Source organism: Leucoraja erinacea, chromosome 22 (assembly GCF_028641065.1).
Source record: "Leucoraja erinacea ecotype New England chromosome 22, Leri_hhj_1, whole genome shotgun sequence".
Taxonomy (NCBI): domain Eukaryota; kingdom Metazoa; phylum Chordata; class Chondrichthyes; order Rajiformes; family Rajidae; genus Leucoraja; species Leucoraja erinaceus.
The window spans coordinates 6578520-6640432 of record NC_073398.1 but is presented as its reverse complement, the minus strand read 5'-3'; the positions used below and the strand labels follow the sequence as shown (position 1 = coordinate 6640432).

At 46.3% G+C, this 61913-nt stretch overlaps 1 protein-coding gene across 1 annotated transcript; it reads right to left on the bottom strand.

Annotated features, from left to right (window-relative positions):
- Nucleotides 1-14097: 14097 nt before the first annotated feature.
- LOC129707670 (alpha-N-acetylneuraminide alpha-2,8-sialyltransferase-like) lies at nucleotides 14098-61465 on the bottom strand. The gene is given in 6 exon segments (XM_055652852.1): nucleotides 14098-20727; nucleotides 33641-33733; nucleotides 41747-41856; nucleotides 45762-45906; nucleotides 60792-60952; nucleotides 60954-61465. Coding segments are annotated over 6 exon segments (1005 nt in total). The 5' UTR covers nucleotides 60975-61465; the 3' UTR covers nucleotides 14098-20252.
- Between the last annotated feature and the right edge of the window lie 448 nt (nucleotides 61466-61913).

The following is a 61913-nucleotide window of genomic DNA, read 5'->3' as shown; positions in this document are numbered from 1 at the left end:
TGGTCAGACCTTTGAAGATAGACACCAGTAGCTTGGAGCAACTCAGCGGGACAGGCAGCATCTCTGGAGAGAAGGAACGGGTGGCGTTTCGGGTCGAGAGCCTTCTTCAGACTGAAAGTTTCACCTCTCAGTAGATCATAAAATAACACAATCATCACGGTCAATGTGAGATACAGTGTTTATTCATATTTGACAAAATAAAAAGACGACTTCTTGCACATATTGAGAGAAGGTGCATCACACCAAACAACATTTGTCTAAAAAAACACAGATTATTCTTCAGCTCATTAAAGAGCTTGGGTGAAAAAAATGAATATAGTGTGTGACAACAAAGTAACATCATTTGTGCCACGTGATTAACTACACTACAGTCCACGATGTTCATTCGGGAAAGATCGGGAGACGGACAAGTCACTCGCACAAATGACAGAATTGCCGAGTACCGTGGGAACTCTTTACTCTACCCGCGTTATATCGTGTGATATCGTGCTAGACCACGACCACTCCACTCTGGCTACATCTTGCGTCAAGTCGCCCCGTGAAAACGAGCCATTAGGTGAAAGAAGCTGGACTTAACCACTGCGCCTATTTGTTTATCTAATTTAAAATCACCGTCCATCATAAAACCCAGATTTAAAACTGTTGGCTTTACAAACACTGCCAGTGGACCCAAGTCAACAGAGGGAGGTTCACGGCAGCCATTAGGGCCGAACAAAATCACTTCTGTCTTTTTTTCGTTAAGTCCCAGAAAGTTTAAGGCCATCCAGGACTTAATGTCCTCAAGACAAGACAGAAGTGATTTTAGGGAATAATTATCTTCTTTCCTGAGTGACATGTACAACTGGCTATCATCCGCGTAAAAGTGAAAGGAGATGCCATGCCTTCTTAAAATTGAGCCCAGTGGAAGTAGATAAAGGGAGAAAAGCAGGGGCCCTAAAATTGAGCCCTGTGGAACCCCATATGCCAAGGGAGCAGAGGAGGATTCAAAGCCACCAAGGCTTACACGCATGGTTCTATCTGGCAGATAGGACCTGAACCATCCCAGGGCACTGCCACAGATGCCCACTTGTTGCTGTAATCCGGAAATTAATATTCCATGGTCCACAGTGTCGAAGGTGGCAGATAGGTCCAGCAAGACAAGAACCACATAATTACCGGAGTCGTTTGCCAGGAGGATGTCGTTAGAGACCCTTAGCAAAGCCGACTCTGTGCTATGCATAGCCTTGAAACCAGACTGAAAGACCTCCCGAATGTTGTGCTCATCCAGGAAGAGTTTCAGCTGAGCATAAACTACTTTCTCCATGATTTTCGAGATAAATGGCAGCTTGGAGATTGGCCTAAAATGGCCAGGACAGTCTGGTCCAGGCCAGGTTTCTTGAGTAGTGGCTGCACTACAGCATGTTAAATTTTATGGGGACAACCCCAGAAGACAAGCTACTGTTTATGATGGCGAGGACCGACTGCCCTATGCTCGGGAAGACCTCTTTAAAAAGAAGAGGAGGGACAGCATCACATGGGGAGCCCGACGGCTTGATATGGGTAACCACATCCTCTAGACCCGACAGCGTCAGGGGAACAAACTTATCAAATGCCACCAGGCTATGGGGCCGGAACAGGTGGGTCTGAGGCAGGAGCTGAGATAAGAGCCCTAATAGAAACAACCTTGTTTATAAAGAAGTTGTTGCACAATTCGGGCGATGCTTCCAGGCAGACAGGCTGTGGGGCATTTAAAACAGAATCAATAGTTTTGAATAACGCATGTGGATCGTGGCGCTTAGACACTATTATATTAGAGAGATAATATCTTTTTGCCTCTTTAACAGTATTTTGGTAGTTTCGCCAGCTGTCCTTTAGGATTTGTGATGAAACCTGTAGCCTGTCCTTCTTCCACATTCGCTCAGCTCTGCGACACTCCCGTCGAGCTGTACGAGTTGCGTCACTGAACCAGGGCTCGGGTTTAGCTCTGGGCTGCAAAGTTTTTAATGGGGCCACAGAGTCGAGAATAGTTCTGCAGGAGGAGTGGAACCAAGAACTAACCTCCTCCGTACCGATGGAAATGGACGCAGAGGGGGCACAGAGCTGATTGAAAGCGGCAGAGAACTGGCCAGCAGCGGAGGGGTTAAAGGTCCGACAGCGCCGAGCAGACGCAACAGGTCTATATAGGTCTTTATTCTCTGGAGCGCAGGAGGTTAAGGGGGGACCTGATAGAGGTCTTTAAAATGATGAGAGGGATAGACAGAGTTGATGTGGACAAGCTTTTCCCTTTGAGAATAGGGAAGATTCAAACACGAGGACATGACTTCAGAATTAAGGGACAGAAGTTTAGGGATAATATGAGGGGGAACTTCTTTACTCAGAGAGTGGCAGCGGTGTGGAATGAGCTTCCAGTGGAAGTGGTGGAGGCAGGTTCATTGGTATCATTTAAAAATAAATTGGATAGGCATATGGATGAGAAGGGAATGGAGGGTTATGGTATGAGTGCGGGTAGGTGGGACTAAGGGGAAAAAAAAATTGTTCGGCACGGACTTGTAGGGCCGAGATGGCCTGTTTCCATGCTGTAATTGTTATATGGTTATATGGTTATATGGTTAACTGCAGCACTGGAGAAACCAACATCAAATATTACCGGCATGTGATCAGAAAACACACTATCACAGACCTCCAAGTTTAACACAGGCAAACCATAAGATAGTACAAGGTCCAATGTATGTCCATGTTCGTGTGTGGGACCAGACACACACACAAACATTAACAGAACATACGCACACACACAGTCCTTCACAACACACACGGGACGCACACACACATACGCAGTCCCCAACACAGATACGGTCATAGTTGGGCACAATCCCAGCTAGAAACACACACACACACACACAAAGTCCTTACATTTGGGGGGCACACATGACACACACACACACACACACACACACACACACACACACACACGCACACACACACACGCACACACACACACACACACACACACACACACACACACACACACCACACACACACACACACACACACACACACACACACGCACACACACACACACACACACACACACACACACACACACACACACACACACACACTGGCAGAGTTCACACACACTTGCTCATAAGTTCACTACCAGGATGACAGTGACACAGCTGGTAGAGCAGCTGCATCAATTTTGATTAATCTAATTTCAAGTAGCCTTTGCATCCCCTCTGTCTCTGTCCCTCCCTCCCTCCCTCCCTCACACTAGTCATCGAGGTGGAGGGGTTGCAGTCTAATCAGGGGGAGTGTCAGGTAGCACTCAGAGAGAACGCATTGACAGGTTCATCCATGGAGATTATATGAGGAGAGCTCAAACATAGGAACGGTGCAATCACTGTAATGGGATTATACTGCAGACACAGAAACTTGTGGGCTGAAAGACCTGTTTCTGTGGTATCTATATTATTAAAAGTCTGATCTTGACCGCATTTGGCCCACTGTGGCGTGATTTGCGAGAGAACGCCGCCACCTACAGCCGTCATTTTTGGCCACCTCGCTCAGAGCCCCCCTCCGCCTTCCGGGACCGAATAATGTTTCCCATCGATGAAAAATCAGAGAGATATTAATGTTTTTTATAAAACCCGGAAGTGGTGTGCCTCACTCAGTCTCTGCAAGATGGAGGAAGCCAGAGGTCACGTCTCTCTGAGCTCTGAATAACACTGAACACATGTCTACTCAACTGTGAGTCCCCTTAATGTGGTTTCAAAATGAAAATATGGTTGGTTTGAAGTAAAAAGGCACTGCCTGCAAATGGTGCTTTGGGTGCTTTGGCTTGGTTAAAAAGCACTACTTACTGCAAATGGTGCTTTGGCTTGGCACTACTTACTGCAAATGGTGCTTTGGGTGCTTTATCTTGAAGTTGAAAGGCACTACTTACTGCAAATGGTACTTTGGGAGCTTTGGCTTGAAGTTAAAAGGCACTAACTGCAAATGGTGCTTTGGGTGCGTTGGTTTGAAGTTAAAAGGCACTACTTACTGCAAATGGTGCTTTGGGTGCTTAGGCTTGAAGTTGAAAGGCACTACTCACTGCAAATGGTGCTTTGGCTTGAAGTTGTAAGGCACTGCAAATGGTGCTTTGGGTAATTTGGCTTGAAGTTAAAAGGCTCTACTGCAAATGCACTTCCTGTTTGCACTGTATATTCATTTTAGATAAAACGCTACCACTTACAGCTGTGATTTTGGCCATCTTACTCAGTCCCCCTCCGCTCAGCAGGTGCAGAGAATTCTTCCCATCAATGAAAAATAAAAGTGTTATTAGTGTTTAAAAAATGTTGAGAATCTCTCTCCTGTCAATCACGCCATAAAGGCCGCATCTTTTACGGTGGGTGGGGGAGGGGGTTATAAAACCAGGAAATGTGGGTGTGGCTCAGTCTCTGCATGATGGGGGGAGGGAGAGGTCACGACTCTGTCTGAGCTGTGAATCAACTGAACACACTGAATGTCTACTAAACTGTGAGTTTGGTGTTTTGTGTGGTTTTATGGTGGTTTTATGGTGGTTTCATCCTGCATGAAATGGAATTAAACTGCACTTGAATTTGGTGGCCTTGCACCCTGCTTGAAATGGTAGAAAAATGGATTTGAATTTGGTGGCCTTGCACCCTGCTTGAAATGGAAATTCAAGGAATAGCCATGAGTCAACTGCCAGCCCACCAGCCGTGAGTGAGCTGCCAACAGATCAGGCTTGAGGGACTGAGCTGCCACCCCATGAACCCATGCCAGCGCTCCAGAAAGCCCCCCCACTGGCCACCAATATTGGAATTGTTGGAGAGGTGGAATATTGCGTCGGGGGACCAGCCCTCCCATGTGAACATGGGACCCAACGGGACCCACTTAGTCTAGTACTGTTCTATATTCTAGGAATAAGGGCGGCATGATGACACAGTGGTGGAGTTGCTGCTTTACAGCAACAGGGACCTAGGTTTGATCCTGACTATGGATGCTGTCGTTATGGAATTTGTACAGTCTCCCCGTGACCTGCATGGGTTTTCTCCGAGACCTTCGCTTTCCTCCCGCACTCCAAAGACATACGGGTTTGTAGGCTAATTGGCTTGGTTTAAGTGTAAATTGTTTCGGGTAGTGTTAACGTACGGGGATTGCAGGTCGGCGCGGAGTCGATGGGCCGCAGGGTCTGTTTCCACGCTGTTTCTCTAAACTAAACTAAACTAAGAATAAGGGCACAATTCACACACCTTTCACAATCAGGACATTATAATTTAAACATGTGAAGAATAAAATAATATACCAGAGCAAAAGGCGGCTACAGACTTTTGGCTGTTGAGTAGAGCTACTGCTCATCAAACCTCTCCAGAGCTGTCTGGCTGTGGCGGCTTTGACATGGTTTTCTCTGGAATCTCCAGTTTCCTCCCACACTCCAAGGGCATACATGTTTATAGGTTAATTGGCTTGGTATAATTGTAAATTATCCTTATTGTGTATAGGATAGTATTAATGTGCGGGGATCGTTGGTCAACGCGGACTCGGTGCGGCCTGTTTCTGCGTTACATCACTAAATTAAATTAAACTAAACTAAAGAAAACTAAACTTAACTAAACTTAACTAAACTTAACTTAACTTAACTTAACTTAACTTAACTTAACTTAACTTAACTTAACTAAACTAAACTTAATTGAGCTAAAGTAAAGAAAAGGAATAAGTAACAATTTGGGTTGGAACCTTCCTCAGACTGAAATATAGAGAGGGCCAGAACAAAACAGGGCCGGCAACAGATGACCTCTGTAAGGGTGGAGTCCACAATGGTCCATTGTTGGCTGGGGATGATGTGCTAACGACAGGGATACAAGAATGCGAACAGTGGAACAAGTAGGATGACTGAGATGGGGGGAGGCGATAGAGATGGGGGGGGGTATCATCATGTACCCAAGGCAGACTGTCCTGCGAAACGATCGTCAAGTCGACGCTTGGTCTCGCAGTATAACTACGGATTTAGATAAATATTGTGCTCTGATCCTTTTAAATAGCAGTCAGAACCTTTTTCCCCAGGGTGAAAATATCAAACAGTAGATGGCATAGCTTTAAGGTGAGCCATAGAGTCATACAGTCACAGAGTGATACAGCATGGAAACAGGCCATTCAGCCCATCTTGCCAACACCGGGCTACACGTGCTATTTGCAGAGTGTGGATTTGCAAAGACAGTCTGGAGAGGTTTGCAAGCGTCCCTGTCACAATTTATTCTGAACAGCTCCGTCACAGAGGACTCTGTGATTTACGGACTGTTCCCAGCGACGTATTCAGAGACTGACATCGAGTGCTACTGGAAGGTCATCAACTCAGTGAAAGACGCTCTTTGGTCTGCCCGCACGTTGTTGACCTCCCAGCGGAGCGGGATGTCTGTCGGGGAATGTTGCCGACTGGCCCACTGCAGACAGCAGAAGTGTGTACTGAGGAACGCACTGAAGCTCGGTGCAGCCAGCAACAAGGCCCTGTGGGGGTGGACCACAGTCTGGGGTCCTTCCCTTGCTGGACGTGGGGGGCCGGGTGTGATGGAGATGCCCCTCAAACATAAGGGAAGGGATTCCATGCCAGTGGGCCACATGAGTGGCAAGGGTGGGGGAGAAATGTATGTATTTTGTGTAAACAGTATGGAATGCATGTATAGCCTCCGATAATGTTGATGGAGTCTTGTAAGGATCATGCATTGGATATATTTATTTCTTGATTAAAGTATATTTTGAAGAAAAAAAAGTCCCAACAACACTAGTCCCACCTACCCGCATTTTGCCCTTATCCCTCCAAACTTGTCCTATCCATGTATCTGCCTAACTATTTCTTACATTTTGGGGTAGTCCCTGCTTCAACTACCTGCTCTGGCAACTCTTTCCATACCCCCACCACCCTTTGTATGAAAAGGTTACCCCTCAGATTCCTATTAAATCTTTCCCCCCCTCACCTTAAACCTACTGTATGTCCTCTGGTGCTCGATTCACCTACTCTGGGCAAGAAACTGTGCATCTACCTGATCTATTCCTCTCATGAACTTATACACCTCTATAAGATCACCCCTTATCCTCTTGCACTCCAAGGAATAACATCCAAGCTTAATCAACCTCTCCCTGTAGCTCAGACCCTTTAGTCCTGGCAACATCCTCGTAAATCCTTTCTAGTGTGACAACATCTTTCCTATAACAAAACAAATGCCTTCTTCTGCTTATTTGTTTCAATCAAGAACAAAATTGTTCCGATCAAATGGAGAAACTGAATGAAAGCTGGTAAATTGTAAAATGGACGCATTTGAAAACACAAGTGTGCATGAAAATGAATAAAGTTAAGGTTGAAGCACTAATGACGGAAAACATTCAATTCCCAGCCGCTCTGCGTCACTTTGACACTCTGTTGTAAATGAAAAATGTACTTTGTGATTTATTTTGGTCTTTGACAAAAGCTGTTCTTTATTTCCAGCCCGTTCGCATCTTCCGCTCAGCGCCAGTCGACCACTTAATTATTTTGGGACAGTTTACAGTAAAGAGCATCCATTTCCTGGCATTCATGTCAGCAGTACGGCCTTGTTTATCATCGCTGTCAACACATCAGTCTGTGCCGGTGTGTGGAGCTGTGTCGGTATAACATCAACAGTGTGTCTGTGCACATCACAGCACCATGCATAGTCAGCACAGTGGCACAGCGGGTAGTGCCGCTGCCTACAGCACCAGAGACCCGCGTTCCATCCTGACCTTTGGTGTTGTCTGTGTGTGGAGTTTGCACCTTCTTCCTGTGACCGCGTGCAGGGGCCGAAAACCCGGTGGGGCCAGAGGGGACACGCCCCGAGAGGTGGGGGACATCCCCCCCCAAGTTTTTGTGATCCCAATTTTAAAATCTCCGCTTTTAGCGCTCGATTGAGCCTCCGAAGTCTCGTGCGCGTGTGTGTGAGTGTGCGCATCTGCGCGTGGCCACCAAAAAATTGTGTTTCCCGTCCCCTCCATGTTTTGATAGCGAGATTCGCTCTTGATCGCGTGGGTTTCCTCCGGGTGCTCTGGTTTCCTCCTACATCCTGAAGACGTGTGGGTTTGCAGGTTATTTGGCCCTCTGTAAATTGCCCCTAGTGCGAAAATGGGATAACATAGAACTGGTGTACGGGGGGATCGCTGGTCGGCGTGGAATTGGTGGACTGAAGGGCCTGTTTTCACGCTGTATCTCTAAACTAAATTAGGCCCATTCCTTCTCTCCAGAGATGGATTAAAGGCCGATAAATCCCCAGGGCCAGATAAGTTGCATCCCAGAGTACTTAAGGAAGTAGCCGCAGAAATAGTGGATGCATTAGTGATAATTTTTCAAAACTCTTTAGATTCTGGAGTAGTTCCTGAGGACTGGAGGGTAGCTAATGTAACCCCACTTTTTAAAAAGGGAGGGAGAGAGAAAACGGGGAATTATACACCAGTTAATCTAACATCGGTGGTGGGGAAAATTCTTGAGTCAGTTATTAAAGATGGGATAGCAGCACATTTGGAAAGTGGTGAATTCTTTGGACAAAGTCAGCATGGATTTACGAAAGGCAAATCATGTCTGACGAATCTTATAGAATTTTTCGAGGATGTAACTAGTAGAGTGGATAAGGGAGAACCAGTGGATGTGTTATATCTGGACTTCCAGAAGACTTTCGACAAGGTCCCACATAAGAGATTAGTATACAAACATAAAGCACACGGTATTGGGGGTTCAGTATTGATGTGGATAGAGAACTGGCTGGCAGACAGAAGCAAAGAGTAGGAGTAAACGGGTCTTCAGAATGGCAGGCAGTGACTAGTGGGTTACCGCAAGGCTCAGTGCTGGGACCCCAGCTATTTACAATATATATTAATGATCTGGATGAGGGAATTGAATGCAACATCTCCAAGTTTGCGGATGACACTAAGCTGGGGGGCAGTGTTAGCTGTGAGGAGGATGCTAGGAGGCTGCAAGGTGACTTGGATAGGTTGGGTGAGTGGGCAAATGAGTGGCAGATGCAGTATAATGTGGATAAATGTGAGGTTATCCACTTTGGTGGCAAAAACAGGAAAGTAGACTGTTATCCGAATGGTGGCCGATTAGGAAAAGGGGAGATGTCACAAGACCTGGGTGTGTTGGTACACCAGCAATTGAAAGTAGGCATGCAGGTGCAGCAGGCAATGAAGAAAGCAAATGGTATGTTAGCATTCATAGCAAAAGGATTTGAATATAAGAGCAGGGAGGTTCTACTGCAGTTGTACAGGGTGTTGGTGAGACCACACCTGGAGTATTGCGTACAGTTTTGGTCTCCTAATCTGAGGAAAGACATTCTTGCCATAGAGGGAGTACAGAGAAGGTTCACCAGACTGATTCCTGGGATGGCAGGACTTTCATATGAAGAAAGACTGGATAGACTCGGCTTGTACACGCTAGAATTTAGAAGATTGAGGGGGGGATCTTATAGAAACTTACAAAATTCTTAAGGGGTTGGACAGGCTAGATGCAGGAAGATTATTCCCGATGTTGGGGAAGTCCAGAACTAGGGGTCACAGTTTAAGGATAAGAGGGAAGTCTTTTATGACCGAGATGAGAAAATCATTATTTACATAGTCTTTGTTTGCATGTGAATCTGTGGAATTCTCTGCCACAGAAGGTAGTTGAGGTCAGTTCATTGGCTATATTTAAGAGGGAGTTAGATGTGGCCTTGTGGCTAAAGGGATCAGGGGGTATGGAGAGAAGGCAGGGATGGGATACTTAGTTGGATGATCAGCCATGATCATATCGAATGGCGGTGCAGGCTCGAAGGGCCGAATGGCCTACTCCTGTACCTATTTTCTATGATTCTATGTTTCTATGTTTCTATGACACCAAGAGGGATGGATTATTCGCTGGAGCCCCACAGCCTGCAACTGCACACTGCTGTTGTGCGTCCCCCTGGCCAGATCAGCTTATTAAAGAGTGCGTGTGTGGGAAGGAACTGCAGATGCCGTCTTAAACCGGAGGTAGAAACAAAACGCTGGAGTCTTGACATGCAGCGTCACCCATTCCTTCTGCCGGAGATGCTGCCTGTCCCGCTGAGTTACTCCAGCATTTTGTGTCTATCTTCGTGTTAAAGACTGCGTTCAGTTGGGCTTGTCCATCCAGTGTTGTTCTGGGAGTTTAATGAGACTGTATGAAAAGCAGCTGATGGACAGCAGTCTGGTGAATCGGCCTCTTTCAGCAAGAGTTCAAATTACAGCGGAACACATTCTTGTGGGAAACACTGGCTCCATTCAAGCCCAGAATTGTATTGCTTCCGTGTGTGATTGTAAATGTTTGCATGTGATGTTGAACGTAGTGTTCTCTGGGTTCGCTGAGAACCTCTGTGGGCTGTCGTCGACGTACCATCGCTAATCTTTACGTCTGCCATGTGTAAAGACTTTTAGAGTCATAGAGCACAGAAACAGGCCCTTCAGCCCAACTCCTACTTGCTGACCAAAGAAGCCCCATCTACACTAGTCCCTTTTACCTGCGTTTGGCCCATATCCCTCTAAATCGGTCCTATCCATGTACTTAATAATAGATAGTAGACAATAGTTGCACGAGTGGGCCATTCGGCCCTTCGAGCCACCACAGCCATTCAATGTGATCATGGCTGATCATCCCAAATCAGTACCCCGTTCCTGCCTTCTCCCCATATCCCCTGACTCTGCTATTTTTAAGAGCCCCATCTAGCTCTCTCTTGAAACCATCCAGAGAACCTGTTCCCATTTGGCCCATTTCCCTCTATAGCATTTCTATACTTGTCCAAAAGTCTTTTAAATGTTGTTACATACCTGCCTCAACTACCACCTCTGGCAGCTCGTTCTATATACCCATCACCCTCTGAGTGAAAAAGTTGCCTCTCCGGTTCCTATTAAATCTTGGTCCTCTCACTTTAGGCCCTCTACTACTTGATTTCCCTAAACTGGGTAAAATACTTTTGGACATTTAAAAGACAGTTGGACAAGTATGTGGATAGGAATGCTATAGAGGGAAATGGGCCAAATGGGGACAGGTGGGTCTAGCATAGATGGGGCGGCATGGTTCACATAAGCAAGTTGGGCCGAATGGCCTGTTGCTGTGCTGTATGACTCGATGACTGTAAATTCACCATATCTATTCTCCTCATTAATTTATACACCTCTACGAGATCTACCCCTTCATCCTCCTGTGCTCTGAATAAAGTCCTGATTTGCCCAATCTCTTCCTATAGCGTGTAGGAAGGTACTGTAGATGCGGATGCACTACTGTGCTGAGAACTATATTCTGCACCCTGTCCCACTTGGCATATTTTTTCGCCAACTGACGTATCATTGAGTGACGTATCAGGCCACCGAACATTTTGCGGCGTGAAGCGGCGGTGACGTGGCGTGATGACGTCTGATGCACGGTGTTGTTTCAAGTGTCGCAACATTTTTTTTGTCGCTGCTGGATTTAGAAATGTTCAAAACCTTTTGGCGACCCTGACATGACGCCGGCAGTCGCCAAAACAAATCACCAAAAAAAATCACCAGGCCCTTGCATCTTGCCTTTTGCTTTACCTATTGTACTGCTTACTGTCTTGCACCTCGTCTCTTCCAGCTTTCTCCCCCCCCCCCCCTCCCACCTTCAATCAGACTGAAGAAGAGTCCTGACCCAAAATGTCACCCATCCTGTTTATCCAGCGTTACTTCCATTTGTATCAATCTGATAATTATTCCGTTTGGGCAGTTTGCACCCTAGCGGCATAAGCTTTGACTTCTCCAATTTCCGGTAGCCCTTGCTGTCTCCTCCCCTTCTCAGCTCTCCCTCAGCCCTCGGGCTTCTCCTCTTCCTTTCTCTTTTATTCTCCCCCCCACCCTACATCAGTCTGAAGAAGGGTTTTGGTCCGAAACGTTGCCTATTTCCTTCGCTCCATAGATGCTGCTGCACCCGCTGAGCTTCTCCAGCACTTTTGTCTACCTTCGATTTTCCAGCATCTGCAGTTCCTTCTTAAACAATTAAATACCCTTGCCTTGATTGTATCCATGTATGGTATATCTGATACAGAGTGCAGAATATAGTTCTCAGCATTGTAGCGCATCAGTTTCGTTTAGTTTACTGTACGGAGGTACAGGCAATACGCTTTTATTGTGTGCTATCCACTCAGCAGAAAGACAATACATGATTACAATCGAGCCATTCACAGTGAGCCAGAGGAAGTGTGGCGACTTGGATAGTGAGACAACTGGTATCATAAACTCTGTCAATGTGATATCAGGGAGAATTACTTTTTTCTGTGCTGCATATATTAGTTTAGTTTAGAGGTACAGCGTGGAAATAGGCCCTTCGACCAACCGAGTCCACGCCAACCAGCGATCACCCCGTACACTAGAACTATCTTACACACTAGGGACAATTTACAATATTTACCAAAGCCAATTAACCTACAAACCTGTACGTCTTTGGAGTGTGGGAGGAAACCCGGAGCACCTAGAGTAAACCCACGCGGTCACGGAGATAACGTACAAACTCCGTGCAGACAGCACCCGTAGTCAGGCTCGAAGCCGGGTCTCTGGCGCTGCAACTCCACCGTGCCGCTGACAGCAACTCCACCGTGCCGCCCCCTTGATTGCCCCCCATTGTAATGATTTATTACGAAGTCAAGAAATGAGACGAGCAATAATCACGTTTAATAACTTACAGAAATTTATTGCATGTGGACACAACACAGGGCCTACCGACAGCTACAAGGCCCGAACCAGTAAGAATTTCGAATCCATAAAAACGTCCATATAAATTTAATTCAGTAACCATTGTTGGCCATTACACAGCGCTGAGATCTGTTGACATTGGACTAGAAGTCACCTTTTCACATAAATGCTGGTGATCACTGTGTCACGAACCAGCAGTTGCGAGACTGTAATTAGCTGAGAGCAATGTTAAATACTTCTTCCGGACCGATAACATCCCCCCATGCACTCGTATATTCCCTTTGAGTTCATAGCTTAACTTCACCAGCAGCAGAACGGGGAGGGGAATCCAAACCAAACAACTGATAGCGAAAGGTTATGTTTCAGTTTTAGAGATGATGACCTCTAAAACTAAAACATGGAAGCGTGGGAACAGGCCCTTCGGCCCACCGAGTCCGTGCTGGCCATCGATCAACCGTTCGCACTTGTTTTATGTTAACCCACTTTGGCATCCACTCCCTGCACACTAGGGGCAATTAACTTACAAACCCACACGTCTTTGGGACGTGGGAGGAAACCAGAGCACCCGGACGGAACCCACGTGGTCACAGGGAGATCGTGCAAACTCCACACGCAGACAGCACCCGAGTTCGGGGTCGAACCCGGATCTCCTGCGCTGTGAGGTAGTGGCTCTGTGCCGCCTTCTAAAGCCAGAACATGGGTGAAGAACTTTAAAATCTGGGCATGGCAACTCAAAGCTATGGACAGAAAGCATGGCTCACGTCTAAGGTTATGGCATTTTGTACCTCTCTCCCCCAAATCAAATTAACATTTAAAACTATGAGCAGTGCATCATGTCGGGGAGGAAGGGTGATAAGGATATTTTTAACAAATTAGGCAGGTGGAGCTGAGATACAGGTTGAAACCATTTAGTCTGGCATTCCATGCAGCTCTGGAACACTTTGGTTTAGGCCACATTTGGAGCATTGTGTGCCTTTCTGATCACCCCATTATAAGAAGGATGTGGAGGCTTTGGAGAGAAGGCTTATCAGAATGTTGCCTGGATTAGAGGATTTCAGCTCAGGGAGGGGTTGGATAGACTTGGATTGTTTTCTCTGGAACGCCAGAGGTTGAGGGAGACTTGGTAGAAGTTTGTACAATTATGAGAGGCATAATTGTACAAACTTAATGGGTAGACAGTCAGAACCTGCTTCCCAACGTGGAAATGTCAAAGATCAGAGGGCACATTGCCAGGTGGGTGGTGATGGAGTTTAATGGAGATGTGCGGGGCAGGTTTTAAGAGCGGGCACATGGACAGTGCCAGGAATAGTGGGATATGGATACGATGTGCAGGCAGATGCAGATCAGTTTAACATGGCATCATAGAGGGCACGGACATTGTGGGGCAATGGGCCTTACTTCCTGTGCACGGACATTGTTCTATGTTCTATGATGCCTGACTAGGCAGTTTCAACCTGTAGGTGAAGTTAATGGCTCAGAACCGGAATTAAATCCCTTTTGGCATCAATTGTCTGTATATAATAACATGGGGCTCAGCAAGTACCAGTCTAACTTCCCCTTGAACCTAAAGCTTTAAAATCTGAATGCCCTTGGAGGCTACTGAACGTACACAGGTCAGGTCATAATTCGGTAGGTAGTGAACAAACAACATTAAAACACAGCCATCAGTTTCAGCAATAGAAATCAGTGAAATGAAAATGCCATCAAAAAGAATTTCAATACCACCAATATCGTAAAACGTCAAAACTCAGACATAAATAAATCCTCTATGGCGAATACAAACTTTTGTCGTTACTTTGATGAAGAGATTTTGCACTTTAAGTAAAATGTGGCATCTCCCTCTGGAAATAGGTTCACATCCAAAACAACAGCTCAGGAGCCTGGCTTTGGACCACAGCCTCTGGTTAGCATGCAGTGTTCCCCCTGAACGCACGTCAAACCGTAATCCCACCTCTAGCCACACGGACTTCTCAAAAGACGCACTGACACAAATATCGCTGGTCGGCCCTAGGTTACTACAGGGGGCGTCGAGACTCCAGAAACAATAACAGGGAGGTATAATGGGGGGGGGAAGTAACAACGGGAACATTAAAACATCATGCTGCAGTATTGTTTTTTTTAATCCACATGCAACAATTAAAAATCGGTGATTGTGTTTTTCACCACAAAGTCATAAGCCTGGCAACTGGACATCCATTTTGCGTTGATGCCCCCTATAATTTCCTTGTCACTTTGGTGACATCGTTTCTCAAAATCGCGACAAAATACTTCTGACCTACAAATCTAAAGAACGGAAATTTGTTTTGTTTTTTTATAAAGCTGCACTGTCCTAAAATGGAAACTCCCCCCAAAAGAAGGATTTAATGTGCAAAATGACAGCTGTTTAAACATATCGTACCTCTAGTGTGAAAATGACTGAAAATGTGAGGGACTTCACACTTACGCTACCTGTTGAACTGTTACAGGACTCACTATGACTTGAAATACTTTGGTTCATATGTTTTCACTCAAACGTCTATGGAAACCAAATTAAATGGAGTTATAAATGACGGTGTTTTAAGGGCCTGTCACTTTTTCATGACCTAATTCACAACCTTTTTTACTCATGGACATTTTTCATCAGGCTAGAAAAACGCCCCGACCTACTTGATGCCACGAGTACCTACGACTAGCATCACGGCCTACCTACGATCTCCTACGACCTCGTGACGACCATGCTGCGAGTATGAGCCAAGGGCAAACTCGGCAGAGGTCGTGAATTAGGTCGTGAAGGTGGGACGGGCCCAGAGGGCTATGGGCCAAATACGGGCAAATGGGACTAGCCCAGTATGACAACTTGGTTAGCATACAAGGTAGGCCGAATGGCCTGTTCCTGTGCACTGCCTCTATTCTGCACTATTGCAGCGAATAGAAATGGCCAGTTTAATAAAGAAAAATCTTATGGACAGGGAAAATATTCAGAATCCTTTAAAGAATCTGTTTGCAACTAAGTTTTAATATAAGGAGGCCACCAGAATCAAGGGCTTTCGTATTGTTGAACAGGGTCTACCTGTGACAGGAACAGACCATAAATTAACTGCATCACAGGCACAAACCCATTTTAATTCAAAATCATGGCCTTTAAAATCAGGGCCCTTTCGTTTTTATTTTGATCTCGGATTTGCGCCCCTTTTGTTTCCTCCAACAGAAGAATAATTAAGGCAGTTAGAACTCATATACCCACACCTGAGGTAGCCAGATAGGAAACCAAGTCTAATCATGTCCGCTGCTCAATAAAGAACAGCCTAAGTAGCTAAAGTATTCTCAAGATGCAGCTTTATACTGCTGCATCATTTGGCTCATACACAATACTGTCAACACGGCACAAATAACACTGTGAATTGCCCCTTCTAAATAAAATATTAAATACTAGAACCCAACATACAGAATTGCTGGCACGCACGTTAAGGGTTCTGACGACTGGTTATCGTACTGGAGAGATAACTCTCTTCCTCCCTCCACAGATGCCGCCTGACTTGCTGCATATCGCCCCCTCATACCTTCAGCTTAATCTCACATTAATACTGTTCGGACTCACAGTGTAGAAATACATTTCCACAGTCGATAGGCAGTTGTTTTGCTAACTGGAAAGCACGAGGGGCAGAGACACAGACACTAAGAGTTTTAAAATACTTTTTTTTCCTCCTACTTTCAATTATTTAAATTTGACCCGGTTTAAATCAGGTTACACTATTACCCCCCAGTGGAATATGCTATACCTCCACAGATTTCCATCTAGGTCCATTTTCTAAAACCTTCAAGTGGACTACAAGGCATTTGACATAACAGCTTAACAGACAACACATCCAATGACAACCACCTAACATTCACAATCTGTGACATTATATCCATCCACCTAAGTCTATGCCTATTTTGTTCATAAGATCATGTGATAGGAGCAGAATGAAGCCATTCGGCCCATCAAGTCTACTCTGCCATTCAATCACGGCTGGTCTCTCTCACCCTCCTAACCCCATTCTCCTGCCTATTCTACTTAACCCCTGACACCAAAATTAATTAAGAATCTATCTACCGCTGCCTTAAGTAGCATTGCTGGGAGAGATGCCGCCTCCACTTTCTCTATTTAGCTGGGATGTTATCCACTCCGTGACTCATACACATCCTTCCTACAGTTTCACCATTTTAGCAAACAGGAAGGAAGCAATAACCTACCTGAACTCCCGGTGGCTCAGCACTTCAACTCCCCTCCCATTCCCAATCTGACATCTCTGTCCTGGGTCTCCTCCATTGCCAGAGTGAGCAACACCGGAAATTGGAGGAACAGCACCTCATATTCCGCCTGGGCAGCTTGCATCCGGATGGCATGAATGTTGAATTCTCCCAATTTTGCTAGCCCTTGCTGTCTCCTCCCCTTCCTTAACCCTCGAGCTGTCTCCTCCCATCCCCCCCCGCCCTCGGGCTCCTCCTCCTCCCCTTTTTCCTTCCTTCTCCCCTCCCACCCCCCATCAGTCTGAAGAAGGGTTTCGGCCCGAAACGTCGCCTATTTTCTTCGCTCCATAGTTACTGCTGCACCCACTGAGTTTCTCCAGCAATTTTGTGTACCTAGGAAGGAAGCTTTCACAGGTTGGGGCTGATCTCTGACTTGAAGTCAAATTGGGCGGAAGGGCCTGTTTCTCTGCCAAATGACTTTATGACACACTTCACTCGGTCATTAAGAGAAGAATTTGCAAATCAGTTGGCTTTCCAGTTGAAAAACCAACATTCCTGGCATCTCCATGGAACCGTATGTTATACGAAAAAGTCCAACAATGTCTTCCTTTCGCAATCCAAGTCAAAATGACCATGGCACCCTGTGATGCCAGATGCCCTTGTCTAACCTGGCACTTTGCTGAGGATCCCCATTGAATACTTAAGCATGACTTTAGTTTAGCTTGGAGATGCAGCTCAAAAACAGGCCCTTCGGCCCACCTTGTCCGCACCGACCATCGTTCCCCGCACACTAACGCTATCCTGTACACACTAGGGACAATTCACAATTTTGCCAATTAGCCTACAAACCTGTACGATTTTGGAGTATGGGAGGAAACCGGAGGTCCCAGAGAAAACTCAGGCTGGATACAGGGAGAACGTACAATACAGACAGCACCCGTAGTCAGGCTCGAACCTGGGTATCTGGCGCTGTGAGGCAGCAACTCTACCGCTGCGCCACTCTTGTTTAAGTTGTATAGGTTCACAAAACCATTCAGAATACTGTCCTTAGTTTATGTACAAATTGGCGACACGGTTTTCAAAGCCGATACCTGAAATTCATTGATTTTAAGAAATCTAGAATGCTTCAGAGATGCATCCATGCAGATATTTGTCACAAGGAACCCCTTCCACCTCACTAAAAACTATCTGGGTTCCTTTCCTTCAGCCATGACTACGTGAGAGAATAGAGAGGTGGGAGCAATTCAGTGTTACCGGGTAAGATAGGACACTTCTTATAACCCTATGAAATTTGGCATGGATTTGCTACTAGTCAAACTACAACCCGCCTTTGTAATATCATCACTAAAAAAAATCCGTACTAAAGGAGAAATGTGTTGGAAATAGCTTTAAACCTGAGTCAGAAAATATATATTTTTTAAATTGACACCAGACAGACAATTCTTATCTCTGATGTTACAACCACATGTCTTTCTTAACCAAAGGTACCTGATATTAATGATGAGCAAGACTTCCCCATGTTCATATCAGGAGATCTATGATTGATTTCTCATCCACTCCCTACACACTAGGGCCAATTGACCTACAAACCCTCACGTGTTTGGGATGTGGGAGGAAACCGACATAGTCACAGGGAGAACGTGCAAACTCCACACAGACAGTACCTGAGGTCAGGATCAAACCCGGTCTTTGGTGCTATCAGGTAACAGTTCTACCCGCTGCGCCACTGTGTCACCCATTGAGCTTAGAAACTCTTTAGGTTAGAACTTAGAAGTAGGGTTTCGACCCGAAACGTTGCCTATTTCCTTCGCTCCATAGATGCTGCCTCACCCGCTGAGTTTCTCCAGCATTTGTGTCTACCTTCGATTTTCCAGCATCTGCAGTTCCTTCTTGAGCTTAGAGACTGACCCTTCTCCAACAGGTGTGTGCCAACATCCAAACACTCATTGACACCCATCCTGCACAGATCCCATTTTTAGCTTACAGCATCTGCAGTTCCTTGTGCCTGCATTATACTGATGCCAATTTATTCTCCATAGATCGCCCTCCACCCCTATTGATTGTAACACTCCCTACACATTAGAGACAGTTTACAGCGGCCATTTACTCTAGACAGCACCAGAGGTCAGGATCGAACCCGGGTCTCTGGCGCTGTGAGGCAGCAGTTCTACCAGTTGTACCACCGTGCTATCCATATATTGGTGAAACAATTAACTCCCACTCTTGGGCTTGGTGAAGATGTGGGATACACAATTGATAAATGTTTGGAGTAATTCACTCTCTCTTGAAATAGAAACAGCTTTGCCATCGCTACTACATAGCCATGGAAATCACACGTTTCCGCTCAGTATGCGTGTCTCCACTATGAATACAAATCTAACACGTACCTACGCTTGGATCATAACCTCGCCTATCTTATGTCAGAGAGAGTGTTTCAAAGAAAAAGTATTTTCATGATCCAAACGGTTTACTCCATGAAGGTAACAAATGCATTCACTTGCTGTCAGTACTTTTTGTAAATTATCACTGCAATGGGCCGTGGTCTTTTTTGACTTGCCCACTGTTAGGGAAAAACATAATTAGATGTATCTATAGTACCTTATCGGAACGAACGGGGAATGGCAATGGAAAGACAAGATAAAGTTCCGTAGACAAACGCAAGAGGTGGAAGCCTATTCTGTATCTGCAATGTCAAAGCAAAACTGATTTAGAGATAGGCTCATCGATGCTGGTTCAAGAAGGTCTACTCTGTAAAAAGTACTAAGCTAATTCCTTCACACTGAATGAAATGCTTGCAAAATAATTTCCTATGAGCAAGAACAGAAATTAGTAGAATAACTCATACCAATTTGTTTAACGCATGCTCCTTTACAAAGTGTACCGAGTCCGAATCTGCATCTGGTAAAACCCGCAGACTAATTATGAAACTTTGGTGATACTTTCACCAACTGAGAATCCTTCGGTAACAACTGCGAGAGACAATATTTACACACACCCCTTCCAAACGTCAGTCTTGGAGCTGTCGAGGCATTCGTTACTTATGTTGGTTTACCGACACAAGTATAAACCAACATGGTCAGTCATTCCATCAGCGTCTCATTAGCTCCTAGCGACATTATATTCCACGCACAGTGCAGGTCAGGTGTTGGAAGTGTTATTCAGCTCAGCCTGAAAGTTGCTGACCCTATATCCATTCACAGTTTGTGGCAATGAGGAAGAAATCTGGCTTCAAACCAATTTTCTTGGAAGAAAGTATTCACTACTGAAATGGAACATTTTGTCAGTGCAAGTTGATGAGATTCTACCCAAAAGGATTACAGCAGGAAACCTGTACAATATACAGCTCCATTCTTCTGGAATGAAGATTAGATCAAGCCATCTTCACATTTGCCAATCTGCATCTTTAAGATGCCACTTTTATGCAGGAGCCAAAGTTGGAGAAACTCTTCAGGCATGGCATGGTAGCCTGAATAAGGCATGATATTGTCATAATAATGGTGGCTGATTATCTTGCCTTGCAGGTCTATTGAAAATGGCCAAAACCCATAGAGGGTAACGTCTTCGCAGAGGCCCATGGCTACGCTGACGAGGAACATGCCCGTGGACAAACGCTTGCCGTGGATCCCTTTCCTCTTCCAGAATTTCTGCACGCTGCTCAGAAAATCGGGATTGGCGAAGAGGAGCGTCTGGTTGGCACTGAAGTCCGACAGCGTGTAGTAAGTGCGGAGGGATGGGTCCGTTCCCGTCTTCATGGAAAAGGCCGGCATGTAGACGTAGCTCCCACCGTACACCTTCATGCTCTCCACAAAGGATTTCCGGGACCACAGCAGGTTTTGAAATCTGAAAGAGAGGAGAGGAATCGTTTCATCTTCTGCTGACCATGGGAACACATCTAAACATGAGCATAAAACACAGAGCTGGTGGAATAGGTTGGGTGAATGCACCAAGTCTTCTTGCTTAAGGAACAAATGCAAACTGCCTGGGGTTCTTGTGGAACAGAGGGGTGATCTTAAATTGAGGTGTAAAAAATCATGACGGGAATAGATAGGGTGAATGCACAGAGTCTTTTACCAGGAGTAGGGGAATCAAGAACCAGAGGACATGGGGTTAAGATGAGAGGGGAAATATTTAACAGGAACTTGTTCACTCAGTGGATAGTGGGTGTATGGAATGAGCTGCTGGAGGAGGTAGTTGAATCAGGTCCAATAATAACATTTAAAATACATTTGGACATATGGGCATGGGAGGTTTAGAGTGATGTGGGTCAAAGGTAGGCAAAAGGACTAGCTTAGATGGGGCACCTTGGTCGGCATGGACGAGTTGGGCCGAAGGGCCTGTTTCCATGCTGTATGACTCTAATTAAACATAAATGGAAAATTCCAAGATGGAATCTGTCCTTGCTGATCATTTCTTTTTAAAGGGTTTTCCTCTCAATCTGCAGCTTGGAATAAATGCAGGAATGGAGTTACTGCCGGAGCTGTGAGTTGGCAGCTTTACTGAGCCGCATTTCCCCTCCCCCCCCCCCCCCCCCCCCCCACCCCCCACAGACACATTTTCACTCTCCATCAGGCACCAAGGAGCGTTGCAGGGATTTAGAGAAGAGAATAACGCAGCTGTTAATTATGCCAAGCTGTCAGTGACACTGGATATCCCTCCCTCGACACACTCTGTCTGAACAAAATGCAAATTAGCACCTCATTAATTCTGCAGTTCTTTGGTCACTGGGATACAAACACACACACACTGACACACACACACATGCATACACACACACATAGACATACACACACACATGCATACACACACACCCAGTCACACACATGCATACACACACACACACATGCATACACACACACTTGCGTACATGCACACACAGACACACATAAATTCACACATATGCATGCACGCATACAGACATACACACACGTGCATGCACGCATGCAGACACGCATGCACAGACACATTCACAGATGGGTACAGACATGCATGCGCACGCAGACAAGCACACATACCACTGACATACACTCATACTTAGACACACTCAGACATGCACCCACATACAGACATACACATACACATACACACAGACAGACAAACACCAGAGCTGCCAACTCTCACGCATTTCACCAAATTCTCACGCTCTCACGGTGATCACAGAATTTCTCACGCTCTGTCGTGAGAAATTCTGTGATCAACGAGAATTTCAAAACTAATATCAACTGCATGGGCCGCGGGTGTTGGAGAGCCTGGGCTGAGGGAGGGATGGAAGCAGAAGCAGCGGTGGGGGCAGATGCGGACGGGGAGCCGGGGCTGGTGAGTGTTTGCCAGGCTGGCGTGTCGCTCGCTGCAGCTCCGGCCATGGAGCAGTCCCAGTGCAAGTCCCCGGTCTGTCGGAAACGTTGCGCTGCTGCCGTGAGAGTCTCTGTGCCGAATTCGCCCTGGTGAACAGCATGGACCAGGCTGTAGCTCGGTGCATCCTGGAGAACAACCAGTGGCTGCTGGAAGTAGGTACCTAGCACTGGTTGGAGAAAGCATCCTGCTTGCCTGCTAGATTTTTACTTACTGTAAAATGTAGACTTACAGGAAAAATGTTCCCGATGCTGGGGGAGTTCAGAACCAGGAGTCACAGTTTAAGAATAAGGGGTAGCCCATTTAGGACTGTGACGAGAACAAACTATCTTCACCCAGAGAGTTGTGAATCTGTGGAATTCTCCGCCACAGAAGGCAGTGAAGGTCAATACACTGGATGTTTTCAAGAGAGAGTTACATTTAACTCTTGGGGCTAGTGAAATCAATGGATATGGGGAAAAAACAGAAAGGAGGTACTGATTTTAGATGAACTGCCATGATCATATTGAATGGAAGTGCTGGTTCGAAGGGACGAATGGTCTATTCCTGCACCTATTTTCTATGTTTCTATGCTTGAGTATATGGAAATAAAAAGCGACCACTTGATTTTGAAGCATTCATGCATGGTGGAGGTATAATGTAGTCATAGTGATATAATGGGAAAACAGGCCCTTCGACCCAACTTGCCCACACCTGCCAACATGCCCCAGCTACACTACCTGCTTTTGGTCCATATCCCTTCAATCCTGTCCTATCCATGTATCAGTCTAACTGTTTCTTAAAAGTTGGGATAGTCCCTGCCTCAACTACCTCCTCTGGCAGCTTGTTCCATACACCCACCACACTTTGTGTGGAAAAAGTTACCCCTTAAAAAGTTACCACTTAAAAATACTTCAAACAAAAAACATTGAAATCATACTTCTACAATGCTCTAAAACATGATTTTAATACATCAAATTTCAAGAAGACCCTACTGTGGGAGGGAGGCGCACCCCCTTTCCACACCCTCCCCCCACTTGGTCACTCCACTCCCTCATCGGGAACCCCCAAGGCCAGTGATCAGTGATCACTCAGCCCCCCCCCCCCTCCCCACTTTCAAAAACGCTCCGTGGCCCCTAGTTCAGACGGAGAGCACTGACAGCTGTGAGCAGGAACTGAGGCCAGTTGTCCCTGATGTCTGGATCCCAATGTTTAGCGCTTCATGTTTCGGAGTTGTCTAATGTTATTGATTTGTAATTAGTTGACAAAACCTTAATTTATTAATCTGGAATATCCAGGGGGGATGAGATAAGTGTAATATTAAAATGACAAGCAAGGTGTCAGGCTGTCTGTCACAACATACAGCCCAAATAACCCATTATATCCTTCAGTTAAATATTGGGAAGTAGCACTATTGTCATTTGCCACTCAACTATTATGTTTGTTTACCTCACTGACTATATCTAAATCCCCCCCCCCCAAATTCCTTTGACAGGTTGAATAGAAATGCCCCCAATCGCATTGTTTTATTAATTGAACACATTGATGAACCTCCTCAAGGAGTGTAATCAGATAGAAACTGATTCAGATGTGATGTTTAATAGCTTGTTCAAAGAAGGGATATATTTTAAAGGAGTGACAGAGATACTTGCAGGGGAATGTGTGAGGAGGTTATTATTTGTCTTTAGTTTTAGCTTGAACCAGGACATCTGAAGATTCAAAGTTTAATATATTAATTTTGCTGATACTGACTCCAACCAGCCATGTAATGAATATCATCCATTCCGGAGGTTTTATTTTTCTGATTCTATTTAAACTCCAATTGGAATTCACTCACTTCAAAGTAAAAGTAATTGGGAATGGGGAGCATTGGAATAGAAATTTGCCCTCGGTACATGTTAACTGTAATATAATAGTGTATGCATTATAGACCCGTAAAAAATAAATAAAAATCCGTCTAAATCTCCGCTATAAAAGGCTTTCCGCGGCAGTAAGCCACTGCGCCGATGGTTGAGTGCGTGGAAATCCGTGCAGTCGATTTTAGTGTAAAACGTGTACGCGGGTGTGGGCCGACCATCTTTGCATGCGCATCTCTATGGCTAGCGCTCAGCTCTGCACGTGTAGAATAGCGGGTTTCCTCTGTCCCCTAGGCCTGCCATACCGGGGTTGGGGTGGGGAACACAGAGTTACGTACACAACACTCACGTTGCATTCAAGAGTCTGTCTGTCATAGACACTACAATGTTCTTTTTTTTTACCTGATTCAATCAGGTAAAATGTGTTATTATACGGTATAATTAAAAAAAATTACAGTATAAATTAAGGGCAAACAAGCAAGGAAATTGTGTCATTTCAAGTTATAATTATCAAAAAATTATGAAAATGTTCCTGTGGAAAGGATACTTCTCTCTAATTAAACTAGCAAGGAACAGATATCGTGTTACAAGTAGGTGTAGGTGTAATATAAAATATTTTCAATATGACTTAAGTGTAAACAAGCAGGAAGTTGGTGTCATTTTAAGGTATGATTTTCACAAATGTTCTGTGTAAATGAAGAAGTGACAAGGAAGTAAAATGTGTTACAATGAAAAAACCCCAGTATAAATTACGGGTAAACGGGCAAGAAAACGGTGTCATTTCAAGGTACAATTATCAATATATTGCTGCCCCTCCTTACACTCCCTTTTTTCACTTTTTTCCTGTCTAATGCCTGTTTAAACATCTACTCTGAGCCCGTTGCCCAATATACCTGACCTAACAGCACAAGCAAACCTCCCACAAGGAAATTGGTCCCCTTCCAGTTTAGGTACAACCTGACCTTGCGTACTTGTCCCGTCTTCCCCACGTGACTTATCCCCCACACTACCACCCAACCTATCCTATCTGATTCTATTTCTCTCACATGCAACCCGGAGGAACAGCGCCTCATATTCAGCTAGCAACCCATCCGTCTCAACTCATCTATGGTACACTCAGTAGTAGTGCTTGACCCCATATGTTTAACCTCAATCCATTTGGAATGACTATCTACTAGTACCATAAACTGATCAATACCCCTTTCACAAAAATCTACATGAACTCTCTGAAAAAGTCTACTTGGCCATGACCAGGGTTGCAGTGGTGTTTTTGGTGGTTTACTCCAGCAATGTTGGCAGACGCTACATTTGCTCACCAGTGACTCGATGTCACTGTCAATACCAGGCCAATACTCAAAACTTCTGGCAATTGACCATGGTTACTATGCCAGGATGTTCGGCATGAAGTTCATTCATAATTTTGTTTCTCAAAGACTCTTGTACAAGCCCCACTTAATGCATCCCTGCTCACATGATAATTCATGGCGTCGATTATGGAAAGGCTTCAGCTCTGAGTTCAGAACTGAGTTCAATCCGCTATCGATTTCAGTCCAACCATTCAATATCTGTTCATAGACCCACTTCAGCACATTGTCTTTCTTTGTTTCTGCTGCAATTTCTGTTGCAGTCACTGGAAAGTCTTCATCTACAACTTGCAGTGTGTAGATTCAGTTCTCACTTCCCACGTCAGAGTTCTCATGGGGCAACCGGGACAACGCATCTGCAACTGTGTTGCACTTGGAGCTCCTGTACTCCACCTTGTAGTCATACTGGGACAGCAAAATTGCCCAGCGCTGCATCCTTGATGCCGCCATGGAAGGTATAGCTGACTTGGGACCCAGTATCACTAGTAGTGGCTTGTGATCAGTTACCAGGGTGAATATCACAGTGACCCCAGTGTCGAGAAGAAACTGACGGAAATTTCTTGATTCCGAACACGATGCTGAGTGCTTCCTTTTCTATCTGCGCATAGTTGCGTTCACTCAGTGACAGGGTGCGGGATGCAAAAGCAATGGGCTTTTCCTGTCCGTCATTCATTACGTGGGAGATCACTGCACCTACACCATAACTTGAAGCATCACAAGCAAGTTTCATCTTGCGTGTCGTATTGTAGTGTACAAGGAGTTTGTCACTTGTCAAGTTTTCCTTGCAGATGTCATATGCACGTTGCTGTTCCTTTCCCCACGTCCATTTCACAACTTTTTGGAGCAGATGATGTAGTGGCTTTAGCACAGTTGCTAAATCTGTAAGGAATTGGGCATAGAACTGCCCCATCCCAAGGAATGATCGTAGCTCTGACACATGGTTGGGTTTTGGAGCATTCACTATTGCTTCAACTTTCGCCTTCACAGGGCAAAGTCCGTTGGCGTCTATTTTGAGTCCAAGGTAGACCACCTCTAACTGCGCAAATGCACATTTACTTTGTCGCAGTTTGACATTGTGGCAGTTCAGTCGTGTGAGAACTTGCTCGAGAATTTCCAGATGTTCTATCATGCTCTCTGTGAATATCAGTAGGTCATCCTGGTTGCACACACAGTACAGAATGCCATTACATTTTGTTCATGACAAACTGAAATTTTTTTGGGGAGGATTTCTCACCATAGGGAGCTTTGTATATGAGTACAAGCCCTGATGTGTGTCGCTAGTCGAGTACTGCTGACTTTGTACAATCTACACTAGGCCCACCTGCCCGTGTTTGGTCCATATCAGGGCGGCCAACTTTCACGCTTTGAGCGTGAGACTCACTCATTTCAGCAAATTCTCACGCCCTCACGCTGAAGACAGAATTCTCACGCTGTCTTCAGTCCCTGCACACCAAGGATCCTATAACGGAGCTATACGATCTGGCTGCACAGTTTGTCTCTTTGCACTACATGACAGCGATCTGCACGGTCTGGGGAAGCGCGTCTGTTGACGGCTGTGAGTGACGTCGCGTCTCTTCTCTCTTGGTCGGATGTGCAGCCGCCGGGTGTCAGCGCATCTGTGTGCCGGCTATGAGCGCTGCGCTGCCGGCCCCTGCTGCAGCCTCCCTCCCTCCCTCCCTCCTGCCCTTCAACTCACACGCCAGCGCCAGCCCACCAGCGCCGCCAATCCACGCTACACCGTGCCCGCCAGAGTCCCCATTGGGCGGCCGGGGAGAGAAAGGGAGGGGGGAAAAGAGAGAGAGAGAGAGAGAGAGAGAGAGAGAGAGAGAGAGAGAGATGGGGAGAGAAGAGAGAGAGAGAGAGAAGGAAAGAAAAAAGGGAGGGATGGAGGCAAAGAGGAAACATGGGGAGAGAATGGAGAAAGAGGGGGGATGGGGAAGGGAGGGAGGAAGGGGAGGAAGAGGGAGGGGAGGGGAGGGTGGAAGGAAAGGTGTGAATGAGGGGGGTGGGGAGGCTTGTGTGTCTGTCTCCCTGTGTGTGTGTGCCTGTGTGTGTGTCTCTGTGTGTGTGTTTGTGTGTGTGTGTGTGTGTGTGTGTGCGTCCCTGTGTGTGCCTCCCTGTGTGTGTCTCCTTGTGTGTGTGTGTGCGTGTGCGTGTCTGTGTGTCTCCCTGTGCGTGTCTGTGTGTCTCCCTGTGCGTGTGTGTATGTATGTGTCTTCCTTTGGTATGTGTCTCCCTGTGTGTGTGTGTGTGTGTGTCTGTCTCCCTGTGTGTGTGTGCTTGTGTGTCTGCCTCCCTGTGTGTGTGTATGTGTGTGTGCCTCCCTGTGTGTGTGTGTGTGTGTGTGTGTGTATGTGTCTTCCTTTGGTATGTGTCTCCCTGTGTGTCTGTTGTCACATCCTGGCCTTAGACAGGGCTGCCAACTCTAATGCTTTGAGCGTGAGAGTCACGCATTCCAGCCAATTCTCACGCTGATGACAGGATTCTCACGCTGTCTTCAGTCCCTGCACAGTTTGTCTCTTTTGCGCCACATCAGAGCGATCTGTGCGGTCTGGGGAAGAGCGTCAGTTGGCGGCTGTGAGTGACGTCTCATCTCTTGTCTTCTCTTCTTTCTTAGTTGGATGTGCAGCCGCCAACAACATGAAGCAGCCGGAGATAAAACTAACCAGGTGAATCGGTTGTAAAACATGGGGAGGGATCACAATGAGGCCAAACATCTAGGACAGGGTTCAGCAACCTACGACCCTGAGGCACACCACCAGTCACAGGCCTCCAGTCCGAGAAGCAACCTTCCGCCATCATCCTCTGCTTCCTTCTATGAAGCCAATTTTCTGTCCATTCAGCTATCTCTCCTCGGATCCCATGCGATCTAACCTTCCAGACCAGTGTACCATGTGGAACCTTGTCGAATGCTTTGCTGTAAATGGAGTCAATGATGGTCTGGGATGTGTCCACAATTCTCTGCAAAGTGCTCCAGCGCTGTGTATTTTTATTGTAAACCAACTTCACAAGTGATAGGAGTAAAATTAGGCCATTCAGCCCATCAAGTACACTGTGCCATTCCATCATGGCTGATCTCTGCCTCCTAATCCCATTTTCCTGCCTTCTCCCCATAAACCTAGACACCCGTTCTAATCAAGGATTTGTCTTTCTCTGCCTTACAAATATCCACTGACTTGGCCTCCGCAGTCCTCAGTGGCAATGAGTTCCACAGATTAACTACCTTCCGAGTAAAGAAGTTCCTCCTCACCTCCTTTCTAAAGAGCGCCCTTTAATTCTGGGGCTATGTGGAAACATCCTTCCCACATCTATGCCTTCTTGTAAGGGGAACTTCTGCAGATCCTTGTGTCTCCATCTACTCTATCTCGACTATCCTTCGATTTCAAAGCTCATCAGTACCTGAATATGGCACAGGGTACATGGCAGCAGTTACAATCATTGGCCTCCTGCTCATTAAGTGCCCACACCACTCCCCTACCAATTACATCATATTCACTGGATTTCTGGGAACTGCTGAGAAACACAGAAAAATAGGTGCAGGCGTAGGCCATTCGGCCCTTCGAGCCCAGCACCTCCATTGAATATGATCATGGCTAATCATCTAAAATCAGTACCCTGTTCCTGCTTTTTCCCCCATATCCCTTGATTCCTTTAGTCCTAAGAGCGAAATCTAACTCTCTCTTGAAAACATCTAGTGAATTGGCCACCACTTCCTTCTGTGGCAGAGGATTCCACAGGTTCACAACTGTCTGGGTGAAGACATTTTTCATCATCTCAGACCTAAATGGCCTACCCCTATCCTTAAACTGTGACCCCTCGTTCTGGACTCTCCCAACATTGGAACATTTTTCCTGCATCTAGCCTGACGAATCCTCTAAAAATGTTGTATGTTTCTATAAGATATCCTCTCATCCTTCTAAATTCCAGTGGATACAAGCCCAGTTGACCCATTCTTTCATCATATGTCAGTCCCGCCATCCCAGGAATTAACCTGGTTAACCTACTCTCCTTCAATAACAATAGTGTCCTTCCTCAAATTAGGAGACCAAAATTGCACACAATACTCCAGGTGTAGTTTTACCAGGGCCCGGTACAACTGCAGTAGGACCTCCTTGCTGCTAAACTTAAATCCTCTCGAAATGGTCAGCATGCCTATAGCTTTCTTCACTGATTGCTGTACCTGCATGCTTACTTTCAGTGACTGATGTAAAAGTACACCCAGGTCTCGTTGCACCTCCCCTTTTCCTAATCTGACTCCATTCAGATAATAATCTGCCTTCTTGTTCTTGCCACCAAAGTGGATAACCTCACAATTATCCACATTAGAATCCGGTTCTTAATTCTTTTAACGTCATCCAAACATTTTGCCTTGGGGAACCTCACATACATACTGTATACTTAGAGAAACATGAAACCTTGCACACGACGCCAACTGATTTTCCGGCATCCTCGGTTCCAGAGCCTTGCCATATTATCCGTTTTGCCGGGCAAACAAAGGTCACGGCCCTGGAGGGGGTGGGGGGTCGAGGTAAAGGCTCGCAAAGTTGGCCGCGGACAGGCCGGAGTTCCACAGCCCTGGCCGCAGGGGGGCAAGTACGACTCGCCCATCGGCCGTGGAAGTTCTGGTGAGGTTGACAACAGCTGCCTCATCCGACCTGGGTGCCACATTTTCCGGGGGGGGGGGGTGAGAGTCATTCCATACTGATTGAAAGATACAGCATGGAATCAGCCCACACAGTCCATCGATCACCAATCTGCACTAGCTCTGTGTTACCCCACTTTCTCATCCACTCCCTACACACTAGGGCCAATTAACCTACATGCCCGCACGTCTTTGGGGTGTGGGAGGAAACCGGAGCACCCTGAGGAAACCCACGCAGTCACAGGACAGACAGACAGACAGACAGACAGACAGACAGACAGACAGACAGACAGACAGACAGACAGACAGACAGACACACAAACACGCACGCACACACACACACACACACACACACACACACACACACACACACACACACGCACGCACGCACGCACGCAAACACAAACACACTCACACAAACAAACACATCAAATTGCTGGAGGAACCCGGCAGGTCAGGCAGCATCTGCGGAGGGAATGGACAGACATCTTTTCCATTTGTGACCCTTCAGAAAAGTCCCGCTCTGGAATAATGTCCGTCCATTTCGCTCCGCAGACATACTGCTCCACGTTCTATGTTAATGGCGTTTCCAGATTATTCCCAAGCCCCAGTGTAGGAACTACTATCAATATCAGCAGCAGATTATTTTGTGTGTTGTCTGATGCCAAGTTAAACCAATCTCATCCGCCTGTACGTGATCCATATCTGTCTATACCTTACACAGCCATATATACCTGTCTGAAAGGCTCAAACACCACAATTGTATCTGCCTCCGCCACTACCCCTGGCCGCACCTTCCAAGCCCCCACCACTCTGGGTAAAGAACTTGCCCCGAACATAGCAGCGCAGCGGTAGAGTTTGCAGCGCCAGAGACCTGGATTTGATCCTGACCAAGTGTGCTGCTTGTACGGAGTTTGTACGTTCTCCCTGTGACCTGCGTGAGTTTTCTCTGGGATCTCTGGTTTCCTCCCACTCCAAAGACGTGCAGGTTTATAGGCTAGTTGGCTTTGGTAAAAATTGTAAATTGTTCCTAGTGTGTGATGGATAGTGTTACGGTGCGGGGATCGCTGTTCGGCACGGGCTCGGTGGGCCGAAGGGCCTGTTCCCGTGCTGTATCACTAAAGTAAACAAAACTAATCTGAATGGCAGTGTTGTACGGCATGAAAGCACCCATACAGGGTGCCAGGGGTTGTGGGGCGGAGGCAGGGGAATGGGGTTGAGAGGGAAAGATAGATCCACAATGATCAAATGGCAGAGTAGACTTGATGGGCCGAATAGCCTAATTCTGCTCCTTCCGCTTAGGAACATGAAACCAGGCCCTTCAGCCCAACGTGACCATGCCAACCAAGATGCCCCATCTGTGCCAGTTCAATTTGCCCACGTTTGGCTCATATCCCTCTAAACCGTATCCTTGAGTCCATATGCCTGTGGTGCTGCTGCAAGCATGGATATTCATTGTGTCTGTACGTCACTGAACATGCACATAAGACAATATACCCAGCTTGGACTTCTAAATAAGGAAGCAAGGAAGGGACAAGAGGCCCGTGTACAATCCGCCGTTAACTAAGTAGACAAGGAGTGGACGTGGGAGTTTGGGCAAGGCCTGTTACTACGACGGGAAACAAAGAAAATCCAGGCAATAGGACATAAATAAAACACAAACAATATCAAGCCAAGTTAGACCAGTGCCAGAGGCCACAGGGGAAAACTGGCAATGAAGCCAAACACTATCTAGCTGCAAGGCATGCCCTCCAGAGAACTGGCAATGTTATCAATCAGTCCCCGTTGCAATCTGTTCCTGCTTTCCTCATTAAGGCAGCCAATCACTTAATGTGGACACAAGAACTGCAGATGATTGTCTATCAAAGAAAGGCCCAAAGTGCTGTAGTAACTAAACGGGTCAGACAGCATCTATGGAGAACGGTGATGTTTCCGGTCGGGACTCTTCTGCAGGCTGGGGGTGGGGGGGAAGAAAGCTGGAAGCGGGAAGGTGGCTGGTGACTACACGTTATACCTTTTTATTCCCTATCTGTACACTTTGGATGGTTTGATTGTAACCATGCATAGTCTATTTGCTGACTAGATAGTACAAACAAAAAGCTTTTCACTGTACTTCAGTGCACATGACTATAATAAACCAAACAAACTAAAACTCACGATCTGCTTCAGAGTAATGATGGCCAATTCGGAACATGATACTGATTTGATCATCGGTAAACTCCAACTCGATGTAGTCCAAGTGTAGTTAGTGGGAATCCACTTTGAAAAAGCTTTTCACTGCACATCACTACATGCAAAAATGCTAAACTAAACTTTATTACAATCAGACGGAAGAAGGGTCCTGACCCAAACTGTCATCTGCCCATTTCCTCCACAGATGCTGCCTGACCCGCTGAGTTGCTCCAGTACTTTGTGTTTTTCAGCCTATGGAGTAGAGAGGGGGGAGCCCCCATCTCACTCTTACAGCGGTCTCCCCCTCCCTACTCCATCAGTCTGAAGAGGAGTCCCAACCCGAAACGGTGACTGTCCATTTACATAGAAACATAGAAAATAGGTGCAGGAGGAGGCCATTTGGTCCTTTGAGCCAGAACCGCCATTGGTTCTAGGATTCTTGGTCCTCCAAAATATTCCAAATGGAATTTAAACTGGAGGTGGTGATTAATCGTGATCATGGCTGATCGTCCCCAATCAATAACCTGTGCCTGCCTTCTCCCCATATCCCTTGATTCCACCAGCCCCTAGAGCTCTATCTAACTCTCTCTTAAATCCATCCAGTGATTTGGCCTCCACTGCCCTCTGTGGCAGGGAATTCCACAAATTCACAGCTCTCTGGGTGAAAAAGTTTTTTCTCACCTCAGTCCTAAATGGCCTCCCCTTTATTCTAAGACTGTGGCCCCTGGTTCCGGACTCGCCCAACATTGGGAACATTTTTCCTGCATCTAGCCTGTCCAGTCCTTTTATAATTTTATATGTTTCCATAAGATGCCCCCTCATCCTTCCAAACTCCAGTGAATACAAGCCTAGTCTTTTCAATCTTTCCTCATATGACAGTCCCGCCATCCCAGGGATCAATCTCACACTCCAAAGATAAATTTCTTCCACAGGTGCTGTCTGACCCACTGAGTTCCTCCGGCACCTTTAATTTTTTATGTTTGGCTCCTTCCAATGCACAGCGGTAGAGTTGCTGCCTTACAGCGCCAGAGACCCAGGTTCAATCCTAACTGCGGGTGTTGTCTGTGCGGAGTTTGTAGGTTTTCCCTGTGGCAGGGTGCTCCGGTTTCTTCCCACACTCCAAAGAACTACAGGTCTGTAGGATAATCGGAGATAGACACAAAACGCTGGAGTAACTCAGCGGGTCAGACAGCATCTCTGGAGAAAAGGAATAGGTGACGTTTCGGGTTGAGACCCTTCTTCAGACCTTGGATAATTGGCTTTGGTAAAATTGTAAATTGTGTGTTGGATAGTGGCAGCAGTGGTCAGAAGGGACTGTTTCCACGCTGTATCTCGAAAGTCTTAAGAGATGTTGCCACTGCTGTTGGTTTTATTTTTGCCGTGGACAGTACCTTTTTTCGATGATGCTGGGATTTGCAGTCACCAGGTGCGTTTTGTAGCCGGTGTCACTGGTGTATTCGCTGGTGAGAGGAGGGAGGTTGCAACTGCAAAGAGAAACGAGGTGAGCTGGTCAGTGTACAACATGCAGCGGCTCAGCCCTTATTCACCAACTCCCGCGGCTGGGCTGGAAGCCATCACGCAATGCGCCGTTTTTATACCATGCAATCCATGTTCAATCTTTCTCTATGCTCCTTGTGTTAACAGGACATAGAACAGTACAGCACAGTTTAGCTTTTACCAGGTTAGAGAAACAGAGTGGAAACAAGCCTTCGAACCACCCAGTCCGTGCCGACCAGCGATACCCACACATTAACAAACCCGACACATACTAGGGACAATTTTACATTTACCCATTTTTATACCAGGCCAATTAATCTACCAACCTGTATCTCTTTGGACTGTGGGAGGAAACGGAAGATCTTGGAGAAAACCCACGCAGGTCACGGGGGGATCGTACAAACTCCGTACAGACAAGCACCCAGAGTCAGGATCGAACCCGGGTCTCTGGCGCTGTAAGGCAGTAGCTCTACCGCTGCACCAAATGGTGGCTGCACAGTGATGGGCCCTTTGGCCCACAATGTCTGTGCCAACCATGATGCCAAGCTTATCACCTATCCAACTGCTCATAAACACATCCCTCCATTCCCTGCGTATCCAAATGTCTTTTAAACGCCACTAAAGTATTTTTGTCTTTTTTGTAAACCAGCCACTGCAGTTCCTTCCATCTACAGAGTGAATAACCTGCTATCAGTTTTAATGATATTAGTAGGTCACATATTGGCAGGGCTGCCAACTCTCACGCATTGAGAGTGAGAATCACACATTTCGCCAGATTCTCACACTCTCACGCTGATCACAAATTTCTCACGCTCTGTCGTGAGAAATTCTGTTATCAACGAAATTTTTCAAAACTCATTTCAACTGCATGGGCCACGGGTGTTGGAGAGCCGGGGCTGAGGGAGGGATGGAAGCAGGAGCAGCAGCGGGGACAGATGCGGACGGGGAGACGGGGAGCCGGGGCTGGCGAGTGTTTGCCGGGCTGGCAAGTCGCTCACTGCAGGTCCGGCCATGGAGCAGCATCAGTGCAAGTGTCACAGGCCGTCGGAGGCGTCGAAGCGTTGCGCCGCTGCCGCTAGAGTCTATGTGCCGAATTGGCCCTGGTGGCCGGCATGGATCAGGTTGCGGCTCAGTGCATCCTGGAGGACAACCAGTGGCTGTTGCAAGTAAGTACCAAGCACTGGGTAGAAACGGTGGAAGATAGTGGCCTTCAAATGGGGGTGGTTGGTGAAAGCATCCTGCTTGCCTGCTAGATTTTCACTTACTGTAACTGCAAGAAAAATGTTCCCGAACTTGGGGGTGTTCAGAACCATGGGTCACAGTTTAAGAATAAAGGGGGGGCCAGTTAGGGCTGAGATGAGGCCAAACTTTCTTCATGGAGAGAGTTGTGAATCTGTGGAATTCTCTGCCACAGAACGCAATGGAGGCCAATTCACTGGATGTTTTCAAGAGAGAGTTACATTTAGCTCTTGGGGCTAGCAAAATCAAGGGAAATGGGGAAAAAACAGGAAAGAGGCACTGATTTTAGATGAACAGCCATGATCATATTGAATGGTAGTGCTGGTTCAAAGGGCTGAATGGCCTATTCTTGCACCTATTTTCTATGTTTCTATCCTTGAGTATATGGCAATGAAACTCGACCACTTGATTTTGAAGCATTCATGCATGGTGGAGGTATAATGTAGTCATAGAGTGATATAGTGTGAAAACAGGCCCTTCGGTGCAACTTGCCCACACCCGCCAACATGTCCCAGCTACGCTACCTGCTTTTGGTCCATACCTCCAAACCTGTCCTATCCATGTATCAGTCTAACTGTTTCTTAAATGTGGGATAGTCCCTGCCTCAACTACCTCCTCTGGCAGCTTCCATACACCCACCATCCTTTGTGTGGAAAAAGTTACCCCTTAAAAAGTTACCTCTTAATGATATTTCAAATAAAAAACATTGAAATCATACTTCACAATGCATTAAAAATGATTTTAATACATCAAATTTCAAAAAGTCCCTACCGTAGGAGGGGGGAAATCCCACACCAACCCCCCCCCCCCCCTCCCACACCTCCCCCCCCCCCCCCCCCCCCCCCCCGACTCAGTTGCTCCACTCCTTCGCCAGGTACCCCCAAGGCCAGTGATCAAACGATCGCTTAGCATCCCCACTTTCAAAATCGCTCCGGGTCCCCTGGTTCAGACGGAGAGCACTGACAGATGTGAGCAGGGAACTGAGGCCAGTTGGCCGTGATGTCTGGATCCCAATGCTCAGCGCTTCGTGTTTCGGAGTTGGCTAATGTTATTCATTTGTAATTAGCCTGGTTTGTAATTAGTTGACAAAACCTTAATCCAGGGGGATGGGATAAGTGTAATATTAAAATGACATGCAAGGTGTCAGGCTGTCTGTCATAACATACAGCCCCGATAAACCATTATTTCCTTCAGTTAAATATTGGGAAGGTAGCACTGTTGTCATTTGCCACTCAACTATTATGTTTGTTTACCTCACTGACTATTTTTAAACCACCCCCCCCCCCCCACCAAATTCCTTTGACAGGTTGAATTGAATCTCGCTGTTTTATTAATTGAACATGTAGATTAACATCCTCAAGGAGTGTAATCAGATGGAAACTGATTCAGATGCGATGTTTAAGAGTTTTTTCAAAGAAGGGGCATATTTTAAAGGAGTGGCAGAGATACTTGCAGGGGAATGTGTGAGGAGGTTATTATTTGTCTTTAGTTTTAGCTTGAACCAGAACATCTGAAGATTCAAAGTTTAATACGGTATTTGTGCTGATACTGACTACAACCAACCACGTAATAAATATCATCTATTCCGAAGGTTTTGTTTTTCTGATGCCACTTAAACTGCACTTGGATTTCAATCATTTCAATGTAAAAGTAATTGGGAATGGGGAGCATTGGAACAATTTCTCACTCCTAACTCTCACTCAATGTTGGCAGCCCTGATTTTGGTGAGGACACAAAGTGGGACTCTCCGTTGAATGCAAAACAATAAAATGCAGACACTGTGGAAGAGTCCTATAGGAACGTAGACCACAGTACAATACAGCACAGGAAAGTGCCCTTCGGCCCACAATGTCAGTGCCGAACATGATGCCAAGTAAAACCGATCTCCTTTGCCTGCACCTGATCCATATCTCTCTACTCTCTGCACTTCAATGTGCCTATCTAAACGCCTCTTAAACGCCACTATCATACCTGCCTCCACCGCCACCCCTGGCAGTACGGTCCAGGCCTCCTCGCTATGTAAAAAACTTGCCCCACACATGTCCATGAAACTTTCCCCCTCTCATCTTATAGCAATAGCCTCTAGTGTTTTTAATTTTCACCACAGGTGAAAATTCAGATTCAGATTCAGATTCAGATTCAATTTTAATTGTCATTGTCAGTGTACAGTACAGAGACAACGAAATGCATTTAGCATCTCCCTGGAGATGCTAAATGCAGGAGTGTGAAAATGGTTCTGACTATCCACCCTCTCTGTGCCTCACATAATTTTATATATTCTAGAAAGATTTAATAATACCCTGAGGAGCAACTTATTCACTCAGAAGGTGGTGGGTATCTGGAACTAGCTGCCAGAGGAGGTTGTTGAGGTAAGCACTATAATAGCATTTAAAATACATTTGGACCAGGTACATAGATAGGAAATGTTTGAAGGATATTGGCCAAAGCGGGCAGGTGGGAATAGTGCCAATGGGGCAGCTTGGTCGGCATGGGCAAGATGTATGTGTGCAACCATGCTGTATGACTCTATGACTCCAGTATTATCCAATCTGCTTGGATAGTAAGCCTTCCTTCCTGGGCATTCTAGTTGCTGAACGAGATCGTGAGGGAATTGGTCAATATGCTCTCTGCCGTACACCTGTAGAAGTTCGAGAGAGTATGGGACGGCATGGTGGCGCAGGAGTGGAGTTGCTGCCTTACAGCGCCAGAGACCCGGGTTCGATCCTGACTGCGGGTGCTGTCTGGACAGAGTTTGTACATTTCCCCCGTGACCTGCATGGGTTTTAGAAACATACAAACATAGAAAATAGATGCAGGAGGAGGCCATTCGGCTCTTTGAGCCAGCACCGCCATTCATTGTGATCATGGCTGATCGTCCCCTATCAATAGCCCGTGCCTGCCTTCTCCCCATATCCCTTGACTTCACTAGCCCCTAGAGCTCTATCTAACTCTCTCTTAAACCCATCCAGTGATTTGGCCTCCACTGCCCTCTGTGGCAGGGAATTCCATAAATTCACAACTCTCTGGGTGAAAAAGTTTTTTCTTACCTCAGTCTTAAATGACCTCCCCTTTATTCTAAGACTGTGTGGCCCCTGGTTCTGGACTCGCCCAACATTGGGAACATTTTTTTCTGCGTCTAGCTTGTCCAGTCCTTTTATCATTTTATATGTTTCTATAAGATATCCCCTCATCCTTCTAAACTCCAGTGAATACAAGCCTAGTCTTTTCAATCTTTCCTCATGTGAAAGTCCCGCCATCCCAGGGATCTCCAAGATCTTCGGTTTCCTTCCACACTCCAAAGACGTACCGGTTTGTAGGTTAACTGGCTTTGGTAAAGATTGTAAATTGTCCCTTAGTGTGTAGGATAGAGCTAGTGTGCGGGGATCGCTGGCCGGCGCGGACTCGGTGGGGGGAAAGGGCTGGTTTCCGCACTGCATCTCTAAACTAAGTATGCATCGGCATAACAAATCTCCTCACTCTTCAGAGGAAGTAGAGTCATTGATGAACATAGCAGTTGAGCATTTCTGGCTGCATGACTAAGGGGAAGCTGCTGAAACCACCGGCTGTGGGCACCTCAGCCCTGTTTGCATCAGTTCTGCTTGAGGTTAGATTGGCAAAGAGTTGGCTGGCACCCTTCCCATGACCGCAGCACAAATGTGCCCGGCCTGTGCATCTGAGACACCACTGGGCTCTACTTGTTAGCATTGGTGATGGCTGGTTACCCCGTGACCTGGCTCCTCCAACCCTGATACCCACCAGAGTGGTTCTGCATCTCACTGGGTACAGAGTTTACATATTGCACCACCGTCTTGATGTCTTCTGAACCGTGCTAGAGTTTGCTTTAGTCTAATTTTGTTTAGATTAGAGATACAGCGCGGAAACAGGCCCCGCGGCCCAATGAGTCCGCGCCGACCAGCGATCCCCGCACACTTACACTATCCTACACACACATGTTGTAGATGACATGTGCATGTACCTTTAATATAGTGACCTCACCACTAGTGACATCATGACTCCTCTTTACACATGTGCAGTAGGGACAATGTACATTTATACCAAGCCAATTAACCTACAAGCCTGTACGTCTTTGGCTGTGGGAGGAGACCAAAGATAGCCCTAGTCAGGATCGAACCCTGGTCTCCAGAGCTGAAAGGCATTAGCTCTACCGCTACGCCACTTAATCTCACACTAAAATGAAACTATACAGCGTTAACAAATGACATTGACTCTCCCAGAAACATGAGCAGAATCAATAATTAGACTTGGCACTGTGCAGTCAGCTTTCTGAGGAGATGTTGTATGTCGATGAACACTCTCTTGACCTTCTACAGGTTTACAGTGGTGAGCATATTGACTGGTTACATCACAGCCTGGTTCTGCAACTCAAAACGCCCAGGAAGGATGGAGATTACAAGTGGCGGTGGACACTGCCCGGCCCTGATCTCCCCAACATCAAAGGGATCTATAGAAGATGCTGCCTCAATAAAGGCAGCCAACATCATCAGAGACCCACACCACCCTGGCCATGCTCTCATGTTCACTCCTGCTAACAGGAAGAAGGGTAGCAGGGTGTTGAATGTATCCTCAATAAGGATTGTATCATAGTTGTATAGTAGTTTATTATGGATACATGTTTGTATTGTATTATGGTGGTGGGTTTTGGCTTGTTTTATTGTAGTGTAAATATTATTTTTAATAGTTGAATAAATTTTGTTGTAAAAAAAAAAAAAAAAAAACAGGAAAAAGGGTACAGAAAATAAACAGGTTCAAAAAACTGCTTCTTCCCAACAACCATCAGGTGCTTAAACACCACACAGCACTAACCTCAACTATGAATTATAGATTGTTTGGTTGCACTATAGACTTGAGGCTTCTTTACAGTAATCCTGTGGTTATTAATTTACAGATTGTTTGTTTGGTGTATATTTTCTGTGTGCATTGTCTTTGCAGGTCTGTTGGGTTACAGTAAGAAATAATTCCATCGTTCAATTTGTCGATACACATGACAATTAAACATTGTTGACTCTCGTTGAATTTGGGTGGAACTTGTGGCATTGCGGCGCAGCTGGTAGTGCGGCTGTCTCACAGCGCCAGAGACCCGAGCTCAATCCTGACCTCGCTTGCTGTCTGTGCAGAGTTTGCACGTTCTCCCTGTGACCGCTTGGGTGGCCTCTGGGTGCTCCGGTTTCCTCCCACGTCCCAAAGACATGCAGGTTAATTGTTAAATGGCTTCTGTAAAATGCTCCAAGTGTGTGGAGAGTGGATGCAAATGTGGGATAGCATCGAACTAGTGTGAATGGGTGATCGATGGTCAGCGTGGGCTCGGAGAGCATAGGGCCTGTTTCCATGCTGTACCTTTAAACTAGTTCATAAGTCACAGGAGCAGAATTAAGCCAATCGGCCCATCGAGTCTACTCTGCCATTCAATGGTAGACAAAAATGCTGGAGAAACTAAGCGGGTGCAGCAACATCTATGGACCAAAGGAAATAGGCAACGTTTCGGGCCGAAACCCTTCTTCAATCATGACTGATCTATCTTTCCCTCTCAACCCCATTCTCCTGCCTTCTCCCCATAACCCTTGACACCCTATCTAATGAAAAATCTGTCAATTTCTGCCTTATAAATACCCAATGACATGGCCTCCACCGCCATCTATAGCAATGAATTCCACAAACTCACCACCATCTGACTAAATAAATTCCTCCTCATCTCCTTTCATCCCTTTTTATTCTGAGGCTGTGGCCTCTGGCCCTGGACTCTCCCACTAGTGGAAACATCCTCTCCACATCCACTCTATCCAGGCATTTCAATATTCGGTAACTTTCAATGAAGTCACCCCCACACCCGTCTAAACACCAGCGGGAACAGGCCCAGTCCCGTCTAACACTCATCGTAAGTTAACCCACTCATCCCCAAACTAAACTAAAGTTTGGAAGCAGCACATTTTCACAGTTGGAGAGAGCTGTGGTAAGTGAGTGCATTGGCAAGCGGGAATGCATGAGTGGGGTGGGTGGGGGAAACTTTTAATCTCTTCCCTGCATGGAGACCCGACCTTTTCCCTGTCGGGTCTCCATTGCCGTTGGGGCCTAGCGCCGTGGAGCGGCCTCCACCGGAACGACCTGGAGGCTCAAGTCACGGAGCCTGTGGAGCTGTGGAGCTGCTGTGGAGCCGCGGAGCCTGTGGAGCTGCTGTGGAGCTGCTGCGGACTTGCCTCCGTGGAGCTGGCCGGCTTCGGGGCGTGGAGAGCGGCGGTGGCGCGCTGCTGCGGCACGGCTCCGGTGGATGGAACACCGGGAGCTCGCGGATCCCCGGTGGGAGACTGCTTTGTGGGGCACCGGCAGCGGCGACTTCTCCCGCCCGAATTGCGGGGTTGAGAGTGACCTGGAGGGGGGCCCTACAACGCCCGGCGCGGCCTTAATTTGCCGCGGACTAGCGCCCGCCGGGGGCTTTGACCTCGACTTCGGGAGGGAAATGAAATGCAGGGGAGAGACAAGAACTTTGCCTTCCATCACAGTGAGGAGGAGAGCCACTGTGATGGATGTTTATGTGAATAGTGTTGGTGTGTGTTTTGGTTCTTTTATTGTATGGCTGCAGAAACTACATTTCGTTTGAACCTCATGTGAGGTTCAAATGACAAATAAAGGTATTGTATTGTATTGTATTTACATGAGAGAAATCATCTCAAACAAAATGAGATTAAGCATAGAGTAGGGAACGATATCCAGAGTCCAGACTAGGGGCATCAAAAATGTTTCCTTACCGCATGATGAAATCCACCTTGTCGATGATGCTGCCACAGTTACTCTTCTTCAAGATTCCGCCATTTCCCACCACCGAGCACTTTTTCAGTGGCAGCTGGATCGGTGTATCCTAGCAACAGAGAAGAGGCCTACCTTCAGTGACTCTGCTAAGCCTGAAATCATTCACTACCGTTAGACTTTAAAACCCTTGCGATTTCCTTGCTGTTATTTCATCCTAATATTATTTCTTCTTTAAGATTCATCCATCGTTCTACACGGGACAACATAATATTTAAAACTTCATGTGTTCATGTCATAGAAGCAGAATTAGGTCATTCAGCCCATCGAGTCTACTCCACCATTCAATCATGGCTGATCTATCTTTCCCTTTCAACCTCATTCTCCTGCCTTCTCCCCGTAACATATAACACCCTTATTAATCAAGACATTTTCAATGTACAGTTTAAAAATACCCAATGATGGCCTCCATCGCCATCTGTGGCAATGAATTCCACAGATTCTCCACCCTCTGGTTAAAGAAGTTCTTCCTCATCTCCTTTCTAAATGTACATCCTTGTATTATGTGGTTGTGCCCTCTGGTCCTAGACTCTCCCACTAGTGGATGCATCCTCTCCACATTCACTCTATCCAGGCCTTTCACTATTTGGTAAGTTTCAATGAGATACCCCCCTCATTCTTCTTAACTCCAACGAGTACAGGCCCAGTGCCGTCAAAGAGCGCCACGGACAAAAACATTTGGACATGTACATAGATAGGAAAGGTTTAGAAGGATATGGGCCAAACGCAGGCAGATCGGACTAACTTCAATGGGGCATCTTGGTCAGCATAGGCAAGTTGGGCATAAGGGCCTGCTTCCGTGCAGTATTGACTCTATGACTTAAGAGTTGATCTGCACTATTCCAGACATTAGATCCTTCAAACTTAAAGGAATTCAGCCCCCGACTTGTTGTACTGTACGAGCCTCACTTACATCATTACAGATTAAAGATTCCTGGAATAGTGTGCCTGTTTTAACATTCCCCAAGCAGTATTCTGCATTCCTCAACTATGTCTAATGTTATTCCAAGATTGTGAACTGTGATGGACTGCACTTGAATTATGATTCATTTGCATTGTTTCAGGTTTCTAGATCTTGTATCCAAGTCCTTCCAAGTTTATGTCTCACTTCTACACGACACCAGATTTATGCTCCTTCATGCAACATTTAAGGTCCATTATACATGATACCGTATTCAGGATTCTTTCATTCAGCAAAGAGACTCTAAAAATCTCTCATGCATTATATATAGTTTAACATTATCCAGGATTACGAACCTTCCTGATCCATGCAAGATTTGAGATCCCTCATGCACAACAGCATGAAGAACATGACCATACCTTCAGAAGTAAAACTAGGATTATGATCTCCTCATGGTCGACCCAAGGATTCAGATTCTTATGCTTTTAGTTTAGAGATACGACACAAAAACAGGCCCTTCGGCCCACCGAGTCCACGCCGACCAGAGATCACCACACACTAATACTATCCTACACACACTAGGGACAATTTACAATCTTTACCGAAGCCAACTAACCTACAAACTAGCACGTATTTAGAGTGTTGGAGGAAACTGGAGCACTCGGAGAAAACGCACGCAGGTCACGGGGAGAACGTACAACCAGCACCTGCAGTCAGTGTCGAACCCAGGTCTGTTGCTGTAATAGCGCAGAAACAAGCCCTTCGGCCCAACTCTTCCATGCTGGCACAGCTCGTATCACTTGCCTGCACCTGGTCCTTATTCCTTGAAATATTTCTTCTCCATGTTACTGACTGAATGTCTTTTCAGTGCTGTAATTGTACCCACCTCTAGTACCTCATCTGGCATCTCGTTCCACATACCCATCCTGGCCTCCCTCAAGCCTCTTTAAATCTTTCCCATCTCACATGAAACCCTCGCACTCTACTTTTAGACTCACCCTCAAAGCAGCCCGCAGGTGACTGTGGACATTCACCCTATCTATGCCTCTCATGATTTTACAATCCTGTGTAAGGTCCTGCTACACTTCGGGAAAAACAGTCCAAGCCTATCGAGCTTTTCCTTATAAACTCAAACCCACCAGTCCTAGTGGCATCCTCATCAAAAAGAGACACAGAATGCTGAAGTAACGCAACGGGTCAGGGGGCATTTCTGGAGAACATGAATTGGTGACGTTCGGCCGGGACCCTTCTTCAGATTGATTTTGGTGCCGAGGAAGTGGGGGGGGGGGGGGGGGGGGGGGGGGGGGGAGAGGGGGATGGGGGGCGTACGGGTTGGTAGAGATGAAAAGCAGGACAAAGCCTGGTGAGTAATAGGTGGATAAAGGTGAAGGAGGTTTTTGATAGGCAGAGGGGAGATTTTGATAGGAAACTACCTGCCTATCAAAAAAACCCTCACCTGTATCCACCTATCAGGTAGCTGACGCAGGTACTATCACAATGCTTTATATGCATTTAGCCAGGTACATAGATAGGACAGGTTTAGAGGGATATGGGCTAAACGCAGGAAGATGGCATGAGTGTAGATTGGACATGTTGGTTGGTGTGGCCAAGTTGGGCTATAGTGTTTGCTTCCACACTGTATGACTCTATCACTTGCCGAGCTTTATCCTGTCCCCACATCCCTTCCTACTTTCTCCCGCCCCCCTCCCCGCCCCGCCACACCACAACCACTGAGAAAGGGTCCCGACCCAAAACAGCACGTATCTATGTTCTCCAGAGATGCTGAATTACTTCAGCACTTTGTGTCTTTTCTTTGTAAACCAGCATCTGCACTTCCATATAACCATATAACAATTACAGCACGGTAACTGGCCATCTCGACCCTTCTATGCCGAACATGTATTCTCCCCTAGTCCCATACACCTGCGTTCAGACCATAACCCTCCATCTCACCATGCAAGATGAAAAAAAAATTCCACACCTCCAAGGTTAACAATAACCCATGCACCATTTCAGGATTAAGATTCCATCATATACTCTTCTGGGTTTAAGACTCGCTCCTTCCTACATCAGGTTTGCAATTCTTCATCTATTTTCGCAAGCCTAATATTCCTAACATTAGAATGTTCCATTCCTTGAAACATTACATTAAATCAAGACTTAAGATCCCCCAGACCAAATTCAAACTCTCTCATGAACTCCACCAGATTTAAGAATGTTGTAAATGAGGGGTGAACCTTTCACACAAACAGTAGTTTGGATCTGGACTGAGCTCCCAGTGGAGGTGGTGGAATCACGAACAGTAGCAACATTTATCTGGAGGGATCTGGACAGGTACTTGTGTGGAGGGATATCAAACTAATGCAGGCAAATGGGAGCAGTGTAGCTGGGCATGATGGTTGGCATAACCATGATGGGCTGAAGGGCCTATTCCTGTGAGGTACAACTCCTTGACTCTTTCAGACCCATTTTATATATTGGGGAAGACCGTATGCTATAGAATTTAGGTTTACAGGGATATGGGCCAAACACAGGCTGGTGGGACTAATGTAGATGGGACATGTTGGTCGGTGTGGGCAAATTGGGCCAAAGGGCCTGTTTCCACATTGTCTGACTATGACTATATACAGCGTGGAAATAGGCCCATCAGCCCAACTTGCCCGCGCCGACCAACATGTCCCATCTACATTAGTCCTCCCAGCCTGCGTTTGGCCCATACCCCTCTAAACCTGTTCTATCCATGTACCTGTCCAAATGTTTCTTAAACATTGCAATGGTATCTGTCTCAACTACCTCCTCTGGTAGCTCATTCCATACACCCACCACCCTTTGTGTGGAAAAGTTACCCATTGACCATGTTAACAACATTTTCCTTTGCCAACACAATCACGACTGTGTTTATATATTAAATGTATGTCGCTGATTTCTATTCTTTTGCACAAGAGGTCAGGTGTGTAAGCAGAGAGTGGGCGTGAGAACCTTCGTAGACTACACCGTGGCTTCTGATGCGACGCACATGAAAGCAGCAACATTTACGACGGGCTGACGCGGCTAACCTGGGGAAACATGGAGAAGATCTCCTTGTTGATGGCCAGTGAGTAGAGGAACTCTCCGTCAAACCAGAGGCTCTTTCCCATGGGCGAGTTCAGCTTTGTCACGGCGAATAACCTCTGCGTGTCACAGCATTGTTGAAGGAGTCGCCTGGAGAAAAGGAACAGGAAGCAGAGTGAATGACCACATTGTGCGTGGCTCGAAGCTAGACCTCTACTCCTTCACCTATGTGTCTGACATTGGTGAGGACCACAGGAGTCTTGTTCAGTTGTTGGTCACCAAATAGAAATTTGTAGCTTCAGAAAAGATTGCTGATGTTGTCAGGACTGCGCTGGCCTGACTATAGAGATAGGGCCCTGGAAGCAGTAGAGTAGGGGGGTGATCTTATCATGTGACCCCCTTAGGGGAGATACACTCCCACTGGCCAGGAAAACTGCTTGTCAGAGCAACAAAACATGTAAACGTTAGTCAATGGAAGGAAGGAACATTGAACAAAGAACAATATGGAGGCAGTAGGCGGAGTAGACATGATGGGCCGAATGGCCTAATTCTGCTCCCAGAACTGACTAATACAGTGTAGGAAGGAACTGCAGATACCGGTTTAAACCAAAGTTGACACAACAAGCTGGAGTAACTCATCGGGCCCGGCAGCATCTCTGGAGAAAAGGAGTAGGTGATGTCTCGGGTCGAGACCATTCTTCAGACCAAGAGTCAGGGGAAAGAGTTGTCTCGTTGTAGGACATTGATCATTCTTTTCATTCTGGATTTTAACTCATGTATTGTGTTTTTTTTATTTAATATATAATTTATGATGCTTTTGTAAGTGATATACTAATATTTTATATGTACTTTCTGATGTTTTTACTATGCAATGTATTTTTTATGTAATGTTATCCCCTGTCTGGACCTTGAGTCCGAAATAAAGTCTCTTCTCATTATTATTATTATTAATATTATGATTATTACTAAGTGGGATTAATTTGGTTAGACAATTTGCATGGAATGGACAAGTTGGGCCGAAGGGCCTGTTCCTGTATAGACCTATGACTCTAAGAATGCCTTAATCTCAAACAATAATCTGATCATTTTGCTTGAAAAATGAGAAACTCCAGTGACTGGAATCGGGGAAAGGCCTTTGAGGCATCAAGCGAGATTTGTCTCTAACCCACAGCACCGCTGGCTTTTATTACTGGAGACCTCTTTACCAGTTCTTCAAAAAATGTTAGACTTTTAGACTTTAGAGATACAGCTTGGAAACAGACCCTTCGGCTCAACGGGTCCACACAAACCAGCGATCATCCCGTATACTAGCGCTATTCTACACACTAGGGCCAATTTCTAATTTTGCCAACGGCAATCATCCTACAAACCTGAACGTCTTTGGAGTGTGGGAGGAAAACCTGAGCACCCAGGGAAAACCCACGCTGTTTCAGTGAGAACGTACAAACCCACATAGTCGCAGTGAGAAAACACACGCGGTCACGGGGAGAACATACAAACTCCGTACAGACAGCACCCATAGTCAGGATTGAACCTGGGTCTCTGATGTTGTGAGGCAGCAACTCTACCGCTGCACCACCGTGTGTCGCTCTCAGCCCCACTCAGCGGGTCGGGCAGCATCCCTGGAGAACATGGACGTTTGGGTTGGGACCCTTCTTTAGACTAATTGTAGAGGGGGAGTGAAAGGGAGGTCTCAGTGTGATAATTTGTGGCAAAATGTATCCATCAAATAGCCTTATATGATCCCACGAACATTTATCAATAAAATAGCCGCAGACTAGAAATGTCTCCAAGTTCCACAGGAAGTTGGGAACCTCAAAACATTTAATAAAGTGTCCGAGAGCAATCACTAATCACATTTGTGCTTAATAAATATCCTTTAACTAGTAAAGTCCCCAGGCACTACACATGAACATTATTTCACAGACTTGGATACTGAAGAGATATTCAGGCAAACTGCCAAAAGCTTGGTGAAAAATAATGACGTTGAATTGCATCTTTAACAGATGGTTAGAGAGGCAGTGAGATGTAGCTGAGGTTAGTTTATTATCGTCACGTGCAGTGAAAAGGTGCAGTGAAAAGCTTTTAGTTGCACGCATTCCAGTCAGCGAAACACTATACATGATTGCAATTGATCCGTCCACAGTGTACAGATACAGGATGTAGGGTGTAACGTTTAGTGCAAGATAAAGACCAGTAATGTCTGATTAAAAGATGAGACACAAAATGCTGGAGTAACTCAGCGTGTCAGGCAGCATCTCGGGAGAAAAAAAAACAGGTGAGACTGAAGATAGTTCAAAGGTCCCCAATGATGTGGATGGGAGGTCAGGGCCGCTCTCTAGTTGGTGGTTGGATGGTCCAGTTGCCTGATAACAGCTGGGAAGAAACTGTCCCTGAATCCGGAGGTGTGCGTGTTCACATTTCTGTACCTCTTGGCTGATGGGAGAGGGGAGGGGAGGGAGTGATCGGGATGAGACTCAATGGAAGGGAGGTTGGATTGTGTGATGGTCTGGGCTACCTCCACAACTCTCTGCAATTTCTTGCAATCTTGGATGAAACTGTTCATAAACCATGGGGAAAGGAAATTTGAGAGATTGGGGCCACAGCAACTGAAAAGGAAAGAAACTGGAGAGGGACAGGGTGGAGAGAGGTGCAGAGGGGGAGTGGATGGAGAGAGAGGGGGAAGGGATGGGAGAGGAGGGGGTGAGGGGGAGAGTAAGGGGGGGGAGGGAGGGGGGGAGAGGGAGTGTGAGGGGGGGAGAGGTAGTGGATGGGGAGAGGGTGTGGAGAATTTGAGGGAGGGGGTGCGCGTCATCAGAGGTGAGGGCTGGTTATTGAACGCAATAATCTGCTCACTGTGCCGGGGAGAGAGAGAGAAAGGAGAGCGAGAAGAGCGAGAACAGGTGGAGAAAGGGGGGGGGGGGGGGGGGGGGAGGGGAGGGAGGGAGAACTCTGCGCTTCGGGGAGGAGTCGAGCTGTGGGCTGTGAACGCTCGTTCTCTCCAAAGATCCTATAGCCGCTATGGGATCTTTGGTTATTTCTGCGCAATTTGAACAGGGACGGTTGGGGAGCAGGTGGGGGGGGGGGGGGCATGGGGGGGGTTTGAGGGCAGAGAGAGAGAGAGAGAGAGAGAGGGGGGGGAGAGACAGAGAGGGCAGAGACAGAGAGAGGGGAGAGACAGAGAGACCGCTGGCGGGCGTGGGCCGAGGTCACGGCCCCATCCCAAACCCCGAGTTTGGCCCCCACTCCAGCTGGTTAGAGAGTGTGAAGCCTCGCATCCTCAGCACTTGTGAGACGCCGGCTGCGTGACAGAGCCGGGCCGGGCACCAGCGGCTGTGAAAAATGGCGGCGTCTTTGAGGCAGAGGCGGGCGTCAGCAGCCGTTATGGTCGCTGGCCAGCAGGAGGCGACAAAATGAGTGAGTGGGGGGGGGTGTAGGATTTTATTAAAAAATGGGTACATAAAAAGAAAAAATGTTTTGAGGAGTGCAAAATGGAATGTAAAAGTGAATGAGCTAGCAACATGGAAAAAATGTTTAATGACGGAGTACTGGCGTAGCAGGGAATCAAAGGCCGAATCTGGCACCCACAAACACACATAGCCAGAAACACACACACCACAAACACACACACCCAGAAACACACACACACACACACAGTTTTAATATATAATAGATAGATATACGCACACACACACACACACACACACACACACACACACACACACACACATAGATATACACACACACACACACACACAGTTTTAGTATATAATAGATAGATACACACACACACACACACACACACACACACATATATATATACACACACACACACACACACACACACACACACACACACACACACACACACACACACACACACACACACACACACACACACACACACACACATTATTGATGTGTATAAAATCATGAGAATGAGAAATGTGAGGTGTTGCATTTAGGGAAGTCGAACATGGGTACCTACACAGTGAATGCTGGGGCTCTGGGGATTGTTGTAGAGGAGAGGGATCTAGGAGTTCCTTGAAGTCGCAGATAGATAGGGTGGACAAAAAGGCGTTTGGCACATTGGCCTTCATCAGTCAGAGTATTGGGAGGCCATGTTGCAGTAGTACACTCCTGCACCTATTTTCTATATTTCCGTTGTATAAGATGTTGGTGAGAGTGCATTTAGAGTATTGTGTTCAGTTCTGGGAACCATATTATAGGAAAGATGTTGTCAAGCTGGGAAAAGTACAGAGAAGATTTACAAGGATGTTGCCAGGGCTAGAGGCTCAGAGCTATAGGGAGAGGTTGAGTAGGCCATGACTCTTTTCCTTGGAGCTCAGGAGGATGAGGGGTGATCTTATAGTGGGGTATAAAATCATGAGAGGAATAGATCGGATAAATGCACAGACTCTCTTGCCCAGAGTAGAGGATTCGAGGACCAGACAACATAAGTTTAAGATGAAGGGGAAAATTTTTAATAGGAATCAGAGGGGTAACCTTTTCACACAAAGGGTGGTGGGTGTATGGAACAAGCTGTCAGAGGAGGTAGCTGAGGCAGGGACTATCCCAACATTTAAGAAACAGTTAGAGAGGTACACAGATAGGGCGGGTTTGAAGGGATATGGAACAAACGAGTGCAGGTGGGACTGTTGGCTGGTGTGGGCAAGTTGGGCCGAAGGGCCTGTTTCCACACTGTATCACTCTATGAGAAGCTTGAAAGTGTACACCACCAGACTCAGGAACAACTTCTTCCCCACTGCTGTCAGACTATTGAACGTTCCTCCCATACGCTAGGATGTACTCGCGATCTTCCAGCCCACCTCATTGTGTTTATTAAACCTTTTCTCTGTAACAGTAACACTCTTACACCGTGAATACATTCTGCATTCTGGTATTTTCCCCTTTGCCCTCCCTCTTGTACAGGCCCTCCACCGAATTTCCAGCACCCATGGTTCCATAGCCTGGTTGGATTATCCGTTCTGCCAGACCAACAGAGGTCACGTAATAATGATACAATACACCTAGCCCACTAATACCCTTCCCATGTCTCTGACTACTAGAAACCTAAGTAAAGCAAATATTAAATGTAAACTAACTGCGTTTACACTTGGATCTTGCTTAGAAGCCACATCTGGGGTCAGCAAAATAAACTAAGTTAGACTATACCGAAGAATCACCATCAGCAAATACAGATGTAAATAAATAACTCCAGCGGGGCAGAGGGACACGTCCCAAAGAACGTGCGCCACATGCAGCGCCATCTGTGGCCGCCCAGGGAATTTCAATTGCGCTCTCGTGATTTTGTCCGCTTGCCTATGTACATGTGCCGGAGACCATCAGTTGCCAGAACATCGGTGTTGGACCTACAGTTGTGTATGGCATGATTGTTTCATGTACAGTGTCGTCTGATTCAACTAGAGAGCATGCAAACAAAAGCTTTTCCCATATCTCGGTACACGTGACAAAAATAACCTAATACCACCAGTCTTATCATTTTCCTGAAGACAGACACAAAATGCTGGAGTAACTCAGCGGGACAGGCAGCATCTCTGGAGAGAAGGAATGGGTGACTTTGTGTTGACGTTGTCAAGACCCTTCTTCAGACTGAGAGTCAGGGGAGAGGGAGACACGGAGGTATGTGATATAAGGGTAAGGTGTGAAAACGAGAGATCAGGGATGAAGATGAGAGAAGGAAAATGTAGAATGGATCATTGATAGCAGAGGGGAAGGCAGTAAACTCTAATCAGGACGACAGTGAAGGGTTGGGGTGATGGATGAGAGAGGGAAAGCGAGGGTTATTTAAAGTTTGAGAAGTCAATATTAATACCGCTGGATGTAAACCAGCATCCGCAGTTCCTGCGTTTTTGCAAAACTTACCTTCGCTCAGTCCACCTGGACCTACCTGATCTCCCACCAGTTGCCAAACACTTTAATTCCAATTCCCATTCCCACACTGACCTTTCTGTCCTAGGCCATAAGGTCATAAGGGATAGGAATAGAATTAGGTCATTCGGCCCATCAAGTCTAATTCGCAAATTATGGCTGATCTATCTCGCCCTCCTAACCCCATTCTCCTGCCTTATCCCTATAACCTCTGACACCTGCACTAATCAAGAATCTATCTATCTCTGCCTTAAAAAATATTCACTGACTTGGCCTCCACAGCCTTCTGTGGCAAAGAATTCCACAGATCCACCACCCTCTGACTAGAAATTTCTCCTCATCTCCTTCCCATAAGAACGTCCTTTAATTCTGAAGCTAGGACCTCTAGTCCTAGACTCTGCCACTAGTGGAAACACCCTCTGCACAGGCAGAACATCCTCACCACATCCATAGGCCTCCTCCATTGTCAGAGTGAGGCTAAACAGCATCTTATATTTTTGCTTGGGCAGCTTACAACCCAGCGGTATGGATCTTCAAGTAACCCCTGCATTCCCTCTCTCTCCATCTCTCCCCCCCACCAAAGTCGCATCGGCTTCTCAAAAAGCTGGAGCGACTCAGCGGGTCAGGCAGCATCTCTGGAGAAAAGGATAAGGTGACATTTTAGGTTGAGACCCTAATTCAGACTGAGAGTTAGGGGAAAGGAAACTGAAAGATATAGATGGTGATGGAGTGATATAGAACTAATGAATGAAAGATATGCAAAAAAGGTAACGGTGATCAAGGGAACGGCACATTGTTGGCTTTGGGCAGGTGATATCGAGTTCTACACACCATGAAACTCAACAGGACCACAGTGAAACTAGTACGATGACTAGGGTGGGGGAGGGATGGAGAGAGAGGGGATGCAAGGGTTACTTGAAGTTCAAAATTCAAGAGAGTTTATTGTCATGTGGCCCAGATAGGACAATGAAATTCTTGCTTTGCTTCAGCACAACAGAACATAGTAGGCTTTAATAAATACAGAACAGAACAGATCAGATCAATCAATATTCATACCGCTGGATTGTAAGCTGCCCAAGTGAAAATGAAGAGAGAACCTGTTTCAGTCGTAATACATAATCCGAAAACAAACATGGTTTGAAGATGGGTCCCAACCCAGAACATCGCCTGTCCATTCCCTCCTCGGATGCTGCCTGACATGTTGAGTTGTTCCAGCACTTTGCTCAAGATTCCAGCACCTGCAGTTGCTTGTGCCTCTAATGTGTGATCTCTGCGAGCCATCCAGCTTCCCACAGGAGTACTGGAGGCAAAGCAACATCTACAGTGTTGCATCTTATCCATCCCTCTCAAGTGCATCGGAGATGGTGGCTCTGCAAGGCTTAGGGCGTTGGCAATGGCATTTGGCAGTGTGTTTGGCAGGGTAACCTTCACTGGGAAGTCTATATCGTCTGACATTGGTACAGGAACTATATCACAAGCATCATTCTCTCTTTCTTCCATCTTCCTCCCCCCAAGGATATGCACACATTTTCCCCATCCCCCTTCCCCTTCCTCCGATACAAAGTTCAATTAATATACAACCTTCAACAAAGCACATTGTTCTGCAGCAGAGCAGTGCTGGAGGGGATGGGAAGGCATTTTTAAGCTGCTCTAACACAGTTTAACACTGGCTTCACATTTCACACCTTCTCTATCCTTATCTCCTTATCTCACTTCTTGTCTTATCATCTCTGGTCTTTATCCACCCTTCCCCCAATACCCCCCCCCCCCCCCCCCCACCATCTATCACTTGCCAGACTTTGTCTTGCGTTCCACCTCTCTTCCAGCTTTCTCCTCCTGACTACAATCGGTCTGTAGAAAAGTCCCAACTGGAAACGTTTAAAAAGGGTTCTAAGAGTAAACCTAGCAATTATAGACCTGTTAGTTTGACTTCAGTGGTGGGCAAATTAATGGAAAAGATACTTAGAGACAATATATATAAGCATCTAGATAAACAGGGTCTGATTAGGAACAGTCAACATGGATTTGTGCCTGGAAGGTCATGTTTGACTAATCTTCTTGAATTTTTTGAAGAGGTTACTAGGGAAATTGACGAGGGTAAAGCAATGGATGTTGTCTATATGGACTTTAGTAAGGCCTTTGACAAGGTTCCTCATGGAAGGTTGGTTAAGAAGGTTCAACTGTTGGGTACGAGTGCAGGCAGGTGGGACTAAGGGGAAAAACATTTGTTCGGCATGGACTTGTAGGGCCGAGATGGCCTGTTTCCGTGCTGTAATTGTTATATGGTTATATGGTTATAAACATGTTTTCTGAACTCCAATGATCAAAGTCCTAGCCTACCCAACCCAACCTCTCCCTATAACTCAAGGCTGAGTTCTGGCAACATCGAGAACACAGTACTCCAATGTCTTGTATAACTGTAATATCAGTAGATATTTTTAAGGTGGCGATTGATAGATTCTTGATTAGTACGGGTGTCAGGGGTTATGGGGAGAAGGCAGGAGAATGGGGTTAAGAGGAAAAGGCAGATCAGCCATGATTGAATGGCCGAGGAGACTTGACGGGCTGAACGGCCTAATTCTGCTCCCATCACTTGTAAGCTTATGAACATGACAGCACCTGACATAGGCGTGATAGGTTGAAAAAGGACACAAGGTGCTGGAGTAACTCAGCGGGTCAGGCAGCATCTCTGGAGAACATGGATAGGTGATGTTTCAGGTCTGAAGAGGTTCCAGGTTGGAACGTTGCCTAACCAACGTTCTCCAGACAGTGCAGCCTGACCCAGAGGTACTCCAGCAATTTGGGTCTTTTCTTTTGTGAATCAGCATGTGCAGTTCCTTGTGTGCTCCTTCTCCATTCATCGCACTACTATCTGAGGGAGTTTACAGAGCATTCACGGTCGTTAGGAAGGAACTGCAGATGCTGGTTTATACCGAAGATCGACACAAAATGCTGGAGCAACTCAGCGGGACAGGCAGCATCTCAGGAGAGAAGGAAGAAGGGTGAAGTTTCGAGTCGAGACCCTTCATCAGACTGAGAGGGGGGAGAGAGGGAGACATAGAGATATGGACGGTTACAGTGTGAAAATATAGATCAAAGCAGACGATGTTAGGGCAAATGTAGAATGGCTCATTGTTAGCTGAGGGGAAGGTGACAACGGGGCATACAATGTAAAATTTAACCAGGAGGACAGAAACAAGCCAGAGAACCAGAATGGGAGAGAGACGGAGAGAGAGGGAATGCAGGGGTTACTTGAAGTTGGAGAAATCAATAGTCATACCGCTGGGGTGCAAGCTGCCCAAGTGAAATGTGAGGTGCTGTTTTTCCAATGTGCTTGTGGTATCACTCTGACAGTGGAGAAAGGCCAGTGGTGGTAAGGAAATTCATTGGCTGCAATGCTTCCGACAAGAGAACAATGACTCAACACAAGCTTCCGTTTGCCGTCAACCTCAACTCAGCCCCGCACACTTACTCTAATTGTTCTGTCCGAACAAGCGTGAAGAACAATACCTCATCTCCTGCTTTAACATGGTGCAGCCTTAAGGGTGAGCCAACTTTCTGAAAGCACTCTCGTCTTATTGATTTCTCGAACCTCAAGTAACCCTTGCACCCTCTCTCTCTCCGCCCCTCCCCCCACTATACTTGTCGTTTCACTATCTGTTTCGTTTCACTATCTGTATAACTCGTTATCAGTATCAGTATCAGTATCAGTATATCTTTATTGTCATTTCTTGAGTACTCACATACCCAGAGGAAACAAAAAAACGTTGCTCAACCAGGGTCCATTCAGTGTGCAGTACAAATAACAACAAGTAAATAGAAATAAAAATACATATATCATGAACAAATTAAATTAAACACTCTACTCTCTACTAAACATCAACAGGCGTTCCGATCGACAGCTGCTGCAGTGTGTCCAGGTTGATGGTTGGTGCGCGATACTTTGGCAGGGGGCTAAGTCCGTTTATCAGTCTTAAAGCCTGCGGGAAGAAGCTGAGGACCATCCTGCTGGTTTTGCAGCTAATGCTTCTGTACCTCTTCCCAGATGGCAGGATGGAGAATATGTGATGCGATGGGTGGTAGGGGTCTTTGATGATGGAGATGGCTCTGTTGATACATCTCTTCCTGTATATGTCCAGCAAGAAAGGGAGTGGAGCACCAATAATCCTGCTGGCGGTCTTCACAATCCTGTCAAGTTGGTGCCGTTCGTACGCCTTGCAGCTCCCGAACCAGGAAGTGATGCCGTTGGTTAATGTGCTCTCGACTGTCCCCCTATAAAAAGTTCGTAGATGTGTAGTGGGGAGACCTGCTTTACGTAGTCTTCGGAGAGGGTGTAGTCGCTGCTGGGCTCTCACCTACCCCAGCCAACAATGGACCATTGTGAGCTCCACCGTTCCTTGATCATCGTCCCTATTTGCATATCTTTCATTCTCTCCAGAGGTGTTGCCTGACCCGCTGAGTTACTCCAGCTTTTTGTGTCCATCTCAGGTGTAAGCCAGCATCTGCAGTTCCGCCAGGATATTACCTGGGCTTGCGGACTTCAGTTGCATAGAATCAGTCATACAGCATGGAAACAGGCCCTTCGGCCTAAATTGCCCACACCAGCCAACATGTCCCACCTACACTAGTCCCACCTGCCTTCATTTGGCCCATTTCCCTCTAGGTCTGCCCTATCCATGTACCTGTCTAAATGTTTCTTAAATGTTGCATTAGCACCTGCCTCAACTACCTCCTCTGGCAGCTCATTCCATACACCTACCACCCTTTGCGAGAAAAAGTTACCCCTCAGATTCCTATTAAATCTTTCCCCCGCCACCTTAAACCTATGTCCTCTGGTTCTCGAATATCCTACTCTGGGCAAGAATATCTACAAGATCTATTCATCTCATTATATTATACACCTCCATAATATCATACACCTCTATAAAATCTCTTCCTTATGGGGAGATTTTGCATAGATTTTATTTCTTTGGCAGGGAGGAGGCTAAGGGATGATCTTATTGAGGTGCACAAGGGATGAATCCAAGAGCTCGGATAAAGTGAACTGTCACAGTCCTTTTCCCAGGGTAGAATATTCTGAACATAGTGGGCATAGGCTTGAGATGAGAGATTGCCTTAAAATATTTAAGAAGAAACTGCAGATGCTGGAAAATCGAAGGTACACAAAAAAGCTGCAGAAACTCAGCGGGTTCAGCAGCATCTATGGAGCGAAGAAAATAGGCAACGTTTCTGGCCGAAACGTTGCCTATTTCCTTCGCTCCATAGATGCTGCTGCACCCTCTGAGTTCCTCCAGCTTATTCTATCTCCTTGCCAGCTCTGACGACGTATCTTGGATCTGAAACATTAAACCTATTTCTCTTCCACTTATTTAAAACTGAGCATTCGCTTTGTCCAATATCTTGACTTTGGGGGCATAGGCAGAGTAGACCGTCAGATCCTTCTTCCCAAGGGTGGAAATATCAAATACGAGAGGGACGAGCTTCAAGGTGCTGGGGGCAAAGTTTAAAGGAGATGTGCGGGGCAGGACTAGTTTATTTTACACAGAATGTGGTGGGTGCCTGGAGCGAGCTGTCTGGGGCGGCACGGTGGCGCAGCGGTAGAGTTGCTGCCTTACAATCCTAGAGCCCAGGGTTCAATCCTGACTACGGGTGCTGTCTGTACAAAATTGATGCCCCTAATGCAGGATTGTGCTAGTGTGTGGGGATCGCTGGCCAGTGCAAACTCGGTGGGCTGAAGGTCCTGTTTCTGCACTGTACATCTAAACTAAACTAAACTAAACTAAACTTGAGCTGGGATTATTCTCTTCTCCATTGACCTTGTTGGGTTTCAGCCCATTTGCGACTTCTTCTTCAACATCCACGGCACGGTGGCGCAGCGGTAGAGTTAGTCGCTGCCTTGCAGCGAATGCAGCGCCGCAGACCCGGGTTCGATCCCGACCACGGAGGGTGCTGTCTGTACGGAGTTTGTACCTTCTCCCCGTGACCTGTGTGGGTTTACGGGGAGAATGTACAAACTTCGTACAGACAGCACCCGTGGTCGGGGTCGAAACCTGAAACCAGCGATGGTTGTTTCCGCGCTGTATCTCTAAAACTAAAACTAAAAACAAATACTCACACACACACACACACTTCCCTGGTAGAGGGACCGAGACAGGGTGTTGGGGGAGAAAACGGCATAGCTAAAGATGGTGTAATGTACCAAATAACCACTCACCTCCAAGGTCCCTGGAAGGCACAGTAAGCAGGGACATTAATACATAACTGCTATGTTGGCGGGACCCAGCACGCAGCAGATATATGATACTAGTCAGAAGGAAGGCCATTCGGCCCAACCTGCACATTCTGTCCCATTTGCCTGGATTGTTTATTTTATTAAGAGACTTCTTGTTCAGAGATACAGCACGGAAACAGGACCTTCGGCCCCCAAGTCTATGCCAACCACCAATCACTCGTTCATACACTAGTTTGGTGTAGTATTGAGATGCAGCATAGAAACACGCTCATTGGCCCACCAAGTCTGCGCCAACCATCGATCGCTGTTTAATACTAGTTTGTTGCCCCACATTTGCATCCTCTCCCTCCACACTAAGGAGCAATTAACAGAGGGTCGATTAACCTCCAATCCCGCACGTCTTTGGGGTATGGAAGGAAACTGGAGCACCCGGAGGAAACCCACAGGGAGGACTTGCAAACTTCACACACAGGTCAGGATCGAACCCGGGTCCCCGGCGCTGTGAAACAGCAGCTCTACCCGCTGCGCCACTGTGTTCACAGAGAATGTAAATTAGACAACTAAACCATCCAGGCCCACATGTAACCTATCAGCCTTTGCTTTTAAAGTAAGACCTCCAATTTATGAAAACAAAACTCACAAGCGCAATTACCATTTATTAGCTGAGCTTCTAATCAGGTGTCCCCTCCTAACCCAAGACTATGTGGTTACAATTAACAGCAATCGACCATCATTACAAGCTTTGAGGCACAATTAAAGACAATGTACCACAATTAGAGGCTTTGGGGTACAACTATAAGCAATGGACGGCGGCACCGGGAGCCCGCGGATCCCTGGAGGGAGACCGCTTTTCGGGGCTCCTGCAACGGCAACTTCTCCCGCCCGTGTTGCGGGGTTGAAGAGCTCCTGGAGCGGGGCCTGACACCACTGCCCCGCGCGGCTGGAATGGCCGCGGGACTTTGCGAGCGCACACCGGGGGCTCCAACACCAAGACCCGGTGTGCGACCTCGCACCACCCGGCGTGGCTTCAATGGCCGCGGGACAATCGCCATCGCCAGCCGGGGGCTTTGACTTTGACTCTGACATCGGGGGGGGGGGGGAGAGGGCAGTGGAGAGATAAGTTTTTTTGGCCTTCCATCACAGCTATGTGATGGATGTTTATGTAAAATGTAATTATGTTGTGTCTGGGGTCTATTTGTGTGTAATGTATGGCTGCAGAAACGGCATTTCGTTTGGACCTCCAGGGGTCCAAATGACAATTAAATTGACTCTTGACTCTTGGATCAGAACTAGAAGCTTAGAGATACGTCTAAAGGTAGTGCACCATGATTAGAAGCTTTGAGGTACAACCATAAGGAATGGACCATGATTAGTTTTGAGATACGTAATGACAATGGACCATGATTAGAAGTTCTCGAGTAGAATCACATACAAAACTGAAGCGAATCACTCTCCACGGTCCTCCAGAAGAGGCACAGTGGTTCACAGGAAGATCAGATCCTCTTCGAGTTAAGCCGCTGCTGCCTCAGAAATATGTGCCCGCTAGTTTTGCTGCTTCATCAGTGGGTGGAATAAACAACTTACACCTTGAGAAGAATGTGTGCAGGGAGCTGGTCACTGTAACGACGTTAGATTCAACCTACACCTTCCCCTGCCTGTGCATGTTTGTCTGCACACATGTGCGTGTACATTCACGTGTATTATGCACATTATGCACAAAAACATGATTCTTTAAATTGGCGTCGGAAACCAGCACCACTGCATCGCTAATGTTTTCAATTATGATGAATGAATGAATGAATGAATGAATGATTGAATATTTGGTGGTATACATATTTAACATAATTCATATACAATTCAGATATGACAGATTTATACATAAATGACCATTTTGGATTGAAAGATTTCTGTCTGCATGAAAATTCAAAGACATCCATTTATTATATATCGATATTTTGAATCATATCATAAATCTATAATTACACAATCATATACAAAATATGATAATGTGTAATATCCACTTATACACATACCGATTCAAAGATTTCTTTGTTTAAATGTGCATGTGCTAATTCAAAATATCCAAATATAATTTTGAATTTGTATATACACATAGACTGAGGAAGTGTGTGGGAAAAAAACTGCAGATGCTGGTTGGCGCACAAAATGTGTTGAAGTCTGAAGAGGGGTCTCCACCCGAAATGTCACCCACTCCTTCTCTCCAGAGATGCTGCCTGTCCCGCTGAGTTAATCCAGTACCATAGACTGATATGTACCATAGACTGTATACGTACATACCCCACATTTATTTTTTTTGAGTATGTGTGTGTGACATGCATGCATACTTATATTTGGATATTCAAAAATATATCAATACGTGGCTGTATTTGATATTTCATATAAACAGAAATCTCTGAATTGGTATGTGCACATTACATGCACGGTTAAATAAAGAGACGGTCTTTAGACCGGGTTGTGAATGTATCAGTGTGTGTGGGTGTGTCTTTACAATGGAGCTGTGCGTGTGTGTGTGTGGGAAGGACATTGCTCCTGGCTCTATGCAATGCAGCAGAGGGGGGCTTGTATTAAATGCAGCAAGCGGGTCTTGTGTTAAATAGAGCAAGGGGGTCTTGTATTAAATTGTTCAAGGGGGGCGTACTAATGAGCAAGGGGGTCATATATTAAATGCAGTAAAGGGGGTGTTGTATTAAATGAAGTAAGGGGGCTCCTGTGTTAAATGCAGCAAGAAGGTCTTGATGTAAGTAATGCAGCCAAGGAGAGTGTTGTATTCAATCCCGAAAGAGATTGCCGCTGTGATTTTTTTCACTGGCTCACAACCCCTTTCCGTCCGCGGTACCGTTACATTCCCCTCCAATTGTCCACCCCCTCTCTCCCTCTCTCCCTCTCCTACCTGAAGCCAGCGATGGCTGTCTGGTTTCGCTTCCACCTCCCCTGGCGCAGGATCTCGCTGACGATCTCCTTCTCGTCCGGTATCCTGTAGACCGGGTAGACGTAGAGCCAGCACAGGACAAAGACACACAGGGCTACGGCCAGCGAGAGCCGGGAGCGGGGGGCACAGCCGGCGAGGCTGCATGCTTGGTGCGGGCGGGCGGATGCAGTGGGTGCCGACCTGCTTCACATGGTCCTCCGGCTCGCTGGTGATGCAGACAATCAGAAAGCTTATAACAATGCCGCATTTGGAGTGCTTTAAAGCTGAAATACTCCAGCCCCGGCAAGTCGCTGCTGTGCGAATCACAAAAATAAATATTTCACTTCCCTCTTGTTTAACCTCGGCGCATTGCTAACAACAATACAGTATGTTCCCCGCTCAGCTCAGCTCGGAGGAGGTTATCTCTGCCGCATGCAAGAAAAAAACTTCACTGCATCCATGATGCAAAGAGGGCTGTTGTGCCGTTGAGTGGAGATGCAATGCTCTCGCTGCCTGGCCACACAAAGCGAGCCTTGTGTGTGTGGGTGTGTGAGTGCGGGAGGCACACGTCTACCGCTCCTGACTTGTCTTCCAGTGGGAGGGCTATGTCTTTTCACCGCCCTCGATCTCACAACACCACAATGCCCATTCATCAGGCCATTATTTTATATATCTATCTATCTATATATATATAACAAAATGATGAATGAACATTGTGGCGTACACACATATATATATATATACCCATATATTATATTTATATATATATATATATATGTGTGTGTGTGTGTTATGTGTGCATGTGTGTATTCTACATAACTCTTCATGCATTCTTCCAATATCAAATAGTGTCATCCTCAGCGGTGGTAGCGCCTATCTTTAGGCAAAACACCCTTAAAAACATGTATATACAACATATATATACGTATCAAACATATATATATGTGTGTGTGTGTGTGTGTGTAAGTTTCATAAGTATATAGGACATTGATCATTCTTTTTATTCTGGATTTTAATTCATGTATTGGTTTTTTTAATATATAATTTATGATGCTTTTATAAGTGATATACTAAGATTGTATATGTACTTTATGATGATTTTAA